At 32.7% G+C, this 72,089-nt stretch overlaps 1 protein-coding gene across 1 annotated transcript; it reads right to left on the minus strand.

Annotated features, from left to right (window-relative positions):
• Positions 1 to 7,186: 7,186 nt before the first annotated feature.
• Positions 7,187 to 34,805, minus strand: LOC139494091 (uncharacterized). Its single transcript, XM_071282265.1, has 6 exons — positions 34,730 to 34,805; positions 31,175 to 31,365; positions 10,108 to 10,165; positions 9,628 to 9,746; positions 9,271 to 9,358; positions 7,187 to 7,998 (listed from the first exon to the last, which is right to left on the minus strand). Exons 1-6 carry the CDS (start codon positions 34,803 to 34,805, stop codon positions 7,187 to 7,189), a joined length of 1,344 nt encoding a protein of 447 aa, XP_071138366.1.
• Between the last annotated feature and the right edge of the window lie 37,284 nt (positions 34,806 to 72,089).

A 72,089-nucleotide genomic window follows, 5' to 3' on the forward strand; every position in this document is an offset into this window, starting at 1 on the left:
AATTTGAACAAACCAAACCTTTATTATAGAATTATGATACTTTTTTAGTAAATTTTATCACTTTTTGGATAATTCATTCAGATGTTACCTTTAATTGACCATATTTATAGAATAATTGTAAATAATATTACAGCAAACTTGCTGTTGGTATATTGATAACTTTTCAACATTTTACTGTAAATTTGATTTTTTTGGATAATTGTAATTGATGTTACCTTATATCGGTCCATTGACCAAGACAACTTTCTAAAATGTATTCATAATTGTATTAGATGTTACCTTAACTCGGTCGTTTGACCGAGATCTTTTCTAATATGTATTGACAATTGCATGTGAAGTCAATTTGGACCAGCCAAACCTTCATTATAGAATTATAACACTTTTTTTAGTAAATTTTACGAAATTTTGGATAATTCATTCAGATCTTCTTTTTTTTGGGATAACTGTAATTGATGTTCCAAAAATCGGTCATTTGACCAAGACAACTGTCTAATATGTACTGATAATTGTATTTGATGTTACCTTAAATCGCTCATTTGACCAACACAACTTTCTAAAATGTATACTTTCTGATATGTATTGACAAATGCATTTGAAGTCAATTTGGACCAACCAAACCTTCATTTAACATTATAATACTTTTTTAAGTAAATGTTACAACTTTTTGGATAATTTATTCAGATGTTACCTTCAATTGACCATATTTGTAGAATAATTGGAAATTATACAACAGCAAACCAGTTGTTGGTATATTGATAACTTTTCGACATTTTACTGTAAATTTGATTTTTTTTTTTATAATATTGTAATTGATGTTACCTTAAATCGGTCATTTGACCAAGACAACTTTCTAATATGTATTGATAATTGTATTAGATGTGACCTTAAATCGATCATGAGACCGAAATACTTTCAAACATGTATTGACAAATGCATTTGAAGTCAATTTGATTAAACCAAACCTTCATTATAGAATTATAATACTTCTTTAGTAAATTTTACCACTTTAGGATAATTCATTCAGATGTTACCTTCAATTGACCATTTTATAGGATAATTGTAAATAATACAACAGCAAACTTGTTTTTGGTATATTGACAACTTTTCGACATTTTACTGGAAATTTGAATTTTCTTTTTGGATAACTGTAATTGATGTTACCTTTGTAGTCAATTTTACTGTAAATGTGATAATATTGTAATTGATGATACCTTAAATCGGTCTAACATTTGACCGACATACTTTCTAATATGTTTTGACAAATGCATTTGAAGTCAATTTGAACAAATCAAAACTTCATTTTAGAATTATAATACTTCTTTCAGAATATTTTACCACTTTTGGGATAATTCAGTCAAATGTTACTTCAAATTGACCATATTTATAGGATAATTGTAAACAATACCACAGCAAACCTGTTGTTGGTATATTGATAACTTTTCGACATTTTATTGTAAATTTGATTTTTTTTTATAATTGTAATTGATGTTACCTTATATCGGTCCATTGACCAAGACAACTTTCTAAAATGTATTCATAATTGTATTAGATGTTACCTTAACTCGGTCGTTTGACCGAAATACTTTCTAACATGTATTGACAAATGCCTTTGAAGTCAATTTGAACAAAGCAAACCTTTATTGTAGAATTATAACACTTTTTTAGTATATTTTACCAATTTTAGGATAATTCATTCTTTTTTCAGTATATTTTACCACTTTTGGGATAATTCATTCTTTTTTCAGTATATTTTACCACTTTTGGGATAATTCATTCTTTTCTCAGTATATTTTACCACTTTTGGGATAATTCATTCTTTTTTCAGTATATTTTACCACTTTTGGGATAATTCATTCTTTTTTCAGTATATTTTACCACTTTTGGGATAATTCATTCAGACGTTATCTTCAAGTGACCATATTTATAGGATAATTGTAAATAATTCAACAGCAAACATGTTGTTGGTATATGGATAACTTTTCGACATTTTACTGTAAATTTGATATTTTTTTTTGATAATTGTAATTGATGTTACCTTAAATCGGTCATTTGATCAAGAAAACTTTCATATATTTATTATAATTGTATTTAATGTTACCTTAAATCGGTCATTTGACCAAGACAACTTTCTATTATGTATTAATAATTGTATTTGATGTTACCTTAAATCGGTCATTTGACCAAGACAACTGTCTAATATGTACTGATAATTGTATTTGATGTTACCATTAATCGGTCATTTGACCAAGACAACTGTCTAATATGTACTGATAATTGTATTTGATGTTACCTTAAATCAGTCATTTGACTAAGACAACTTTCTATTATGTATTGATAATTGTAATTGATGTTACCTTAAATCGGTCATTTGATCAAGAAAACTTTCATATATTTATTATAATTGTATTTAATGTTACCTTAAATCGGTCATTTGACCAAGACAACTTTCTATTATGTATTAATAATTGATTTGATGTTACCTTAAATCGGTCATTTGACCAAGACAACTGTCTAATATGTACTGATAATTGTATTTGATGTTACCATTAATCGGTCATTTGACCAAGACAACTGTCTAAAATGTACTGATAATTGTATTTGATGTTACCTTAAATCAGTCATTTGACTAAGACAACTTTCTATTATGTATTGATAATTGTAATTGATGTTACCTTAAATCGATCATTTGACCGAAATACTTTCCAACAAGTATTTACAAATGCATGTGAAGTTTATTTGAACCAACCAAACCTTCATTATAGAGAATTATAATACTTTTTTAGTAAACTTTACCACTTTTTGGATAGACCATATTTATAGGATAACTGTAAATAGTACAACAGCAAACCTGTTGTAGGTATATTGAAAACTTTTCGACATTTTACTGTTAATTTGACCATTTTTTTGATAATTGTAATTGATGTTATCTTAAATCGGTCATTTGATCAAAACAACTTTCTAATATGTATTAATGATTGTATTTGATGTTACCTTTAATCGGTCATTTGACCAAAATTCTTTCTAAAGTGTATTGACAAATGTATTTGAAGTCAATTTGAACCAACCAAACCTTCATTATAGAATTATAACACTTTTTTAGTAAACTTTACCACTTTTTGGTTAATTCATTCAAATGTTACCTTCAAGTGACCATATTTATAGGATAATTGTAAATAATACAACAGCAAACCTGTTGTGGGTATATTGATAACTTTTCGACATTTAACCGTAAATTTGCTAATTTATTTGATAATTGTATTTCATGTTACCTTTAATTGGTCATTTGACCGAGATACTTTCTAAACTGTATTGACAAATCTATTTGAAGTCAATTTGAACCAACCAAACCTTCATTATAGAATTATAACACTTTTTTAGTAAACTTTACCACTTTTTGGTTAATTCATTCAAATGTTACCTTCAAGTGACCATATTTATAGGATAATTGTAAATAATACAACAGCAAACCTGTTGTGGGTATATTGATAACTTTTCGACATTTAACCGTAAATTTGCTAATTTATTTGATAATTGTATTTCATGTTACCTTTAATTGGTCATTTGACCGAGATACTTTCTAAACTGTATTGACAAATCTATTTGAAGTCAATTTGAACCAACCAAACCTTCATTATAGAATTATAACACTTTTTTAGTAAACTTTACCACTTTTTGGTTAATTCATTCAAATGTTACCTTCAAGTGACCATATTTATAGGATAATTGTAAATAATACAACAGCAAACCTGTTGTGGGTATATTGATAACTTTTCGACATTTAACCGTAAATTTGCTAATTTATTTGCTAATTGTAATTCATGTTACCTTTAATTGGTCATTTGACCGAGATACTTTCTAAAATGTATTGACAAATCTATTTGACGTCAATTTGAACCAACCAAACCTTCCTTATAGAATTATAACACTTTTTTAGTAAATTTTACCACATTTTGGATAATTCATTCAAATGTTACCTTCAATTGACCATATTTATAGGATAATTGTAAATAATTCAACAGCAAACCTGTTGTTGGTTTATTGATAACTTTTGGACATTTCACCTTAAATTTTTTTGATAATTGTAATTGTTGTTACCTTAAATCGGGACAGGTGAGCTAAAAAAGTGTTCTGCTTAAAGAGAATGCTAACAGAAAATAACTTTGATGTTCATCTGCATTTCATCTATCGTACTTGCGAAAACATTACGAGATGTTGTAACAATGGTGATAACATTAAATTCACTTCAAATGTCAACAGAACACTACATTCAAAAAGTCGAAGAAGATCAAACAAAGAAATACAACAACTATCAAAACGAATGTCCTGATAAGCAGATTCGCTGACGAGCATGATTATTTTATTTCAAAACCGTTTCCGACATATTTTGTCTTTTGCATTATATAAATTGTTTATTGCCTGCAGTAGAATTTGATCGTGAACAAAATATCTTGAATCCAATATTTCATACATTTCTACTGCTTTCATTTCAACCCGCAAACACATAACTTTTTATCATAAAATATTTTTGATGTGATCTGTATAGTAGCAATTCAGTCACTATGTAATATTTTTGTTATTTAATGTATATCACATACATTTCTCGCAGGGAACTACCATTTAACTCCTGATCCCTTTAATGAAATACAATAATCTGGTGAAACATATGACGACAAAATCACGATTTCAATTTCCTATACCATATAATGGTTACTAATGAAGATATACTTTTTTTTTTACCTTTTACAAATTTTTGAGCTTTAAATTTGCTATCATATTGTATTCTAATATTTTGTGTTGTGTACATAAAAGAAATATTTTATTTATGTTATATTTTATTTAAAAATGTGCAGTTGTTCACAAGTGATGATCCTCAGTCTGATGTATCAGATGATGAGGTGAACACCACAAGTCCATGGTTGACATGTCATCAGGTACCATTGAAGCTTTCTTTGACATTGATCCTTACTTGTTATGCCCAAAGGCCAGTTGTAATAATACCATGTTAACTTATTCCGATTGAGGTAAAATACAGTTTAAGGAACAACACATGGATTTATCCATAAACAAATCCATAGACCCCCCCCCCCCCGAAAATCAAATGGTTGCTGCCTTAGACAGGGCAGTGTAAAACTTTTCTTTTTAAAATTTTCTTCAGATTAATATCTTAGAATCTATGGGTTCCGAGTCGCGATGATTGCTACAATATAAATTGGAATCCCCACTTGAGTGGTACAATTTAAAAAAAGTGTTCTGCATAAAGAGAATGCTAACAGAAAATAACTTTGATGTTCATCTGCATTTCATCAATCGTACTTGCGAAAACATTACGAGATGTTGTAACAATGGTGATTAAATTAAATTCACTTCAAATATTAACAGAACAATACATTCAAAAAGTCGAAGAAGATCAAACAAAGAAATACAACAACTATCTATTTCTGTAATTTATTCTTACATACTTTTGATTTTTTAACCCTGTGTAGCAGGAACAATTCTGCCTAAGATTCGGGGATGCGGACCACAGCTAATTCTAGTTTGTAAACTGATGTGTGCGGAAAACGACTGATGCCAAAAGTGATGCGCTATAATATATCCAAGTAAATGAAAACCAAAAACTGAAAACAATATATAATTTATTCATCAAAGTACAACTTTTCTCATGTAGTGCCAAAGGTGAATAGAAATGGAGCATTCAATGACTTCAAATTAACCCGTACTAAGGAGGCATGTAGCAAATGCACTAACCTAAACGATGGTTGGAAAGCCTGGCTTTCCTTGGTTGGACTGAATGTCAGTCCTCAGAGGATTCAACATAAGAATCTAAAACTACTTATATAAAATATATAAATTTCTCACAGAAGGTAACCAAAGAATTTGCAACGATGCAAATATTAAACTTTACAATATAAATAAATATCTTTAACCAATGAATTAAAATAGCAAAAGCTATGTAATTTAACAAATATATCCTTAATAAGCTTCATGTAAATTAATTAACAATGAAATACATCAAATATGAAATTTAGAGTTTTACCAAAGGGAGCTAAAAATTAACTAATAACTTTGTCTGCTACATTCCTCCCCCCTAAGACAAACGAAAAATTTCATCAATTAAAGTCTGCAAACTGAAATGTCTATCAAATTCATGTATCTGCATCAATACGTACGCAAAATCCAAATGTCAGGATCAAACATTAAATCCAAAATACATCAGTTAAAGTTGAATCACGAGAATGTTCAAAGAGACCGCTACACCAATCTGATACCCTCCTCCTCCCTTTGAAAACAAATGTAAATGCAATAACATTTGAAAATTTGATTAAACAAAAGTCTATCAACGTTCATCAGATAAAATGTCTTTCAAACACATGTAATAATATCCCTTTTAAATAAATGTCACTGTATAACACAAACACACATCGGCATTAGGTTCAAAGGATAACGGACACGACTTGAGGTCTTCTTTGAAAGTAGGCGTCAGAAACAGTGGTACGGCACATATAGGGTAACGGCACAGCTAATGTTGAAATCCATGAAAAGTTGTACCAGTCAATGTCCACCATTGTTGATCTCACAGTGGCACATCTGACGTATACCACCGGGTTCTTTTACTGCATTCCAACGTTGTTGATAACGGTAACACAGGCGTTGTGCCACCGGAGATGGATCGGGTCCATCTGTATGCAAGGGTCTCAAAATAAAGTTGGACGATGCCCAGCTTTATAGCAAGGTTCTAAATAAAATGGGCGATGCCCAAACTTTACATGGTACCAAATAATGGATCAGATCCATCTGTATGAACTAGAAGTGTTCCTAACTTCAAGCTTTACGTTCACTCTATTGGTTTCTGCCATGACAAAAGTCAAGAAGTCGGACTCTCATAAACTCCCTAAATACTGAATATTTAGCTAGAGATTACAATCCAGACAAACGAGCAACAACTCATAAAACAAACCAATTCCTACTTAATACTAGCTAACAGTCTACACTTCAAACTACACAGAAGATCAGCCATAATTCAAGCCAGTAATGAAAATAAAAAAATAAAACCAGTTGGGATGTGCAACATCCCTCCCTTGGAAAAGGAAAAACCAAACAGCCAAAATTGAGGCGTATAACACCTCTGAGTATATTGAAATAAATATAAAGTAAACTATAAATATACAACACAATGTAAAAACAAACATTAAACCAAGGTAACACAATCTGAACTGCAAAAATTGTGATTTAAATCGTTCTTCGACATCCCGCCTTTTTCTGAGAGCTTTACTTGACTATCTGCAGACCTTTTATCTCTAGCATGAACTTTGATAGACATATTTGGACACTTAGACCTGACATGACCTGACTGGTGACATTTAAAACATCTTTTGGGTTTACGTTTCCTTCGTGATCTCAATCTCCTCCTCAATATATTAATTAAAATTTCAAAACTGCTATGAACTGTTTTACAACAATCTAAACTTTCTGTCTCATCAATAATCTCTGAATCACCAGAAAAATGAACAGCTTCATATTCAATGGCAAGTGATAAAGCCTCATCTAAACTATGAGGATGCTTAAAAGTGACAAATTTAGCCATCTCAATATTCAAACATGATGTAAATAAGTCAGTAAAATACGAATCCAAATCGGAAAAATTATCAGGATAAGCCTTATGAGCTAGTATCTTAAAACGCTGACCAAATTCAGAAATTGTTTCATTTTCCTTTAAACTGCAAACTCGCAGTTGAAATTTGAAATATGCCACCCTCTCCTTAGGATTGAACCTCTGAATGAGAACATTTTTCAAGCAGTCATAATCATACAACTGTGGCCTTTTTAAGAAACGTAAGATAGATTGAGCATCGCCTCTCAAATTCATTATTAACTGACATGCCATCTCAAATTCATTCCACTGATTCCAAAGAGAAACTGTCTCAAAATGAACAAAATAATCTGTAATATCAATGCTGATACCATCAAACAAACAAGGTTTTTCTTCAAACCTAATCATAACTGAATAAACATTTAAAAAAATGAACCAAACTATGGAAATAAAATACCCCAGAAATAACTATTCAAAACTGCTCTGAGTTAGGACTGACATATTAAGTAGCACCAATAACTGACTCAAATGTCTGCTCCATTTCTTATATATAATTTTGATCAGTTACAAACCAGAAAAAGTTGCTTTATAACTCCGCACCCCACCCGCACTACCAAATGTAGCAGGAACAATTCTGCCTAAGATTCGGGGATGCGGACCACAGCTAATTCTAGTTTGTAAACTGATGTGTGCGGAAAACGACTGATGCCGAAAGTGATGCGCTATAATATATCTAAGTAAATGAAAACCAAAAACTGAAAACAATATATAATTTATTCATCAAAGTACAACTTTTCTCATGTAGTGCCAAAGGTGAATAGAAATGGAGCATTCAATGACTTCAAATTAACCCGTACTAAGGAGGCATGTAGCAAATGCACTAACCTAAACGATGGTTGGAAAGCCTGGCTTTCCTTGGTTGGACTGAATGTCAGTCCTCAGAATATTCAACATAAGAATCTAAAACTACTTATATAAAATATATAAATTTCTCACAGAAGGTAACCAAAGAATTTGCAACGATGCAAATATTAAACTTTACAATATAAATAAATATCTTTAACCAATGAATTAAAATAGCAAAAGCTATGTAATTTAACAAATATATCCTTAATAAGCTTCATGTAAATTAATTAACAATGAAATACATCAAATATGAAATTTAGAGTTTTACCAAAGGGAGCTAAAAATTAACTAATAACTCTGTCTGCTACACCTGTATGCGTACATTGTCTATGTAAATTTTAAAATTGTTTGTATGCACATTGAACGACAAATTTATGTGACGTATATAATTTTTCTGACGTCAGACACTCAAATCAATCCATGTGTTCGTAGATAGTAGATGTTTTTGTGTCCTGTTAAATTGTTCCTTTTAAAATTGTTATACGATGATGACTGATGTACCCATATTTTGACTATTTTATTAATTGTGACTGTTTATTTAACGCATCATGTATATGTAGCGGAATTTGATGAGACTGTTATTAAAGTGAGAGGGTTAGCGCTATAGAACCAGGTTTAATCCACCATTTTCTACATTTGAAAATGCCTGTACCAAGTCAGGAATATGACAGTTCTTGTCCATTCGTTTTTGATGCGTTTTGTTTTTTGATTTTGCCATGTGAATATGGACTTTCCAAATTGAGTTTCCTCTGAGTTCAGTATTATTGTGATTTTACTTTTTGCACCGACCACTTGAGTGATCCCCCTCTTTTTACTACTCTTTGGTGTATCTTTGGCCACCTCAGGCTCCTGTGGTGGATTGCTCTTTAAAACATTGTTTTAGTTGAGTAATCATTTCAGAAGTGATGTTTTCCATTTCGTGAACAGTCTGAAGGCATTTGTAACAGTTATGAATACTGAATAGATGTGTATTTAGCAAATATGCTAGACTTTTTATGAATATATGGCACACTCACTAATGAAGGTTTGTCTTGTTTTCCTATCAACTGTTTTTTTCGTATAAGTGTTAATATGTACCTTACGTTTCATGTAACAAAATAAACACGAAGAACCTACTTGGTGTTTTCAACTACCGCCTCTTTCTGAATCTTTCCACCTGTCATTTTGTTGAAAAACGTTTGTCCTATCGTCTCTCCATCCAAACAGCTTTCAGTTAACTGAGCCAGTGAGTTGATCTGGTACTGAACATCTCCTAAAATGAATATATGTTAGATCATATGTTTTAAACACTAAATAGTAGCAAATAATACTGCCAATCAAAAATGGTGATACATGTTTATTCAACTACGCCAACGAGAAGTAGCCCAAAATTGAAAAAAAAACTTTCACACCATGTTTTGTACAATTGAAGGCAATCAGTATAGAATTTGAGAAAAGATTAGTGGTTGTGAATCTTAAGTCCAGACTACAAGGGTAGGCAAGTGTTATTATTGTTCTTAAAATAGCTTATATATTTTTTTTAAATTGATAACATGTATTTTAACAAACATTTTTGTAAAGTAATATAACCAGTTGCTTATAAAAGAGAACGATTTTATGGTGTTTTGTATTACCTTTTGTCAGCTGTGACAAGGCTGATGTTACAGGTGCAGCTTGTGGTTGTCCACAATGCTAGTATAAAAACATGTTATAATTTGTGTTATGGGCTTACGGACTAAATCTATTTCTGTGTTTTTCTGTGTTACTTATACAGGTCAGCAAAATTTAAAGAATATATTATGGCAAATAAAATTAAAATAGAAAAATAATGTTTTTTATTATAAGCCAGAAATCAGAGGAACTCCCCCATCCACGGCCATCAAACAATGTATAAGGAAGAAAAAGAGAGCGCTTCTCAAACGATCAAAGTGCACAGTCCTATTGTTGTAAGGGAAAAGAAAGGGATTACTGAAATAGCAGTTAACATATATTTGCTACTAATTAAACGAATAAATTAATTATTAATATCCACAAAGGAATAAAAAATAACAGACAATTCTGAAATCAGATGGCAGTTTCAATATTTTCAATGTCTGTACCTATTTCCTGAACTGAATCAAGTCTACTTCTCGGTGATCCATATAGTATGATGCTATGACATGCTAACACATCAATACCCATTCCGAATGCAGTGGTTGAACATACAATTCTAATATCATTAGACATTTTACACATAGACTTTATTATTTTTGTCCAACCAGAGACTTACATATTGGCACCTTACTTTTTATACAATTTTGAAACTTTATTTATGTTGTTGGCATACATCAATGTTTTTGAAAAATTCTGCCCTCAACGTTCAAACGAGTCTATTATCAGAATTTTAATTTTAATAACAAGTTTAATATTGCTCTTGTTTGGAGACGCATTCAATTATATACATCAATACTGGAATAAAAGAGGGACGAAAGATACCAAAGGGACAGTCAAACTCGTAAATCTAAAACAAACTGACAACGCCATGGCAAAAAATGAAAATGACAAACAGAAAAACAATAGTACACATGACACAACATAGAAAACTAAAGAATAAACAACACGAACCCCACCAAAAACTAGGGGTGATCTCATGTGCTCCGGAAGGGTAAGCAGATCCTGCTCCACATGCGGCACCCGTCGTGTTGCTTATGTGATTACAAATCCGGTAAAAAGTCGTAATTCGGTAGGTCAAATTCATGAAAGGGAAGGGGATTGTAGTTACGACGTAAGGAACATATCCGATATCATTTGAGAAACAGTTATTCCATAACGGTCAACCAACTCGTGATGGCGTCCGTAAAATTTACGAAGTGATGATTTCAACTTCACCATTTGGAACTCTTGGTTTAATAGCTTCCTTGTGAGCAGTAACCCTCTATCAAGAAAATCATGATAGGAAATGCAAGCACGGGAATATCGTATCAATTGCGAGATATTTACCCCAATAAGCTGGGAGGGGGCACAATACCTTTTTATACGACGACAAACATTTTTGGTCGTATATTGGTATCACGTTGGCGTCGTCGTCCGAAGACATTTGGTTTTCGCATTCTAACTTTAGACAAAGTAATTAGAAAAGAGGGACGAAAGATACCAAAGGGACAGTCAAACTCGTAAATTTAAAACAAACTGACAACGCCATGGCTAAAAATGGAAAAGACAAACAGAAAAACAATAGTACACATGACACAACATAGAAAACTAAAGAATAAACAACACGAACCCCACCAAAAACTAGGGGTGATTTCAGGTGCTCCGGAAGGGTAAGCAGATCCTGCTCCACATGCGGCACCCATCGTGTTGCTTATGTGATTACAAATCCACAATACCTTTTTATACGACGACAAACATTTTTGGTCGTATATTGGTACCACGTTGGCGGCGTCGTCCGAAGACAAATTAGAAATCTCTGCAATTTAAACACAATGTGTATGACCATAAAAGGAAGATTTAAGGTGTTTTGGTTCCAAAAGTTTAGGGATTAGGGGCCATAAGGGTTTTCGTACAAAAAACTTTAGTTTAAGTAAATAGATTTATGATCACAAAAGGAAGGTTGGGATTATTGAACATGACAAAAAAAAAACACCTCTCTCCCTACATAAAATTGAAACGATGATTGATAAAAATCCTGTCAAAATAGAAATAGTGATAATAATTCTTTGGTTGCATACCTATTTGCGGCATTATTCTTGATATGTCTTGTCTCGTGTAGAAAGTTTTTATCTTCAAATTGTTGTTATTAATTCTTGTTTTTTGTTTTCTTAATTGATTGAATCGTCTATTCCTGAGATTTGTTTCTTTCTTTGTTTCTATCTGCTTCAATCTAAGCTTTTCACATTTTAATATGTGGATACTGAAAATCAAAATGGAGGTCAAATTTGATATTGACGATTTTCAATTACACCATTCTTCAGGAATGGTTCTTGTGATATTGCCAGGACACAAATAAATGTTAATAAATCCGGTTTGCTGTCGTTGTGACAGCCTCTTGTTCAATTATGATATAATTGACGCATATGTCTAGGAATAATTTTTTTCTTCGTAATTCCATAGTTTATTTTTACAAGTTGTGTATATTTAACAAATGCATATTTTGTAATTTGACAGGACATAACATAAAGTCTGAAGTCATAAAACCATTATTATTAAAATGTGAAGCATTTTATACAACGACTTGTGTTTACTGGAACGACCTGAAGGCGGGGCATAAAAATAAACATTGAAGTGTATATACCAGAAGATATGGAAAAACCATATTATTTCCTACTTGACTCTACATAGTAAGCAAATAAAAAGATTTTGTATATGCTTGTGTCTATTCTCTAAAGCAAGATTTTTTGGGTGTTTTTTTTATGTTATTTCTAATTACCTTCACTTGCAGAAATGCACTCTAGTGTTGCATACTGAAGTATCCTTTATCTATAATGTTAATGATATTCATATCACAGCTATATTTACAAAAGTCAAACAACAAATGATTAAACGGAATAAAGGAAACACATTTCAATATATACTTTGTTTCGTTGATTGTGTACCAATCTTTTGTTCTGTATACGGCAATATCCAGTCAAAAGTTCATTTGAAGGGAGATTCAAATTCTTCCCAGTTAATCCGAAATCACAAAAATGAGTACAAAAATATGAGATAGAATATCAGTCGGTTTGAAACAACAAATTTTCCTTCTCAATTTTAAAATCCTGCAATCTGTCAAGTTGTCGGATTTATCTGTATTCCTCAGTTTCTAACTTAAACACCATATATTTCCTAAAGAGTAATAATCTTAACTATTGAATAAACCGATTACTAAAAGAAAGTTATACATTAAGTAAACACCTTGATTCACAAGGAGTTTATACTTGGTCCACTTTTATAACAGATTCAACACAAGAAATGAATATAAAAAAATGGAACAAGTTAACAAATTAAAGACTTTAAATGGCTGAGTAGCAAAGGATGGTGACCTTGATGGTTTCTCTGTAATAACCCCTTTTGTTGCAGCTATTGGTCTTAGAGCTATACATCCCTTATTACTACTATGTGTATCCGGAACTCCTCTTATCCAATTGTTGAAACCAATTTGTCATATAATCGGACCTCCACATAAGTTTCCTTTTAACAAACTGATTCGTCACCAGAATCGACACAACTGACGTCCTTGCTCTCCTTCGATGACATATAGTCATATGTGAAGTCCTAGATGATGAATATCATTTCTTTTTGTATTGTGACATTAACATATCTTTGCGTTCTAACCTTTTTGCTTATCTAAAATACTATGTACTATTATTTTAGCATTTTGATGCATTCAATAAACTTAAACACATTCTAACCCCCATCCCTGAACTTGTTTGTTATATGGGAGTCTTCATTAAACAGTAATTAGAACTGAGGGAGACAGACCCGTGTCAGGCAAGGTTATGGTGGTGTTTTTTTTTACATACATTTATAATTGAACTCTAATGTTCTATTATTCCATATATTGTATTGTATTATTTTGTATTTCATTGTATTACATTATATTTCATTGTATTGCATTGAATAGTATAACATTATTGTTTCGAATCATTGTATTGCTTGACCCTCGTGGGTGTAATTTTGCAATAAAGATATATTATTTGTCAAATTAGTGAACAGCTTTTCTTTGTCACCATCTGAAATTGTTGAACTAGTAATCAACATTGCGCGTCGCCTTACTCTTGTCTGAAATGTATAATTACATTTTTCAATTATGATATAATTGACGTTTATGCGTTATGGTAAATATAAATATATATAGAGAACCTGTGGTAATAACAGAAAAAAAATGTAATGTCGTAAGCTCCATCTTTTGTATACTTTGATATGTATCTTGCAAATTATATGTCAGTTCCATGTAGCGCAACACAACCAATATTGCAGCATTCACATTGACGCATATGTCTAGGAATAGTTATTTTTTCTTCGTAATTTCATAGTTCACTTTTACAAGTTGTGTATATTTAATAAATGCTTATTTTGTAATTTGACAGGACATAAAGTCTGAAGTCATAAAACCATTATTATTAAAATGTGAAGCATTTTCTATAACGACTTGTGTTTTCTAGAACGACCTGAAGGCGGGGCATACAAATAAACATTGAAGTGTATTTACCAGAAGATATGGTAAAACCGTATTTTTTTCCAACTTGACTCTTTGAAACAAAGGTCTATATTATAGGTCACCATCCTTTGCTACTCAGCCATTTTTTTCCTCTTCCAAAGAGAAGGAAAAAAAATACTGCAACTGTATTATGTTTATATCATAGATGTGGGAATGCAATATATATGTCAGGAGTGTGACGTTTTTTAAGGCATTTTCTGTCAATTCATTATTTCACAAGAGCAAGTTTTACAAGTTTCTTTGTGTTAGAAGTGTTAAACCCAAGTAATACTCGTATCATTTAATGTGTTATTTATCATGATTGTTTTGGCACAATTAGTTTTAATTAGTCATTTTTCCATTTTTTGTGCACAGTAATGCAAATTTATCAAAGGAAATAAGTGTGTACAACTATAACATCATATAGGAAAGTGCGGAAATCAATTTTGTACAAAATAGAACAATTTTGTTGATTTAAAATGGTATATTTAAAGATGTTTCAAGTATTAACCATTCAGATGTAATCTGTCACACACCTGACATGAATTTAACAATTTAAGAAAAATATGAAAATTAGCTTTATTTTTAGGACAGATAATTGACAGACAGCTAGTAAATTGAAAAAAAACTTTTGGTTAAACTTCCATTCCTCAAATCATCCACTAGATTTGCTGAAATAAGCAGGGCAAAATTCTCTAGAATAAATAAATCAGCCAAGGAGACTTGGAAAGAGAGAACTTGTAAATACATTTCCTCTGTCAGTTTTTTCAGACAATAATGCTTTTAATCCTTCTAGACCCATTCTCTCAATAGACAGTTTCAGATGAGAAAGCTTGAAGTTGGATTTTGATGCCTTCAAAGCAGTGGCTCGTGTAATTGCTTAGGTTGTTAGGTTGCTGCTCCTTAATTGGTAGATTTAAGGAAATTTTGCTGCTTTTGGTTATTATCTTGAATATTATTATAGACAGAGATAAACTGTAAACAGCAATAATGTACAGCAAAGTAAGACCTAAAAATAAGTCATCATGTCCATAATGGTAAATTTTAAACAATTTTCATAAATTTTGTAGATTTTCACTAACATTTTCCACAGAAACTACTGTTATAGATAGAGATAATTGTAAGCCGCAAGAATTGTAAACAAAGTAAGATAAGATCTACAAACACATTACCATCACCAAAACACAGTTTTGTCATGAATTCATCTGTGTACTTTGTTTAATATTCACATAGACCAATGTGAGCGACAGAGGCTCTTTAGAGTCTCTAGTTTACAAGTTTCATAAATCGTGTAAATTTTAACAAAATATTTTCCTCTGTAACTAATGGGCCAAGTTCATTATAGATAGAGTTAATTGTAAGTAGCAAGAATGTTCAGTTAAGTAAGATCTACAAACACATCACCTAAACACAATTTTGCCATTTCTCCAGAATGTGGTTTTTGATGATTTATTTTTGTAAATCTGTTTTTCCGGAGTCATTCGATCATTTTGTACTCATCCTCTACAGTAAGGAAGCCACTGGACAAAATCGGGCCAAATATGTGAATCGGATTGAGAACAGAATAATTTATATTATACGCATATGTATGTTGGTTTGATCGATTGGTGACAGATGATCACCTCATTCGCACTAAGAGGCGATAAAACAGTATATTTGTAGTTCCAATAATCTAAAAACTGCATACACATTTGATAGTCTATTAAACATTCAAAATATGAATTTAATACTTGTTAAGAAAGAATATATCTGCCTAATGTATGGACTGTTTGGATATCGATTATTGGTTGATTTTCTACCACAAATTCAGAATGATTGTTGTTCGTCTGTACGTTTGTCTTAGCCGATTTGGTAAACAAAGTTCTACATTTTCTAAAGATAACTTCATCATTTTCTATATTACGTCCTACTATTGATGATACATATTTCTTTAAAGGTGCAGACTTAATAGGACGTCTATCTTTAAGGTGACACTTCCCACACAAAGGACACTTGTATTCTTTAACCATCTACAATATAAATTATTTGACCATGTACTTCTTTCCTATTAGAAAATACCAGTCTACATCGTACATCGTACTTAATGTTTCTAATATGTTTTATTTAGTATCAATGAATTATATAAGTTTAACCGTCAAATCAAAAGACTTTCATAATCCTACACAGTGTTTGTTTGTTTGTTGTTAAATGTCGCTGCATTGAAGACTTGTTGGTGACCTTTTGCTATTGTCTTCTCTTCGGTCGGGTTGTTGTCACAGGTGGCCTGTTGTAAGGCAAAATGGCGGTCCCTATCCAATATACCCTCATTTTCCAGTGTCAGTCTGGATTTCTCCGACTATCATCCATTATGGTCTCTATTATGACAAGACCTACCTATTGTGAACATGTTCTCGTCCTGAATTAGCATGAAATATTTGCCACTGGACGTTCATCAACAAAGGATTAATTATGTAGATGATGAATACAAGTGTTGTTCTCTTATATTTAATGCGGTTTCCCTCAGGTTTAGTTTTGCCTTTTAACTATTTTGATCTGAGCGTCACTGATGAGTCTTATGTAGACGAAACGCGCGTCTGGCGTTTAAAATTATAATCCTGGTACTTTTGATAACTATTAGTGTGTATTCCCGAATTAGTTTTTTGTCCATTGATTCATGAGTTTTGAACAGCGGTATACTACTGTTGCCTTTATTGATTCTGTCTTCTGTGGATTCATTAATATTCGTTGGATACCGGATTTCGTGGGTACGAGGAAACAACGAATTTAAATGTTTAACGAATTTCAAATGTTCTAAAGGAATGCATGTGAACTTTGTCAGAAGCACGAATTTAAATATCCACGAATATGCAAGTTTTCCTCTATCCACGAAAATAAATGAATCCATAGTATTTGGTTTCTGTTTGTGATATATAAATACCTTAACATATTCGTTATGAATATATTATTATTTTTTCTCTTCTGTATCTTTCTAATTAATGAAGCAATGGTGGTGTAGGAGGTTGAGTACCTACAAAATGTTAAACCCTGCAATATTCGTAATGTGCCTGTTAAAAATGTGAGCATGTAGTTCGTTTGTTTTTTCTGTCATGTATGATTTTACTTAAATTAATTTGTTATAGATTAAGCCGAAACAAATTTCTATTGATTTGCGAACCTTTTTTTATGTCCGGCTTGATGACTATACATTATTATTTCTCATTGTTGGGGTAATGCGGTTGCCTTTGCTTGCTTACATCCACTTTTCATATCTCGTTATTATTATAAAAAAGCAAATATATTGTTGAACTCTGTGTCATTCCCGAGTGCATTGTGCAGCACTGCTACAGAAAACTTTATAGCCATAACCTCACAGTAGGATGTCAAAGAGAATAACACAAAAGGGCTTAACATATTTAGACACTTTTGTCAATATGATTCAGCCAGATGTTAAAAAAAGAAATGGATTTATCAATATCATTTGTAAACTTTAAATTCCGTTATTTAAAGACTAATTGTTTCACATTCAACTGTGGATATTAAGAACTTCACTCGTTCAGCATGCTCAAGTGGATCAAACTGACAGCAGAAAAAACAATTCTTCAGTATTCAAATAATTTACATCATACAAAGCTGTAAGAATTATGAATAGTGAGCTCTTTCCAAGTGGTTTAAAGTTCAGATCTTTACAGTTAGAAAAATACATTTGCAAAATTTTGGAATGACAAGATGTTCTCACAACGACTGGAAATATCATCTTTTCTCCAGCGTCAAATGACAATTTTCTGGTATCATATGAAATTTTCTGGATCGAAAAAAAAAGTCTCAAGCATGTTGCGTCTTCTTCTGTTCCATACGCTCTCTACATTTCCTCACTTTGTCTTCAAAAACCAAATCAGACCCCGATTATAATAGCAGTCTTGCTTGGTCTATTTTAAGCTTGCTGTTTGAAGTGAACCAAGCTCCGTGTTGAAGAGCATACTTGACCTATAATGGTTGGCTTTCTCTTCCAGCTTAACGTATCAATTTTGAATTCTTGATTTATTCAATTTTACCTTAGATCACCTAAGTACATCCTTAATACAAAAAAGTTAACTGTACAACTGGATAAGATTCTTGTGTCTTGTAAAGTAAGACAAAAATGATCATACAAGGACAGAAATAAGCACTGAGGCTCATTTCTATGGGGGGCCATTGACAAACAATTTTATTTTTCTTCCTGGAATTCTTTTGAATGTTCAAATATTATGATATCATTCTGGAAATGGTTTCCACCATTTTGATTTTAGTGTTCTAACAATAATTGCAATTCTTATAAATTTCTTTCCCTGTAAGTTGTAACATGCAAATTCTATCAAAACAAAATATCAACTTTTTTTAACAACAATAACTACTAATTCCTATGTTTTTCCACTGACTCGTGTCCCCAGGGAATGGACAGACATCTTCTAAGTTTACTATAAAACTGTAAATATGAATATATTCTGTTAAATTTATATATAAATATAAAATCTATATTTCTTGGGTTACTTGTCTAAGATTGTGAGGTTAATATCTAATTCATCATATAAAATAATAATGGTTACTTGTCTAATATTGTTTGGTTAATATCTAATTCATCATATAAAATAATAATCTACATTTCTGGGGTCACTTGTCTAAGATTGTTTGGTTAATATCTAATTCATCATATAAAATAATAATCTATATTTCTTGGGTCACTTGTCTAAGATTGTTTGGTTAATATCTACTTACAAAATCTAAAACATGCATGGGCTTTGTCCTTTGTTGCCTCTTCCCTTGCAGCTCCACACGACTTCCGCCACTTTTCCTTGATTTGGTTGGCAGTTTTCTGGACCCCACCCCTGGAATTCAATTGCTTGGCAATGTCTTCCCATACCTGTTTTTTTTCTGTGATTGGTCATTGTGCTTGTATGTTTAGAACTGATTATGTTTATGTCCTTTCCATCTATATTTCTTGGGTCACTTGTCTAATATTGTTTGGTTAATATCTACTTACAAAATCTAAAACGGAAGAGTAATTTCAAAATTTTGATGTGAAGGGCTAATGAAAGGCTTTTGTCATATTTCCACTATATATAATTGAAGGTATTTCTACCTTTGAAAATTAGTGGTGAAAGTGTTAAAGCAAATGTATTCAACAGATAAGAATTAGTATTAAACCAATGACTATCATTATATTTTGGAAACAAATAAATATGTACATTTATTGAAAATAGCCATCCGATCTTGTCATCATTTTGCTGGTCCTTCTCATAAACACAGCTACTATGATACCTATATGCAAATTTATAAGTAATATAATACACAAAAAGATACATATAAAAAATAGAAGTAGATGTATAACATCCATTTTTGTCTGCAGGTCAAAGTGAGCCCTGCAAACTGGCCATATGGTTGAGTAACCTCTTAGTGAATTAGTCACTTTTAAACCCCATAATATCAGGACTTTTATACTGTTCAAAACATAAAAATCTTGGGTAACTCTGTATGTACTATGTAGTGTACATGGTGTCACCAAAAGGGTGTTAGCCCAAGAAGATGCATCTAGTTTGCCCCCTCCCCCCTCAAAGATATTATTATCTATTATTCATGAGGAGGGTAGTTCAGTTAGTTTACCTTATTTTATATAAAAGCATGATAAATGCACTTAGGTATCCAATTACATAACAACATCCTGATGTAACATATTTAAAATAACTACAATTTCTGAGGAAGTACATTATTTGTATTAGCCTAACGAAGAAATTGTATTTTTTAGTTTGTTTTTCATCATCAGTATTGACCATTTTATTTACAACTAAACCAATGAGACACTGTTGAAATAAATATACATTGTACTAGTAATACTTACATATATTCATAAGCAAGTGTAAATGGTCACAAGAATTCCATGAAAATTACAGAAACTGATGATGTCATCAAGCACACAATTGTTTTTTACTTCAAACCCAAATTCCTCCATGAAACCTTGTCCTAAATACAACTTACAAGGTATGTCATTATTAAGAATATATGACATAGTAAATTTGAAGTCAAATTTAGATACTTGTGAGGAGAAATTTTACGATACATTTTGTACTTTATATGAAACACTAGAAACTTTTCCATGCCTCCATTTTATGATTTACAAGAGCACATTGCATATTTCACAAGGAAAGACAACTAACCTTATAATGAAAGGATATATTATACAGTCGGTCACCCAGTTAAAATCAAACAAAAGAAACGCGCGTCTGGCGTACTAAATTAGTCGTCCTTGCATGGGCTTTGTCCTTTGTTGCCTCTTCCCTTGCTGCTCCACACGACTTCCGCCACTTTTCCTTGATTTGGTTGGCAGTTCTCTGGACCCCACCCCTGGAATTCAATTGCTTGGCAATGTCTTCCCATACCTGTTTTTTTTCTGTGATTGGTCATTTGCTTGTATGTTTAGAATTTTTGAACAACAGGATTTAACCACTGGATAGTATTGCACTGGATAAATATTTATCCAGTAGACAAGCTTTTCCAGTGGGTAACTTTATCCGGCCTTTTGAACAACCGGGCCCTGATATGTACTTACAGTTGCATCAGATATAATCAATAACAAAGCACAGCTTAATATGTTTTATTATACATTTGACTGTAAAGTTGACAACTATGTTGATATTTTTAGAAATTGACCATATTTTACAGATATTTGTAAAGAATGCTTACCAAACCTGCCATCAGTGCATTGATAATTTTCCACATTTTAATGTGATTTTTACATTTTTTAGGATAATTTTATTTGATGTTACCTTAAATCGGTCATTTGATCTAGATCATTTTCTTATCTATACTTACAGTTGGATCAGATAACAATAACAAACTACAACTTTATTCAAATTTATATTTTTCAGTTTATTTAATTTTTTTTTTAATATATTTTCATATCTCTGATGATACTTTAGCTGAAATATCCGCATAATAAAGGAAGAAATATTAAAATGTGTTTCACCGATATTATTTAAAGCAATCCTCACTTCATGCTGTACCATTGTTGTTTATGAAGTCCATTGTCAGTTTTATATTCGGCACAATATAGTTGTCTGGTTATAGCCTGTCAACTTACCTCAGTTTTTCTCCATTTCCGTCAAGCAGTGTATTTTTACCTTCATAAAACAAGAATGTGTCCAAAGTACACGGATGCCCCACTCGCACTATCATTTTGCATGTTCAATGGACCGTGACATTTGGTAAAAAATCTAATTTGGCATTTCAATTAAAAAGATCATACCATAGGGGACATGTGTACTAAGTTTCTTCAACTTGACCGTGAAATTGGAGTCAAAAGCCTAATATGGCTTTACAATTAGAAAGATCGTATCATAAGCAACAAGTGTACTAAGTTTGAAGTTGATAGGACTGCAGCTTCATCAAAAACTACCTTGACCAAAAACTTTAACCTGAAGCGGGACGAACGGAGGCAGACCAAAAAACCTAGTGCCCCTCTACTATCGTAGGTGGGGCATAAAAAGCACTCGTACGAATATGTGTACGCACATTTGTATAGGTTTCTGTATGTGCATACATATTTGGTTGTGTTCCTTTGAGTATGTGCATACACAAGTGTGAACGTGTAAATAACTTGGTATGTGTATACACATATGTGCTTATGTTTTGTATGTATACACATTTGTGTGTATATGCATGAACAACTATTTTGTATGTGTTTACCTATTTGTTTGTATGTACACATTTGTGTATATGTAAAAACATTTGTATGTGTGTACGTATTGAAAGAATTTATTAAGAGCATATATATATGTATGTGTATGCGTTAACATGTGTACATATGTACATATATTTATACTTAAAATTCTTGAAGATGACCATATACATGTATATATTTGTGTACACATGAATGTATATGTGATCAAAGTTATGTATATGTATACACATGTATGTATTTATGTGTGCATATCATTGTGTATGAATATTTTGATATGAGCGTCACTGATGAGTCTTATATAGACGAAACGCGCGTCTGGCGTACTAAATTATAATCCTTGTACCTTTGATAACTGTTTACACCTAAATACTAAGCAAATGATTGGACGATTCGGAATTTTCAGTATCGAAAGAACAGATTTGATTGGTTATCGTCGGAAGCTGCACATATTGCAATTTAAAATTGAACAACCTTTTACGTACTGAGGATGTCGGAACAAAAACATAAGTTATACGCACTGATTCAATGGTCAGATTTTTTCATTGAATTGTCTGCTGTTTTTCTCCAAGTAAAGAAATTAACCTATACAGTGAAGGGGAATACGTAGAAGACAAATACCAAGGCATCAAGTACAGAGCGGTCATCTCAGAAATCAGTGGTAAGTGCTAGGTCTCCAGACATACATTTGAACATGATGAATTATATTCTGTTAAATTTTGAGTTCTTTTTGTTAATATTTACCTATTTTGCAGAATGGCTGACGAGTTCGTAATGGATATGGAGGAGAAGTAAATGGAAATAAGGAATTTCGAAAATACAAAATAAAGGCCTGTATGGGAACAACATAGAAAAGATTGAAGTGAATAATTAGAAATATAAGAGCGATTACGGCACACTCCCCTATCGTAAGGGAACAGCATGAGAAGGAAAAGCAATATTTGAGAGGGAGAAAAGAAAGGCCGAAGAGGAAAGAAAACTGCTTAAAAAGAAAATTGAGGAGGACCGGGGATTCATTTAACTGTACTTTTTTTTTTTTTTTTGTTATTTTTTATATTACGTTTAACAAATTAACCGTTTACAAGTTTGATATAATGACTTACAAGTTTACCGTTTACAAGTTTCCAGTGCCAGTTACACAATTTTGTGTTAGTCATTTTGCGTGTTGATTGTTGCAGCCAGATATTTATTTGTATGACATTTGCGTGTTTATTGTTGCATATTCATGAAAGACACTTTAAATTTGAAGACTTTATTGATGAAATTTGATTTTTATTTATATATACTCAATTTGCTTTGGTCAAGAATTTTAGTATATTGAAGGACTTTTTGTCTTATTTTAAAAATATGCTTTAAATTGTAAAAATATTCGAATTAGCTCTCGCCGCGATATAGCCTTTTTGGTGCTAATGCGGCGTAAAGCAACCAACAATCAATCAATCAATCAATCTGACCGGACGTGACTGCGAACTTGATACATCCCGCACAGCCAAACGGACGCCCCTTTTCGGCAAGCGTTTTACTGCAGGTCGGGAGAAGACCAAGTGACCATATTTCTATACCCCAATCACCCTTGGGGTTAGGTGCGCACTGAAAAAGTAAGTTTATTTCAAAACAGTGAATGAAAATATCCACTCAATAATAGTATTAATATAATAGGTATACTTTCAGTACACAATCAGTACTGAAACAATACTGACGATCAACATAAAGTATAATATTACAAGTGGTATGTCTTGCCGAACAATACTGATATACATGTATACGAGGGTAGAAATGTACCAAAAAAGTAAGTAAATTCTTGGAAGTGTCTTAACCTTAACGAATTCAAACAAAATTATAATCAATCAAAATAACAATCAGTCTAAATAGAAATTCTTGCGTTGTTATTTGTTGTTTTCAGCTTTTTCAGTGGTGTGATATTTTCATTGTTGTTTATAGCATCTTCATAATAATCAAAATGTACGCCAATTTCTTGGGAATTTTGTTAAAACATTAAACGACCTCAGCCCTGTGGTTTTTCATATTTGGTTTCACCTAGTCCCAATTCACAAATAATCTTCATTTCAGCCTGAACTTGGTCTTCGTTGTACAACGTGCTTTTAGTAATAGCATTACATGGTACTAATCCTCCAGGGTAAAACAGGTTTTTTTCTAACTATCTGAGATTGAGTTATTGGCCGTAAAAATCCGCATGTAGCCAGTTGTAAATGTTTTAAAAAGTATTGCGAGAGTTTTATTGATTGCTCGGCATTTTGCAAATTTATTTGAATGATTTCTTCTATTGTATTTAGATTGCTATCTTTCATTGTTGATACACCATCTGGTGTACTTGCTTTGCTCTTAACAGATAAAAACTATTTTTTTCTTCTTCTAAATATTCTTTAATTTTCTTTTTTTTTTAATACCAGAAATGTAACAAACATTTTTAATTATTCAACTGAATCATCATGTTTTAGTTTCAAATGTCTGGTAAAGTTCGACCTGAAGTAAACATGTCTTCTTACACATTCAGCACCTGTACAATTTCCCAGTGTGTGCACTTCTAAGATTGCGTGAGCTTTTCCACAATGGTCACATTTAAAAATGAACGCCTGATGTACAGCTTTTTTTTTATGTAAAACGGGGTCCTTTGTGTGGCAATAGCTCTTCATGAATTTGGTACATGCATATTGTCTTCCCTGACAAAAAAGAATGTAAGTGTGAGAACATGTTATAAAAACTCATTGTATACCATCTATAGATTGAAATAAACAATTTGCCCATAGGCGACAATGATAGCTCTGTTTGAGATGCAGACTTTAGAAAGTTGATTTTTTAACGAAACCTTGCCAGAATTACAGAACAGTTATTCGGACAGTATTTTTTGTCCCCTAAAAAGAGGATCGCGTTGAAGGTTAGATTTGGATGCCTTCAGTGCACAAGATTTCGAAACAGCTTTACAAAATTGGTACCGTTGATTTTATTACTACCACTGGGTCGATGCCTCTGCTGGTGGACTTTAAGTCCCCGAGGGTATCACCAGCCCAGTAGCCAGCATTCGGTACTGGCATGAAAATACGGATTTTTTGTGTTATTAAAATTAGCTGTTACAAAATATTAGAAATTATTATAAATTCAGAAATGTATCTCCCTCATGCAAAGCTCTGATTCCTTTCACGAATTTGGCTATACTTTTTGGACCTTTTGGATTATAGCTCTTCATCTTTTATATATGCTTTGGATTTCAAATATTTTGGCCACGAGCATCACTGAAGAGACATGTATTGTCGAAATGCGCATCTGGTGCAACAAAATTGGTACCGTTGATTTTATTACTATTTAAAGCATTAGACACCCATGGTCACTTGGTCTTCTCCCGACCGGCAGTAAAACGCTTGCCGAAGTGGGGCGTCCGTTTGGCTGTGCGGGATGTACCAAGTTCGCAATCACGTCCGGTCAGAAGGGGGACGTTAAATCCGATGTCTCGTGTAAAGAGAGTGCCACGCTCATTGCACGTTAAGAACCCTTGCAACAACTCTTTGAGGGGTCCGTAGGTGGCCTGTTGTAAGGCAAAATTTCTGTCCCTATCCAACATACCCTCCTTTTCCTGTGGCAGTCCCAATTTCTCCGACCATCATCCCAGATGGCCTTTATTGTATCAACCTACCTATTGTATTTATTGTGAACTTGTTCTCGTCCTGAATATGCATGAAATATTTGCCACTTGACGTTTAGCAACCAACAATCAATCAATCAATCATCTCCTCTAAAAGGTGCTGTTTGTGATGTAGATAACAGGCTGGAAATAAACACAAGAAATGACATTTATGGTAGAATTCTATATCGATCGAATTTAGAAACGGGACACCAGATTATTCTTTTAAAAATCTATAAGAAAATACATAATTCATATCATGAATTGAATCAATAAACCAAAGAAAATTCATAAAAGGAAATAACGACACAACAAGAAACTATAATAGATAACTAAAATTTAAAACAAATAAGTATATTTAGTGGTAATTACTATGTGCATATCACACAACCTATAATGTACAAATTATAAGTATTCCTTTAATGTTTATCCGTCTTGTCAGCTTTTTATGAAAATAATTATATTGCAACCATTCTATGGACTTCATTTTAACAAGAGTGGACATAACCCCTATTGATAATATCGAGTATTCTGCGCTTTTGCATACACATACAGTGTACCCTACGCTCTAGACCTTAGTCGTGTTAAAATTTAATAACAATATCAATTCAATAGCTTCCATCATGACAAAAAAGGGGCTTTTTGAAATTATCAATAGTATGAAATTTCTCTAAGACTATAAATCAGTAAGAAAACATTATACCAGAAAAATTTGAACATGAAATGAAGTTTTGTGGTAAAAGTAAAATTGAGAATGGAAATGGGGAATGTGTCAAAGAGACAACAACCCGACCAAATAAAAAACAACAGCAGAAGGTCACCAACAGGTCTTCATTGTAGCGAGAAATAGTATACCAAATATCAAACCATCTTTCATAATAATAATAATAATAAAATTCTTTATTTAACGAAGGTAACGTATTTAACAATTACATGTTAATCTTCCATGAGGCCTTCAAAAAGTATTAATACAAATAGAAAACGGACAAAAATACATACAAAATAAAATACATAATACAGTTAAATATAGCAGCTTAGATATTGAATAAGCACATATATGAATTCAGTAGAAGAAAAATTATGCATTAGTTTCGTGCATCTTTATTCTGCTCAGTTAGAAAATAGTTTGAACAGTTGGTCTTAAATGTATCTAAATTATCTATTTCTTTAATATTATTTGGTAAATTATTCCAGGTAATAAGACCAGAATATTTAAATGTTCTTTTAAAAAAATCAGAATTAGGTCTTGGTACATGAAGAAGACCTGATGTTGTCGATCTCAGACAATAATTATAAAGATCAGCACATGCAGTAAATTTAATAGATAGATAGTCAGGTGCTAGACCATTTATACACTTAAACATCAACACAGCTTGAAAATAGTGTATCCTTGTAAATATAGTCATCCATGCAAGTTTTTTAAACATTACTGTTGATGGAAAATCAAAAGAAACAGATAAAACTAATCTTGCAGCACGTTTTTGGAGCTTATGTATCCTCTCCAGATTAATGTGTGTGGTAAGACCCCATACTGTACAACAGTAGTCAATAATGGGTAATATATAGCTATTGTAAAAAAGATTAAGACCCTTTAATGGTAAATAACGTTTCAACCTTTTTAACAAATATATTCTGGTTGAAATAGTTTCGCATATTTTATCAATTTGAATTGACCATGATGGGTTTTTATCAATATGAATTCCGAGAAGTTTTTCAACTTCAACATTATCTAAAGCGATATTATCTTGTGATAAAATACATAAACATTCATTACAGTTTACCAGTTTTCAGTATGATCCAACAAGCATACATTTTGATTTCTTGCTATTTATCGTCATATCATTTTCTTTACACCATGTAATTACATTGTCTAAGTCTTTATTCAAACACATATTTAAATTTACAATAGATTTAGATGACAAATGTTAAGTTGTATCATCAGCATATAGATCAGAGTCTGTATATTCTAAGGTTAATGGTAAGTCATTTATATAAATGAGGAACAATAAAGGTCCAAGAATAGAACCTTGAGGAGCTCCAAAAGTCACAGTTTGATATTCTGATTCAGTGGTTCCTAACTTAACTTTTTGCATTCTCTGATAGAGGTACGATGAAAACCATTTTACAGAGTGCTCATCACATTTGTATAATTTGAGTTTTGATAAAAGTATATTGTGATTTACCGTATCAAAAGCCTTCTTAAAGTCTAAAAAGAGAATGGCGGTAAAATTTCCATTGTCTAATTCTTCTAACCATTTATCAATTATTTTAATGAGTGCTGTATGGCATGAATGTTTTTCTCTAAATCCAGACTGCTCTGTTGTATTAATATTTTGTGTGTGGTTAAGAATAGATATAGTTGTTTAAAGACAGTCTTTTCAAATAACTTGGACACAGTTGGTAAAATCGATATGGGTCGATAATTGTTTGGGTCTGTTTTATCCCCTCCTTTAAATATGGGAGCAACTTTAGCAGATTTTAATATGTTAGGAAATAATCCTGTACATAAACTAAGGTTTATTATGTGAGCAAAGGGGCTTGCTACAATCGACCTTGATAGTTTTAAAATTCTTGGTTCAACTCCAGCAGTTCCAGTTGATTTAGTTGTGTCTAGATTTTTGAGACCTTGTAGAACCTCGTCATTTGTGACAGTATATAATGAGAATTTAGTATCATCATTTATTTTTGAATTGACATAGTTATTAATTTTCTCAGATTTAAAACTTTGGTGAGGATTTGAAATAAGCTTCTCACCTACTGTGCTAAAATGATCATTTAAGCAGTTAGCAATATCATTTTTGGTAATAAGTACTTTCCCTTCGTGTTAAAATGTCAATTTCCTGTTTAGTTGTTGAATTCATATCCTTGACTATTATAACGGTTGTAGAACATGTCAACACTAAAAAAAATGAAAATTCGAATTTGGTCTAGAATTTGTCATTTGTATTTAATCAATATCGTCAAGCATGAAAGAAACTGATTTGCCATACTGAAAGATGGACAGAGTTCTAACCTATTATTAGTACTATTTTATCTTTGCTATTCAGAAAAAAAATGTTTTAACTGACACAATTTGGTCATTTTTAGTTGATCATGGGCCGACTAACATTCCAATACATAACTATATAGTGGTTAGTCCATGAACACATGGCGGAGTCTACGGTCAAGTGTTGGTACACCTTAATGTCTAACAAAACGACAGGTCACTAACACACTAATATCGTGAACTTGTGGCCAAATTTGACGTTTTTCTATGATGTATTCTTCATCAATTTAATTGCAAGTGGATCTGTCCCAAATATCTGCAAAAGGACATTCTATATTTATAAACTTAACAATAAAAAAAAAGTAATTTCAAGCAAGTCAATAACAGATAAGCATTAACACCTACTGTAAAAAAAAAATTAAAATTATACAAAACGGTAATAAAGTAACTCCTACAAATGGACTGTTTTTAACATTTTTCGTAGTGTGTTGTTTGTATGGACAAGGAAGCAAACTGTGTGCTTATTGATTGCCGCCATTTAGGTGTGTGCAGCTTATGCTAAGAAAGACTGTCAAATTGTCCAGTATGTAGAAAGATTTATCTTTTTTAACAAAATGTATAATTATATTTGCCGTTTTAGACAAAGGTATAAATTGTGTTTTAGAAAAGATTTTTTTTTAAATTTTGCACTTGAAAAGGTCCATATTGGTATTGTCAATTTGTACTTGATACCGCTAAATATGCTTCTAACCTTGCTAGAATGCTATCTTACCACTAAAAGTTGTTTAATCCTCAAACCCCTGTCAATGTGAAAGTTCTAACCATGGTACTACATTGTTTTGATGACCATGGTTGACTCATCAATAACCATGGTAACCCCAAGGGTGACTGGGGTATAGAAATATGGTCACTTGGTCTTCTCCCGAACGGCAGTAAAACGCTTGCAGAAGTAGGGCGTCCGTTTGGCTGTGCGGGATGTATCAAGTTCGCAGTCACGTCCGATCAGAAGGAGGACGTTAAATCCGATGCCTCGTGTAAAGAAAGTGCTCCGTTTGACTGTGCGGGATGTAACAAGTTCGCAGGCACGTCCGGTCAGAGGGAGGACGTTAAATCTGATGCCTCGTGTAAAGAGAGTGCCACGCTCTTTGCACGTTAAGAACCCTTGCAACAACTCTTTGAAGGGTCCGTAGGTGGCCTGATGCAAGGCAAAATTTCTGTCCCTATCTAATAAACCCTCTTTTTCCGGTGGCAGTTCAAATTTCCCCGACCATCATCCCAGATGGCCTTTATTGTAACAACCTACCTATTGTATTTATTGTGAACTTGTTCTCGTCCTGAATATGCATGATATATTTGCCACTGGACGTTAATCAACCATGAATCAATCAATCAATCAATAACCATGGTAAGAAACATGGTCAACCATGTTCACAACCATGGTTATCGATGGGCAAACCATGGTCGGCCAGTTAACAATTTTGTTAAGCTATGGTCCGAATCATCTCAATTAAACAATGGTTGGCTGACTTAACATTTTTGTCAAACGCATGGTTAACCATGTTTGGCCTATTTAACATTGTCAAACCATCATGTCAGTCATCTCAGTTTAATCATGGTAGGCCATTTAACAATTTTGTTAACCATGTTTTCTTTCCGATTGTCTTAGATGTATGCTTAATATCCATCAACAAATCGGCATAATAAAAATCGGGACAATGTTAATATGTCACCTTACTGGGGCATATTATGTATACTCTGAGCCCTCTAGTCTTTGATCATACTCAGAAGTGGAAAATATTGGTTTAACCAGGCCATCGTCACTCAAGAGGAACTGGCTAGTCTGTCACTATCTCAATTGGTTATAGCATTGATAAATCTGAAACATCATGATTCTAACAGTCAAAATACAGTTGTCTCAGAGACCTTAAAGAACAGATGAAAAAAAATTGTATAAACAAAATAATTTTTTTATTTCTGTAACTTTTTCTTTTTTAGCAAGTACTTTTTTTAAACAGCTTGCACTCTCTTTGTTATTTCAAATTGAGTTGCTTTTTGGTATATTTTTAGAAGTATTGACACCAAGGTGTCATTAAGTCTGGCATCAAATTTTTGTTTGGCCATACATTTGCTATTTGAAGCCTGGCCACTTACACTGTGGTTAGTATGTAATCAATTGTAAACAGTTGTAGTAATAAATAATGTACACAAGCAAAGAGGCTGTCAGAATGACACACTGAGTCCTCCAACTGATTGTAAGATTTCTCGGTAAATAAGTGATCAGTGGATGTTGTGTGTCGTGACAATGACTCTACTTCAGCTACGTGTTCAGCTGTATGTTCTGGAGATTCTTCAAGTATGATGATGCGTTCCCTGAAACTTTTGTACTCTTTATGTAACTCCTTGAATTCTTCTCTTGTAACATACTCTGAAATAAAATATGTTTCTATAAGCATTTTGTTTCCATTTATTATGATCACCAGCAAAAGGAAAGGACTTTGAAAAAATACATAGATCATAGAAACTAAACTGCAGGTATGAACTTTTTTCCGAGTACACATGGTTCGTTTTTCTCCTTACACGAGGCATCGGATTTAACGTCCCCAATCTGACCAGACATGGCTGCGAACTTGATACATCCCGCACAGCCAAACGGGCGCCCCACTTCGGCAAGCGTTTTACTGCCTGTCGGAAGAAGACCAAGTGACCATATTTCTATTCCCCAGTCACCCTCGGGGGAACAAGCATTTGAAAAGATAATTATTCTGAAGAAAATCATGGGAAAGCTTGTACGGTTTCTTTGTTCTCGCAAACATTTGGGAAGATAATCATTCTAAATCAATTACAAGTATTATTTACTGCAAAGATGACAAAACAAAAAGATTGAGATTTAGGCATCAGATACATTGCAACTTTTACCACTAATCTTGTATATAGGACCGTAACAAAATGATCACGCTCAGTTGAGATGAGAAAGAAATATATGGAAAGTAATGATTCAAAGGCAGAACTTTTACTTTTATTCAGTAGTTTTATGAAGTGTCACATTTAATGCATTATCTATATTGGGAGGACTTTCTATGTATATCATTGGATTCGAGGCAGTATTGGTCGTCTTGTCAGGATCAAAAGGAACATAATTTCAATCATGCTTTTGTTTTTGTTTGTTACAAACAGGGTTTTAAGTGTATTATCTTTGTCTTCATCAAATAATACATAACCGACCACTAACTTGTTCACCAGGGTTATCTTTACTCATACCGGAGTATTCCGTTCACTTTCACATCTGCGAGCGCAGGTAACCTATATAATATATATATATATGTTCTCCTATTTATGTGTATTTTAGTTCTGTTATATTATGTTGTCATTTTCATGTTATATTTAACATTGCCATTAAAGTGCGAGGATTGGCATGCCATAAAACCAGGTTCAAACCACCATATTTTTCTTTAAAAATATCCTGAACCCAGTCAGGAATATGGCCATTGTTATATTATTGTTCGTTTATGTGTGTGTTACATTTAAACGTTGTGTTGTTTATTGTATCCTTTATTTGAGTGTGAATTCCCTTTACTATACGACGTGTCACTGTACTTTTCTATTCCAAATTCATGTATTTGGTTTTGATGTTATATTTGTTATTCTCATCGGATTTTGTCTATTGTTTAGCCCGTTTCTGTGTGTGTTACATTTTAATGTTGAGTCGTTGTTTTTTTCTATTTAATGCGTTTCCCTCAGTTTTAGTTTGTTATCCCGATTTTGTTTTTGTTCATAGATTTGCGAGTTCTGAACAGCGGTATACTACTGCTGCCTTTATCTATAGTTAGTTTATCACGTCAATCAAGTTAACCCGAGAGTTTGAAGTGACTTGGCCTTAGTCTATAGTATTGTATGTTGTGTTGTATTTTAGTGGTTTCTATTTTGTGCTTATACAAAATCAATCAACACCAAATGATGTAAGAAATAGTCATTAGACCTGAAGAAAGGAAACCCATAGCTTTTTTTCATCACACCTATTATGATATTGTCCGGTTTACATTATGTTTGTTTTGTCTATGTATTTGCCATAGCCAAAATTGTTTTTTGTTGGTTGTGCAAATAAAGAATTCATTTGGTTTGGTGTCACGATATCACAGTAGCATGGGTTCGAATCCCGGCGAGGAAAGAACCAAAAATTTTCGAAAGCAAATTTACAGATCTAACATTGTTGGGTTGATGTTTAGACGAGTTGTATATAATATAATATATATAGTATAAAGCAGTTACCCATATTCAGCGTAAAAACTTAAAAAGGACTACAATTGCAGTTCACTTTATTTTGCCCAAAAAAGTCTGAAATAAGGACTGCCAAAGCAATTCGCTTTATTTCGCCCAAAAAAGACTGCAAAAGCAGTTCACTAAATTATGTCAAAAGAAAATGGCAATAAAGCTCAGCTATATAATTATATGCAAAAAAGGAGAAATGAAAATAACATTTTAATGTCAGATGAGGATGTCTGTTTAAAATTTTATTTACAAATTATGATTATTCATATATTAATAAACTTAACCTGTTTATACTGTTCATAATGCTTTTTTTGTTATTTTATATTTATATGGATCTTGTCTATATACCAGCTTTGATTATTTGGAATATCTTCAAATTTTTACTTATTCTTACTACATTTGTATAAACTTCAAGATTTACCTGTATTGTTTTTAAAACCGGTTTCTTTCTTAAGTGAATATTGATCAATATTTTCGAAGGGTTAATTATTTCTGAGTGGTGTCTTGCCATGGCTTTGTTTGGACTTGTTTGTTTGCTTTTTGGCCTTGCATGTTTGTCTCTAATATTTTATTAACGATGCAGTTGCATTCAGATATCGCAGATCAAATTTATTCGTTCAGTGTGTATTAATTTACGTTTTTTTATTGAGTTAAGTCTGCCAATTGATATTTTATCGTGTGTTTTTATGAAAAAGGGAGAAGGTTTGGATCCATTAAAACGTTTAATCCCGCTGCAAATGTTTGCACATGTCCTAAGTCAGGAATCTGATGTATAGTAGTTGTCGTTTGATTAAGTAATTTATTAAAGTACTTTCACAGTACGTGTTTCTCGTTTTTTTATATAGATTAGACCGTTGGTTTTCCCATTTAAATGGTTTAAACATTTCAGTGTCGACATGAATATCAATCATGTGGTCATTTTTATAAAGGAATAGGGGCATTAAGGTATTCGGCCCACAATTAGCCAATAAACAACAAGCAAAATAATTTACATTTTTAAAGGATTGTGAGTAGGGGGGTCTAAGAGTTCTTTATATGAATTAAAAATCCTCAAAATATTTCAGGTTAACAACAGAGCTGGGTTACAGTGACCCCCCTTGTTTTGTCCTCACATGCCAAATAAGGGGTTTAAGTAGTATGTAATTTTAAAAACCTATTTAATTAACTAATCGTTCTTTCAAAAGGGACTTTACATGTATTACCTTAAACAAAATAATTTTAAAAAAAATTTGCTTTTTTTATTTTTAGTTTTTTCTTTGTGGGTTAATCCATATGGAATCCTGTTCAATTCCAGGCACGATGTGCACTGGATATATAGATAGCCACCCAGTCCACATTTTATATCTCCTTTTATAGTCTGATGGCTTAATATAAGAGGGCCGTTATAACATTTCGAACAAATTTATGATGACCGACCAATCTTCTATCCGAATGCCAAGAGGTGCTTGTATTTATCGTTGTACTCCCCAACAGTTTGTCAATGCCGGGCAGCAAACTGTGGTCAATTCCAATGTTTTCTGTACCTTCAGGTTCACTTGTTTCTTGTAGTATCTTTGAAAACCTCCCCCGTGTGTCGCGACAGACGACCGAGTCAGCCATTTTGTGTTATTGTTTACATTGGATATGATTATTACGTTACTTCCAAAACACATGTTCGGAGTTATAATTAGATATTTCAACTGAATTATTCAATTTAAAATAGAAACTGAAAGACTATTTTTATTTGTCTAATTTTTTAACTGTGAAAAATAAAATTATTGAAATCGCCGGAAAATACCAAGGTGAAAAGATAAAATCGACCTCGGTAGACCGAGACTTATTTCAGTCACGTGGTCTATTATGGGTCGGATACCTTAAGGCCTAGTTTTTGGTCCAAAATAAAACGCTTGATTGCCATTTCAAATTGGCACATAATGTTAAGAAATGCATACGGTCAAGAAATATAAATGAATAACATAAAAAAATATTTCTGATGTCGTTACAATTACGTCATAATATGTGCTGTTTTCTCAAAAACAATGAAAAATACCAAATTTATCTTTAATTCCGTTTTGAAAACATCCTGCGCAGCCGAGAAACAACAAAATAATTTAACAGAAGCTTTATTATAACTATAGGCATATTGTGACCAAATATAAAATTGTGTCTTGGGTGCCCACATACTTTTAATCTAAAATATACTTAAAATTTGATGGAAAATCACGAAATTTAACAAAATATGCAAATTAGGTTATGATTTTTCGTCATGGTAACTTGTTCGATGTCAAAGGAGTAGGTCCGGTAAGGATCAGTTGATGTGAAAGATTTTAACTGATTTTGTCATAAAAACGATCCGATTCAAGCTCAAACATGAAAAATCTATCAAATATGCCAAAAAAAATTTACTTTTCAAATGTTTTTTGTCAAAAATGAAAGTGGCCGCATCCGTGTTCATCCTCAACTTTAATATATGTAATGTAGTATCATCAAATACAACTTACATTTTAACATTAGGGATGAACACGAATGCGACCATTTTCGTTTTACACGAAAACCGTTTAAAGTTAACTAAAATGCTAAAATTGTGAAGATTTCAGTAATTTAGCATGACTCGGTGATGCTAGTACCTGATATATGTGCATTGTATGGTAAAAACATCACATATTTATGTAGCAGAAGCATTTCACTGTGCAATAAATAACTAAAAGTTTACATTTAAACAATTTCGTAAAACTGCTATATTTTGGGGCCAAAAAGTAGTCCTACCGGACCTACTCCTTTGTTTTTAAACTTTTTTAAATTGCAGGTAGGAAGTTTTTCTTTGGTTGAGTCTGATATCATTCCAAGGTTGTAGACTCATTGTTGGCACTGTGCAGGAAATTGAGACACAGTCTTTGTGTGCCAGCAAATCTTTACCAGACTGCATTTGAAAGCGATAATCAAACAGTACACTTGGATAGGCCTGTTATACAACCTCTTCATAGGTACTCCTTGTGTCAGAATTCAATTGTGTTGTCAAATTATACCACCACCAACATATAAAAGTGTTTTTTACCAGACTTGTGTATTTGTTGGCTGGACAGGTCTGTTATCTGTCCAATTGTTTTTCCTGGAAAATATTTGGACACCGCCATAAGTATTCGTTCCTTCAAATGCCTGGCCCGACAGTCACAGTATCAAATGTAGACATTCTAAAGAATAACAAAATTAGATTGTTTAACAATTTCATATAGTAATTGGCCAGATAAGCCTGTTTTTTTTCTCTCTTTTTTTACAAGTTTTAAACTATTTTTACTTCCTTCTAATTCTTTAATATATGGTTAGCCACAGCTATTACATGCAACTTCTGATTTTGATCTTTTTAGCTTAAGTATTGTTGTAACCATATTAGATGACTGGGTTCACGGGTATCTCCACAACAGCCTCTTTGATGTGAAATATTTGGGTTAGTTTAGACATCTGAACAACTCGTTTTACAGTTTTTCTTTTTTTTCTCTCATCGAAATCAAACATTAACAATTGCTTTCATTCTGCTACAATGTTTTATAATTAAATGTTAATAAAATGGTTTGACATTACTTTTAGGAAGATTTTGTAGGAAATTATGCAATAAATAATACATTGGTTAAATTGCACATTAAACTATGGATGAGTGTACATACATCTGTGCAAATACTTATTAAATGAAAATTGTAATGATTAATGGTAGTCGGTGGTAATGTGTACATTTAAAACCCTGACACATTTTTCGCAATAATAAAAATATTGCAATAATCTTCATATTTACCATGTTTACAGTAATAAAAGTTTATAAATACCCAATGGAAGCTACAGTGTTGAACAATTTGAAAAACGCATTTACATTAATAATATGACAATTATGATTCAAAATAATGTTTTATATGTGCATATTTGGCACAACAATATCTTGGTTAAATCTTTTAGGAATTATGTATGGTTTTGTTTGATATTTCACTTGAAATTGTTGTGATCCTACCTATTTTACTAGTTCTATGAAACAGGACAGTGTAAGGTGAACATCTTGAATGGTTTGCCAAGAAAAATTATGCTTTTGTATTTCTGAAGGCAATATTATTTCATGTTCCAATTCTGTAGACCATTGAAAAAAACAATCATTTATTTGTACAAGTTCATGTATTCGGGGTCAGTTTCTTCTTTCACTGGCTCTTCGCTATTTAGAATTTCAAATATTCTTGAAGAGACTTTATATATTTTTGAGTGTCTTAAGTAACACCATTTTCGTTTTCTTCCATTTCTTTGGCAACAGCATTACTTAATATGTGTACAGCTAGGTTAACTCTCATTTTTGAAAAGTTGTTGAGGAAAATGGCATCTGCATTTAACTTTGTAAAACTCTTTTAAATTCCCTTTAAAAGACAGAAACAAAATGGTCCCAAATGATTTCTTTGCCTTCTAGTTTAATGGCATCTGCATTTAACTTTGTAAAACTCTTTTAAATTCCCTTTAAAAGACAGAAACAAAATGGTCCCAAATGATTTCTTTGCCTTCTAGTTTAATTGTTCTTTTATGGCATTCTGTATGACCACTTGATTTTTAAGAAGATGTGGATTAGACATGAAAAAATAGGTCCCCCCATTCACAGGATTTATGCACAAATGTTGAGCTTGTGGGTAACATGGAAATGATTCGGCACATGATTTTATGAAGTTTCTATTTTCAGAAGCACCATCACAGATTGACAATAACATGGTGAATCCAAAGCGATGCAACAAGTAAATCCCTTCCCAAAAGGCATTATATATTTGAGCTCCAGCCAAGTTTTTTACAGCTAAGTATACACAGGGGTAAGCAAAGTCTGAAAATAAGCTCTTGAAGAAAACTGTATGATATTGGTTGCTTTTTCATCCCCCTCTGCGAAACCAGGCAATTTATTTATTTCAGCAGAGTAGACTAAACCTTCTTTAATTTTCAATTCATCAAAAATCAGCATTCCAATTTTATTTTCTGGATGTTTTCCACTATGGTCAAAATTTTTAGACATAGCTTCAATATTTTCATAGCACCAACCAGATGTTTTTCTGTATAAATTTAAAAGCTTGTCACTTGGAAGGTTCATAAAACCCGATTTGGCCCATTGGTTATAACATTTATTAGAATTCTATAACAGCTGGATGCCATCTCATGCCATTTTTGGAAGTGCTAATGGCCTTTGCTTGATCTTGCAAAAAATGTTCAAGAAAGATGTCATTTTCTTTTCCAGTATGACTATGAACATGATTTTTCAGAAGGTCTTTTTTTGGAAAATTATTCACTGCAGTCTTTCTACTTGCAAGTTTATAGTTTTTGGGAAGGAGGAAGAGTTCTACGATCCTTTTGACAGACCTGATACTCGTCTACATATTGAATCAAATGTAAAAGATTTTCAAAAGTTCCCGTCTCACAAGATTCAACTAAGTAAGTTGGGTTATTGACCTTTTCGTTGATAACATTGATTCCCTTTTTCGGATTTATAAACGTTTTTGTTAATTCTTTGTTGTCATTTTGAAGAACATTGATTTCTTTAATTTTTCCAGACATTTAATCCATTTTTTTCTGGAAGCACCTATATCTTTCATTAAAAGCTATGAAATCTTTACTCAACTCATTGTGTTTATGAGGTGTTTTATAAGAATGAGTTATAACTTTGGTTTTAAACACAGATCTTTTTTTTTTTTTTTATAAAAAAGCATTTCTTAAATTATTGCAATAGAAACAAAGGAAAGTTCCAAGTGTTGAAAGTAAATGAGTGCATGCAAATGCCTTTACAAATTGGCATGTTACCTATTACATTTACAATATTTAAAAGTTGAAAGATCTATCCAATCTAAATTGATTATTTCTCTTTTAAAATAAGGCTTCCATGTTAAATTGTCTACTATTTCAATTTATTTTGTGGTAAATGTTAGGTCATTGTCATCAGTTTGCCATAGGTGTGCACGGTCATTCCCTATAACTTTAATTATCCAATTTTGACATTCATCATTTATAATTGAATATTTAAGTGATATGAGAGGATATTTTCAATTCAAGCTCAAGCTACATGAATTAAGATATTTTCACAGATAATTTTTGCATCTTCAACTAAATTTTCATCAACAATGTCTTTATTGAGAGCCGACAATAGTTTATCTTGTAAAATGAATTATTGATGTGTTTGTACTTTTCTAACCTTTTGGAAATTAAAGATTTACAATTTTTGAACAAATTAAAATAAATCAAAACATTTGAGTGATCCAGATGAACATTCATTCATAATTGATTCAAGTTGGAATACAATATTTATGGTAGGTAAATGAAAACTGATAAATGAGAATTTTCATTTAGTGTTGAAAAAAGGAACCTTGTTCATCATGAGTTTCAGTTGATTCAAGACTTTGAATGTCCACCTCTAATCTCTTAAGACATCCCACTATAACTTTTGCGTTATCAGTGCTATCCGGCATATGTGTAATAAATTCATTTTTACACCATTCTCCGACTGTAAGTTATTCTGTACCATTCAATGACATAATGTCTACAGATATTGACATTCTATACTAAAATGGTTTTCTAAAGGTGCACCTGAGGTTGCCACAGTTATGCTATTGTTTGTTGTTATGTGCGATTTTTGTTCCTGGGTTTGTCTTCTAGGAATTGACCTTTCCTCGTAAAAAGAAAAAAAAATCTTTGTCCATAGCTCATCCTTCTTCCTGACTTAATGCTTTGGTTGTCTACTATACCGTCTAGGGATGGACCCTTACTCTTAAAAAGAACAGTCTATGGGATTGACCCCTGATGAAGACATTGGACCAATTCAGCAGCGCAGAGGGGAATCATTCTCATCAGCTCGACAAAAACTAAAAGATGAACTTAAAAAAAGGCCTTCAAAAGTCGATTTGAATGTGAAGCTGTGATCCAGGCCATGTCAATATGTTATTTTAGGTCTTTGCCTGTTCAAAGTGATGACAACAAAACTGTGATAGCCGGATTCATGCTGCATGTTATATCCAATAAAATTTACGGTACCAATTTTCTTGCACCAGATGCGCATTTCGACAATACATGTCTCTTCAGTGATGCTCGTGGCCAAAATATTAGAAATCCAAAGCTTATATAAATGATGAAGAGCTATAATCCAAAAGGTTCAAAAAGTAAAGCCAAATCCGTGAAAGGAATCAGAGCTTTGCATGAGGGAGATACATTCCTTAGTTTATAATAATTTCTTAAATTTCGTAACAGCAAATTTAAATAACACAAAAAATCCGTATGTTCATGCCAGTACCGAAGCTGTGTTGAATTGCTTATTTTAATTTGTTTTGTTATGTTTAGTTTATTGTTAAGAGTTTTTTTAGTATAAAACAAAATTATGTTTGTTCTTAAATTCTATGGTTTATGTATTGTAATTCAATTTAAACCATTATTATTAAACAATGACAAATTCTCATAATTTTCCTAGATTCCTCAAGTTTTCCGTGAAATTTTGGTAAAATATTTGCGTAAATCGTTTTTAAACAATTATGTGCACTTTAAAATGTTAAAAACTTTACAAAAAGTAAAGTAAGTCTATTGTGACATAAAACTTGTAATTCCCTATACCGAAATGACTTGAGGAAACTGTACAGATAAGCAAGTTCACATGACACAGTCAAAAAATGTACATACGAGTAAAAACAACACTCGGTTCAATGAAAGTAAATAAATACAGGGATCGTCTCATAACTATAAATGACAGATTTAATTCCAACATTCCCCATAGTAAAGAGTAGATACAATTCTATAATAAAAATTACTGCATTATAACATTTTCTGCCAGTTGTTAGTTATTTGAATCTGAATAAAAATTATAAGAATAATCCTGAAAAGGAATGTACTGATTCTATCTTTGTCTCTGAATAAGTAGAGTGAAATTTAGAATTGAACAGCATACAAAATATACACATTTGAAGTTTTAAGAAAAATAGTTATTATAAGTACTATTGATAAATGGTACCCGTCACAATACTTTAGTTTTCTATGTTGTGTCATGTGTACTATTGTTTTTCTGTTTGTCTTTTTCATTTTAAACCATGGCGTTGTCAGTTTGTTTTAGATTTACGAGTTTGACTGTCCCTTTGGTATCTTTCGTCCCTCTTTTAGTATATTGAAAGACTTTTTGTCTTATTTTAAAAATATGCTTTAAATTGTAAAAATATTCCAATTAGCTCTCGCCGCGATATAGCCTTTTTGTGCTAATGCGGCGTAAAAAAAAACCAACAATCAATCAATCAATCCTGCACATAACATTATTAAAAGGTTTGCCTAAATTAGGTTTAATTTCATGCATAAAAATACTGAACTCAGGAAAATCAATACGGAAAGTCCATAATCACATGACAAATTCAAATAACAAAACGCATCAAAAACGAATAGACAAGAGCTGTCATATTCCTGACTTGGTACAGGCATTTTCAAATGTAGAAATAGGTGGATTAAACCTGGTTCTATAGCGCTAACCCTCTCTCTTTAATAACAGTCTCATCAAATTCCGTTATATTTACATGATGCGTTAAATAAACAGTCACAATAATAATAGTCAATATGGGTACATCAGTCATCCTCGCATAACACATAGACCAGTAGTCAACACTTCGGTGTTGACATGAATATCAATAATGTGGTCATTTTAATAAATTTCCTGTTACTAAACATTGAATTTTTCGAAAAACTAAGGATTTTCTTATCCCAGGCATAGATTACCTTCGCCGTATTTGGCACAACTTTTTGGAACTTTGGATCCTCAATGCTCTTCAACTTTTTACTTGTTTGGCTTTATAAATATTTTGATATGAGCGTCACTGATGAGTCTTATGTAGACGAAACGCGCGTCTGGCGTACTAAATTATAATCCTGGTATCTTTGATAACTATTTACACCACTGGGTCGATGCCACTGCTGGTGGACGTTTCGTCCCCGAGGGTATCACCAGCCCAGTAGTCAACACTTCGGTGTTGACATGAATATCAATAATGTGGTCATTTTAATAAATTTCCTGTTACTAAACATTGAATTTTTCGAAAAACTAAGGATTTTCTTATCCCAGGCATAGATTACCTTCGCCGTATTTGGCACAACTTTTTGGAACTTTGGATCCTCAATGCTTTTCAACTTTTTACTTGTTTGGCTTTATAAATATTTTGATATGAGCGTCACTGATGAGTCTTATGTAGACGAAACGCGCGTCTGGCGTACTAAATTATAATCCTGGTATCTTTGATAACTAATTAAAAGGGACAATTTAACAGAACACAAAAACATCTATCTACGAACTCATAGATTGACTTGAGTATCTGACGTCATAAAATTTGTATACGTCACATAAATTTGTCGTTCAATGTGCATACAGTTTTAAAATTTACATAGGCAATGTAAGCATACAGTTTTAAAATTTACATAGGCAATGTAAGCATACAGAGTTAAAAAATCAGAAGTATGTAAGAACAAATTACAGAAATAGACCGAGATTTAAACTAGTCCAAAAGTTATAGGTAAAATTTATGAGAATCCAAAAATAGTTAATTCCACTACGCGATTGAATGATTTTGACGTTTGTGGTTCAACGTATATAGTAATTATTAATAGAAATATATCATAATGACATATAATAGACGAAAATAATACTGACCGGATCTTTTAAAGTACAGAGTCACGTAATAAGAACAAAAGAATTACAAAGAGTCGCATATACAAAACAAACCACCAAAAAATGAAAGCCAATACACACACATTGACGAGATGTATAAGTACCGAGCCACGTCAAACGGATATTACATACAACCATTCAACAGTAAATGTAATATTAATAATAGAACAAAGACAAATGAAAGAACAGTAAAACATGTTGTCAAGATAATAAACAACATCAGTACGCAGAATCTATACATCAAGACCATCGTGTATTATTTGAGAAGTTGATACGGAATATTTATCAACAAGGTCTTGGTACCTTCCGATGAACTTTTTTTAGAAAAATGACGAAACGTTCTTTGACATACCCCTGGTTCATCAACTTTCTACTCAGACACTGATGACGTTTTACAAAGTCTGAGTAGGAGCTGCAAGCTCTTGAATATCGAATAAGTTGGGGCAGGTGAAGTTGGTATGTTGCTACTAAGGTGGGGGAAATTTATAATTTCAAAATTAAAATCGTCTCGTTTGTCATAGATTCTGGTACTGATATGACTGTGCAAGTCAAATTCGAGATATAAGTCTTACATTGAGGCGGAGGAAGCGGTGTCTGTTGTTTCTTTAATCTCTAGTTCTGGGGCATATATCAATGGAACCCAATCAGAAAAGTTCGGATTGTTTATGGAAAGAACATCATCAGGGTTGAAAAATCAAAAGTTTTGATGGAACTAATTTCAGAAAAAGACCGAGATTTAAAATTGTCTAGAAGTTCTTTGGAATTTTTAAGAATCCACATATGGTTAATACCACTAAGCGAGTAAACAGTTTCACAGTATTTCTGAAGACCATCTTTCACTTCGGACAGAATTTTGGTCAATCTAATGGACAATTCGTAAGTGGAACATGAAGATGAGCCAGCAATATACCGTTGTTTGTACGGAATTTTATGAAGTTTTGGTATCCAATACAAACAAGGTAAGTCCTCCGATTTGGTCTTCAATGTAATATTTATTGGAGCCATGAAGGATTTATGATTTGCTAAAATCTCATCCTTGTCAAATGATATGTCTTTTTTATATTAATTTATTATCATCTTTTTGCTCCATTCATTTTTCAATAACATATTCTCTAATATTAGATTTAAAAGCAAATGGTCAATGCAGCAGGAAACAAAACCAGATACACCTACAAGAAGCACTAAAAAAATCCGTACAAACGCCTCCACAGACATCGATTGATGTTTTTCCATCGAAATGATTTTAACTAAAAAAAAAATTAAATCACCAGTTGAATAGAGGATTTTTTATAAGCAACACCAAAGAGAGAAAAATGTTAATAAAATTAAAAAATTGCTTGTTTGCCACTGTTTTTCGGCTGAGAAAATGATTAAGTTGGCCTAACAATGAATTTGAAAGAAATTCAAATTAATTGAATATCTAGAATGGAAGATCCTCTTTCACTTGTTATGTTCAGGAAATCTTTATAGTCCCTAAATAAATATTTCTTCATTTTAGGTCAATTCCAGAAGAAACTGTTGACATTGAGGATAACCTTTATGCGGAAGAGGCCGAAAAGGAGGACGAGGAGGAAAAGATGAAAGAAGAGGGAGAAGTGCAAATTGCAAAAAAAGTTACCAGGAAAAGATGGACGGATGCTGAAGTAAAAGAACTAAAATGATATTTTAATGAATTTTAGCAGTCAGGCACAACACCAAGATCTGCCTTTATAGACGAAGTGAAGGAAAAAACCAAAAAGAATCATGGATGCATCCACTTGAGAGAAAATCATCCAATTATCAAAAAGATTTCTAAAATGAATCATGCTAACAGAACTATATGGTAAGGGATTGATTTTGGGGGTTCTATGGTTCAATGCAAATTCTAAGTTTGTGATAATCTCAAGTTTAACATGAACCACTAATGAATGCTAGGTCATTGGTATTATACTTTAACTTGATTTAACGATTCAAATAATGACTTCAATACCCTGCGTCAATTTGCAACAGACGAGACATATCTCTGTTTTAACAGTTTATTTTATATTTTTCTTCCAATTTTGATGTGTTTTTTTAATCTCAGTTCTATAAAACTATCCTTTTTAATGAAACCTCTGGACAGCTTACGTACTTGTATAGCAATTCAAAGTTCAAAGATATCTCGGATGACAAACTATACAAGCTAATCAACAATCGAGCAAAGAGATGTCCAACGTATCCTTAAAAGTTCAATCAAATTCATCATAGATACCAGATTTTAATATTTACGTAAGACGCGCGTTTCGTCTTTACAAGACTCATCAGTGACGCTCGATCAAATATGTTTTAAAAGGCCAAATAGAGTACGAAGTTGAAGAGCATTGAGGAACAAAAATTCCTAAATGTTTTGCAAAATACAGCTACGGTAATTTATTTCCTGAGGTAGAAAAGCCTATTCAAAGTTGAACACAGTTCATTCATAATTATGAATATATCAATGATTTTAAGTAAACACATAAGTGCGGACTACTGGGATGGTGCTACCCTGGGCAAAATAAATCTTCAACCAGATGGCATGCTCACGTAAGGCAGCAAACATTTGATTTTCTTGTGGGGGGATGGATCTTTTTTTTAAGAAAAAAAGTTGGTTTCCAGTTTTTGGAGAACAAAATAATTTGCTTTTGACCTTGAGAAAAATAAAATTTTGTTTCACCCTCAGCTGCCACTATATGTAATGCTAAAATTGAGAGAGAAAAAATGATTTCAACTTGTCGATAAAAAAAATAGATTGTTTTTCGCCGAAGAAAAAATCCATAGCTCTCCCCCCAGAAAATCAAATGGTTGCTGCCTAAGCAGTTGTCATCAGTTCGTCAGTGTGATCTTTTGATCGTGATTATAACTTCTATTTTATAATGAAAAAATACTATTGTATTTAGCAACACTTTTCGAGGCAGAATATGTAGTAAAATCCCAAGATAAAATTGAACTAAGATATATTCGACAAAAGAAAAGACCCCTACCAAAAGTTTATCGTCAACATCCATAATACTACCTCGTCAATTGAGAAATGGACCTACAGTTGATATATATTTATAATCAACCCTCCACAAATTCAATTTTAAAATATTCATAGTATAGGGAACCCGAAGGGTGACTGAGGAAACGAAATATGGTCAGTAAAACGTTTGCCGTTTGGCTGTGCGGGATGTATCAAGTTCGCAATCATGTCCGATTCGGGACGTTAGATCGGATGCCTCGTCTAAAGAGAATGCCACTTTTTAGCACGTTGAGAAACCCTTGCAACAACTCTTTCAGGGGTCAGTAGGCTGTTGCAAGGCAACATTTCTATTGCTATCCAATAAACCCTCATTTTCCAGTGGCAGTCCAAAGAACTAAAACTGTTCCGGTACATAAATAAGTGTTTAAATGGCCACAAATTTGTCATTTCTATAAAGGCAAGATGCGTGTTATGCTATGTGAAGTAGATTTTGTGTGGTGTTGACGTAACCTTTTTCTTACTCGATTTTCACATCTTAAAAAGGAAGACTATCGGAATGTTGAAAGTAAATTTCTTCCTTGTTCTCCTCAGGTGATTTCTAATTATATTACTCTATAATGTGAATATCGGACAAAGAGATTATTTGACTAACATTTAATGCTGTCTTAGATACACAACATTGAATTTTCACTTGAGCCTCACACAACATAGGGCTAGTTAATTGTTTGCAACTTTACATACTATTGATTGCTATATTACTGTGACATATATTTTGTTGTCTTTACATTACAGTGTCAGCCTCCAATGCCGTTGAAAGAAAAAGTGGCAAGTTTATCCATATGTTTTTATAAACAGATATGCAAATACACAGTACAGATATTCCGGCGCTGGAAAATGTTGAGTTTGACAGAATTGAATTTGTGTGCTTACAGGTAAGGAAGAGTTCATGGACAAATATCAACCGTTACATTGGTGTTTCTAAATTGTCAAAATACTAACAAAAAAATTACTTTTTTAATGAATAGGCTACATAAATTGATGCACATCAACTGTTGTGTTATTAAATGTCTAAATTTAAAACAGTGTAATGTGTCTGGAATTTCTGGTTTTATCATTTGTATTGAACATACACATTCTTGTATATTTCACGTCAAGTTGAATCTCAGGCATGTGTTTTAGTTTCCCTGACAGTATTTTAAGCTGAACTTACATAATAACATACTTAAATACAAACTGTTGGTACCATTACCCCGAAAATCAACCCCAACCTTCCTTTTTGGTATTGAACCTTGTAGTAAAATTTCATGGATACTATGTAATTATCCGGAAACCATATTTGTCGACATACATCGCTTACGACGACATCATGCCATAATACGACTCAATTTTTTTCTTCGAACTTATAAAAATCAGGACGCTGTTTTTTTACTTTTTAATTGTTTAACATTTTACAATGTGGGTTTTTATTTTAAAATAGCTTATTACAATATATGTGGTAATCATTTAGGCTAAAGGTTGAAAGCAAACCACTGAACTGTCATTGTTCATACAGATAGTTTTCATGGGCAATCTAAGCACATCTCTTTATTTTTACATGATAATCATTGTAAAAATCAGTCATGGTTATTTGTGAAAACCCTTCATGGAATTTAGTGAAACTTGAATATGAGCTAAACCATTTTTATGATTAAAAATTTCAAAATACTTTTATTTCCTGTATCTAATTGATTAAGGATTTTAGTTTTTTTAAGTTTACATTTACCGGTAGCTACTTTCTAGGGTTAAATATAAAACCAAGAGTGCACAGACATGAAAACTAAGCAAGATGATTTATATCACTCATTTACCTTGGACAGTTGAATTGTCAGTTTGGTTCTCAGAAGAGGGTTTTTTCTGAAAAAAAAGGTATACTATTAATTTATACAATATTGTTAAACAAGAGGTTTACTAGCAAATAATTTTTATGATGAATACCGTACATCTTTATTCAAGCATTGATACACACATAGCATGAAAGTTTGAAATTATTCATTGGTAAAATGGTTCATGGCTTGCAATTTAAAAATATAAATATCAATAATTTAAGAAATGATAAGTCAATTTGTTACACAACCATGACAACCCTGCTATTTAAGATGAGTTCTGAAAATATGTCAGTTGTTCTGTAGAACCTTGTTGACTTACGTTTCAACTGAAAGTTCAGTTAAAGAAATTTTCGTCTTTGACTTGTCCTTGCCATAGTTTGACATTCTTTGGATCGGCAAATAGCAAGTTTTCTGGCTGGTATCTTTTCTTCAACTGAGTCATACAGATTTCTGACTTTGGTCCAGAAAGTACCTTTGACAATGTTACCCCTTCTTTGTACAATTCTCTGAAAGAAATAAAAACACATATATACGTTATAATGTCAACTTAATATATACAGAACATTTTACTGTTATAATCGATCTATCTATCTCTCTTTATATATATATAGTAGCATGGGTTCAAATCCCGGCGATCCCCAAGGGTGACTGGGGTAAAGAAATATGGTCACTTGGTCTTCTCCCGACCGGCAGTAAAACGCTTGCCGAAGTGGGGCGTCCGTTTGGCTGTGCGGGATGTATCAAGTTCGCAGTCACGTCCGGTCAGAAGGGGGACGTTAAATCCGATGCCTCGTGTAAAGAGAGTGCCACGCTCTTTGCAAGTTAAGAACCCTTGCAACAACTCTTTGAGGGGTCCGTAGGTGGCCTGTTGCAAGGCTAAATTTCGGTCCCTATCCAATTTACCCTCATTTGCCAGTGGCAATCCAAATTTCCCCGACCATCATCCCAGATGGCCTCTATTTTATCAGCCTACCTATTGTATTTATTGTGAACTTGTTCTCGTCCTGAATATGCATGAAATATTTGCTACTGGACGTTAAGCAACCAACACTCAATCAATCAAATCCCGGCGAGGGAAGAACAAAACATTTGCGAAAGCAAATTTATAGATCTAACATTGTTGGGATGATGTTCAGACGAGTTTTATATACATAATGTTCACGACCATGTATCACCATTTCTACAAAAATTGAAGAAGACAGGTATTGTGTATTTCAGAACTTTATTGTAATGATCAAAACACTGAGTAATGTTCTTCAATTTTGAATTTAGAGTTATTTTCTTTTTTTTTTATGTTTTTTATATATACTGCACTGACAAGCTTTTTCATTGTCCGCTATTGTATAGGCGACTACCTTACAAGATCGACCATTATGGTATAAGAAGGACATCATAAACTGTCTGAGAAATTTTCTGGTCGAAAGACAGCATATTTAACTGCTGGAAGGAGAATCTACAGAAACCTCGCTAGTGTTGTCTGGACTCTCGCAAGGTAGTTTGCTTTTATAGCTGACTATGCGGTATGGGCTTTGCTCCTTGTTGAAGGCCGTACGATGACCTAGAGTTGTTAATGTCTGTGTAAATTTGGTCTCTTGTGTGTGGACAGTTGTCTCATTGCCAATCATACCACATCTTCTTTTTTTTTATATCAGCCCGCCGATTTCTCTCAATTCTATAAATAAGCTCCCAGAGTATTTGTCAGCATCAAACGTTAGACTTTTCGCAGAAGTTAGTTTTCAAGGTCCACAACTTTTTAAAACTGTTTTAGTTTCCTACCGACGAAGTCAAGTAGGACTTTATGTGTGATATTACTTACTGTGGCATAATCTGTGTTTATGAACTGATGTTGATGGTTTATCGTATGCCCTTTGATACGGAAATGCTGTCCTTTGCTCATAGTTTGGAAATACTTTTCCTGTACAGTAAGTTTATACAAATTACTGTTCAAGTATACGTAGGTGTTTCCGATTTGGCCATATGCGGTCGGTAGATGTTGCTCATTTTACCCTGATGTCCTGAAAAAAGAATTATAAAAAAGTGATTTCTGTATCGCCTTTAAGGTCCCTCAATTTTAGTTTCTTGAAGGGCACTTCTTTTCCCCTAGCTCTCATTCTTTTCTTTCCTACAGGTGATGCCTGCAAAATTACATACACTATATATCTTTGTATAAATATGCATGTAAATCTAATATGTTTGAACAAGAAAATTGTTGATATAGATCAAATTTTAGTTAATTGATTATATTTGAATGGTCACAATACAGAGAGGTTTTATTTCAACGGATTTCTGACTGTTAGACAAAAGTATTATTAACATGTCAGGTGGTTTAAACTGATGATGGTTTTTGTTAGTACTGTAGTCCTGATCAGTAGACGGGTGCCGCATGTGGAGCTGGATCTGCTTACCCTTCCGGAGCACCTGAGATCACCCCTAGTTTTTGGTGGGGTTCGTGTTGTTTATTCTTTAGTTTTCTATGTTGTGTCATGTGTACTATTGTTTTTCTGTTTGTCTTTTTCATTTTTAGCCATGGCGTTGTCAGTTTGTTTTCGATTTACGAGTTCGACTGTCCCTTTGGTATCTTTCGTCCCTCTTTTATCATTTATATATTGTCATTATATATATTTATATATACACTTGTATATTTTTCAGGACATTGTACATGGATATTTCTACAATATTTTAATAGATAGTATATATATATATATATATATATATATATTCGGGAAACTGCAGGGGTATGTACTAGTACGACGTTTATATCCCCAATTGGAACCTCAAAAACGTCAGTATAATACCGGTTACTATGTGACGTAGTCAAAATCTATGGGACTGTCAGAGGCTCACAGAGGGAAAATAATGACGTGCGTCAGTTAATAATTCTTTTTTAATACAAAATAACGCAATTTACACTTTTAATACTTAAATTTAATGCTGAAAGTGTAATTATAAATTATAACATACACGATAAAATTAAGTTTTCACAGCAAATTAGAAAATCCTTCACGTATGCCGAACATATCAGGTTGGTTTTTTTTCAACATATATGTGTTGATCCTGTTCTTGTACTTTCCTCCAGTCAACAATATTACCAATTCCACGGCCTCTTCAATTCAGATCTTTGAGTGCAGCATCTGATGTCAACGTAAGACTATCGATGCACGATTCCGGCATAGCTACATTACATATTGCTTAGATGGAATCACTGGTGATAGGTAACCGACTGAGTGCGTCTGCATCTGCGTTACTTTTTCCAGGTCTGTACTTGATATCAAAAGTAAAAGCTGCGAATCCTGCTAGCCAACGGTGTCCTGTGCGTCTGACTTTGCAGTTGTCAATACATAAGTGACTGGATTATTGTCTGTGTATACTGTGAAGTCTTGTCAATAAAGGTAGTCTCTACCCTTGTCACATACTACCCATTTCAATGCCAGAAATTCTCTTTTGTGTGGTGCATAATTGCGTTCAGCCTTGTCGAGTTGACTGGCATAACTGATGACTCTTTTCATTCCCTGCTGTTTCTGTTAAAGAACTGCTCCTAAGGCATCTCCAGAGGCATCAGTATAAAGAAATACGGTACTGAACCATCTGCATAACCAAGGATTGGTGCACTTACAAGGTGGTCTTTCAGAAACTGGAATGCCTGTTGGTGTTGATTATTCCATATCCACTCTCTAGATGACTTGGATTCAGGCTTCTTCTTGTTTGGTGCCGGAATCAAATCGGTTAAAGGTCTGCTGACTTTACTGAAACTCTGTATGAAGCGTCTGTCATTTTTATGATTTATTACGTTAACGCCTGGACTGATTCGGGTGTGTCTATTCTGAGTTGGTCTTAGCATTATGTATTCGGGTTTAGTTTACTGTAATTAGTTCATACTTCAGTTTCATTATGTATATCTCTTTCATATTTACTGAAAAAATGTTACCGAGGAAATGATGCAATTTTTAAATAAAGCTGTGGTGTTTCAATTATACCCTAACATTCCTATTTTAATTTTAATAATTTCTTCAGGTACATAAAGACGAGGATATTTACCAGCTCTAGAAGTACCAATGTCATTTGTATGACGTCTTTTTAAATTCTCAAAACATATAAATTATTCCGATACAACATAATATATATAGTGACTGCATAAAGCAGCAATCATTTGATTTTCATACCAGCATATATCCCGAGAAGAGGTTATTCATAAACATATCAGAACTTTAGCTCAGTCAATGTTTGGAGGAATAGCGAGTTACAATGCAATTCTTGTGCTGTATATATGTGGACAGGATCAATAATTTCAATTTCCAGCGAAGGTCATACAGTACACACAAAGGCAGACGTCTTGTAAAACCAATGATTGTTTGCACATGTTTTAACATTAAATATATGTAGTATGGTGAACGCGGATATAGCCTGCAATTATTTACAATGATTTTATACCAGTTGTGATATTCTAATAATGTGTATGCTAAAGATATAAAATGTATCATACTATATATTGATATGTTATTATTACATGAATTGACAACCGACTGTTGTTTATGTGACTCCACACAGATTGACTGATACTGCAACAGGGAAAACTTACACCATTGGACAAGATGGATGGGTGATTCCTACAGTCCTACAGCTGAATCAAGATTCCTTTGATCAAGAATTCAAGAGGAAGCAAACAAAATATCCTCTCTTATTCATTTGATTTTGTTTAAACAAATTATCTCTTGTAGAGGTCATTCATGCATTTCCAGAAATTAAATGTTGAATGGAGTGATGAATTGGGGTTCTTTGGTGACTTTCGGGCTGAAGTGGTGGAGTATTATGATGAAGTAACTAAAAAAGATAGTGTAAGACAATGGGACAGATTAAGGATGTTAAATAGCAGAAAAATTACTCAAAAGCAACCAGGTATATCTTAATTATGTTTATAATTCCTAACTTACTTTCATTTTAAAAATATAATGCTTACTTGTATAATTTTATATGGTGTATTAAAATAGCTATTAATCTTTGAATGTTTTGTTGATTGTTGTCTGCCTAACTAAACGGTAAGATTCTCATAACATACCTCTACAGGTAATGTGATTATTATTTGTATTCACATAAAAATAAGAAAGATTAGATAGGAGTGGGAGAATTGTTAATCAGATCATAAAATAAGATAAAATTTCCAATTACAACAAACAATTGGTGTGTAAGATCCACTATTGGCAGCTGGTGGTGATGGAATGATGCACTGAGGGCAGCTGGTGGCTCATGATGTGATAAACTAAAGCCAGCTATTCTCAGAAAACCAAAATTTGGGACTAATGAAGTAACAATGTTGTGTTGACTGACCGCGATTTTTGCTGATTCTCCGGTTCTAACAATGGTCTAGTGGTCAACTGCTCATTTTCTGATTCTGGTTCTGTTTCCACCAATAATTGAGGAATCGGAAAAGAAATTGTATCATATCCCCTGTTGGCAAAGTCATCCCTTTTCTACTCTGAACCTGTGTGTATTAGTATAGCTGAAATGTCTCCATCCAGTGCTGCCCCTCAACGTATCTGCTATTTGGTGCAGGAGCAGAACCTTGTAAGAAAGATATCGTTAAGTAACAAAAAACTCCAACAAATCTAAACTGATCATCTATTTTGTGCATTTTGCAGACAAAATCATACCATACCAAAAAGTACAGCCCCTAGTTTGACTACAATTTTGGAAAATGCAGCTTAGGACACATAAACTAAATGCCCCCATGGGCCTGAATCTTTCATCTGCAAAGCGTAGAAAAAACAATTTACTTCTGCAGTATTCTAGCCTATTCAGATCCAATCATACCTGATCTTAAATTCTTTTGTAAGGGTTGCTATAGTAAATGTATATGAACTTTATCAATGATCTTTGACTTCTGCAATATTCTAGCCTCTCTAAATTCATTTAAGATCTTTTGGTACATCTTTTACCAAATTAACAGTAAAATGTTGAAAAATTAACAATAAAGGTCAAATCTGAATGAATATCAAAAAGAAGAAAAATTTACTGAAAAAATAATACTGAGCAAATGGTGTAATTTTTAAATAAACCTGTGGTTGTTTCAATTTTACTTCTAATACATTTGTCAATACATATTAGAAAATTATCTTGATCAAATGACCGATTTAAAGTCACATCGTTTACAATTATCCAAAAAAAATGTCAAATTAATAGTAAAATCTTGAAAAACAAGAAGTAATTGTAACAGGATGCTGTTACGAAGTCTCCCAAACAAAGCTCCGATAACTCCCCATTCATATGGTCCCATGTTCATTTGATTTGATTTTTTGTCCCCTACAAGAATATATATGGCTTACGAGTAGGGATCTCCACCATTTACAAGTTTTCAAACAGGAGGGGGTGGTGGTGACCCCCAGGGACTTTACCTACATTTCATTTGATTTGTTTTATTGTCCCCTACAAGAAAATATATGGTTTAGGGGTGGGGATCTGGACCGTTTACAAGATAATAGTACATATTTAAATTGAACGGGGTGGGGGTGACCCCCAGGAACTTCCATCTAATTTGATGTGATTCGTTTTATTGTCCCATACAAGAATATATATGGTTTAGGGGTGGGGATCTGGACCGTTTTCAAAACAAGAGGGGTTGGGGTGACCCCCTAGGGACTTCCCTTTTATTTCATTTGATTTGTTTGATTGTCCCCTACAAGAATATATATGGTTTAGGGGTGGGGATCTGGACCGTTTACAAGTTTTCAAACAAGAGGGGGTGGGGTGACCCCCTAGGGACTTCCCATTTATTTCATTTGATTTGTTTTATTGTCCCCTACAACAATATATATGGTTTAGGGGTGGGGATCTGGACTGTTTACAAGATAATAGGACATTCTCAAATTGAACGGGGTGGGGGTGACCCCCAGGAACTTCCATCTAATTACATGTGATTTGTTTCATTGTCCCATACAAGAATATATATGGTTTAGGGGTGGGGATCTGGACCGTTTACAAGTTTTCAAACAAGAGGGGGTGGGGTGACCCCCTAGGGACTTCCCTTTTATTTCATTTGATTTGTTTTATTGTCCCCTACAAGAATATATATTGTTTAGGGGTGGGGATCTGGACCGTTTACAAGTTTTCCAACAAGAGGGGGTGGGGTGACCCCCTAGGGACTTCCCTTTTATTTCATTTGATTTGTTTTATTGTCCCCTACAAGAATATATATGGTTTAGGGGTGGGGATCTGGACCGTTTACAAGATAATAGCACATTCTCAAATTGAAGGGGGTGGGGATGACCCCCCAGGGCATCCCCCTTGACCCCCCAGGGCATCCCCCTATATTTCATGTGATTTATTTTATTGTCCCATAATCATTTCTGAAGACTGCATGTATCTATCACTTATAGTTTTCAAGTTATATTCATTTAAAAAAATTTGAAAATAAAATCCCATAGGGTTTTATAGTAAAACCCTCCCTGCTTTCTACCCCCCAAAACACCCCTTAATAGACCCCAATGCACAAATGACAGATTGATGGCTCACCTAGACATATTAGTCTACCATTTTATGAAATCCTAAGTCAATCTGACAAGCGGTTTTGGAGAAACGCTGCGGACAAGTTCATTTTTTAAAGCGGCGGAAGAAGAAGAAGAAGAATAATAAAAATAATAAGAACTGAGCAAAAACAATAAGTCTCCAAACTTTGTTTGGGAGACTTAATTACCGGTAAAGGTCAAATCTGTATGAATATCTATAAAGAAGAAAAATTTATTGAAAAAAATGTTACTGAGAAAACTTTGCAATTTTTAAATGAACCTGTGGTTGTTTCAATTTTACTTCTAATACATTTTTCAATACATAGTAGAAAATTCTCTTCATCAAATGACCGATTTAAGTACCATTGTATACAAATATCCAACTAAATGTCAAATTTACAGTAGAATGTTTTAAAAATTACCAATAAAGGTCAAATCTGAATGAATATCAAAAAGAAGAAAAATTTACTGAAAAAATAATACTGAGCAAATGGTGTAATTTTTCAATAAACCTGTGGTTGTTTCAATTTTACTTCTAATACTTTTGTCAATACATATTAGACAATGATCTTGATCAAATGATCAATTTAATGTAACATCGTATACAATTATCCAAAATAAATGTCAAATTTACAGTAAAATGTTGAAAAATTACCAATAAAGGTCAAATCTGAATGAATATCAAAAAGTAGAAAAATTTACTGAAAAAAATGTTACTGAGAAAATGGTGTAATCTTAAATTTTAGAGGTGGTTGTTTCAATTTTACTTGTAATACATTTGTCAATACATCAAAGAAAATTATCTTCAAATGACCGATTTAAGGTAATATAGTATACAATTATCCCAAAAAATGTCAAATTTACAGTAAAATGTTGAAAAATTATCAATAAAAGTCAAATCTGAATGAATATAAAGAAATAGAAAAATTTACTGAAAAAATAATACTGAGCAAATGTTGTAATTTTTAAATAAAGCTGTGAGTGTTTCATCTTTACTTCTAATACATTTGTCAATACATATTAGAAACTTGTCTTGATCAAATGACCGATTTAAAGTAACATCGTATACAATTATCCAAAAAAATGTCAATTTTACAGTAAAATGTTGAGAAATCACTAATAGAGGTCAAATCTGAATGAATATCAAAAAGTAGAAAAATGTACTGCAAAAAGATTACTGAGCAAATGTTGCAATTTTTAGATAAAGCTGTGGTTGTTCAATTTTACTTCTTCTCATTTGTCAATACATATTAGAAACTTGTCTTGATCAAATGACCGATTAAAAGTAACATCGAATACAATCATCGAAAAAAATGTCAAATTAACAGTAAAATGTTGAAAAATTACCAATAAAGGTCAAATCTGAATGAATATCAAAAAGTAGAAAAAATTTACTGAAAAAATGTTACTGAGAAAATGGTATAATTTTAAAATATAGAGGTGGTTGTTTCAATTCTACTTCTAATACATTGGTCAATACATATTAGAAAATTATCTTGATCAAATGACCGATTTAATGTAACATCGAATACAATTATCCAAAAAAAAGTCAAATTAACAGTAGAATGTTTTAAAAATTACCAATAAAGGTCATATCTGTATGAATATCAAAAAGAAAAATTTACTGAAAAAATGTTACTTAGCAAATGGTGTAATTTTTAAATAAACCTGTGGTTGTTTCAATTTTACTTCTAATACATTTGTCAATACATAGTAGAAAATTATCTTGATCAAATGACCGATTTAAAGTCACATCGTATACAATTATCCAAAAAAATGTCAAATTAATAGTAAAATCTTGAAAAATGACCAGTAAAGGTCAAATCTGAATGAATATCAAAAAGTAGAAAAATTTACTGAAAAAATGATACTGAGAAAATGGTGTAATTTTTAAATAAACCTGTAGTTGTTTCAATTTTACTTCTAATACATTTGTCAATACATATTAGAAAATTATCTTGATCAACTGACCGATTTAAAGTAACATCGTATACAATTATCCAAAAGATGTGAATTTTACAGTAAAATGTTGAAAAATTACCAATAAAGGTCAAATCTGAATGAATATCAAAAAGTAGAAAAAATTACTGAAAAAAATGTTACTGAGAAAATGGTGTAATCTTAAATTTTAGAGGTGGTTGTTTCAATTTTACTTGTAATACATTTGTCAATACATCAAAGAAAATTATCTTCAAATGACCGATTTACGGTAATATAGTATACAATTATCCCAAAAAATGTCAAATTTACAGTAAAATGTTGAAAAATTATCAATCAAAGTCAAATCTGAATGAATATAAAAAAATAGAAAAATTTACTGAAAAATGTTACTGAGAAAATGGTGTAATTTTCAAATAACTAGGTGGTTGTACCAATTTTAGTTGTAATACATTTGTCAAAACTTAAAAGAACATTGTCGTCAAATGACCGATTTAAGGTAACATGGTGTACAATTATCCCAAAAAATGTCAAATTTACAATAAAATGTTGAAAAATTATCATTAAAGATCAAATCGGAATGAATATCTATAAAGCAGAAAAATTTACTGAAAAAATGTTACTGAGAAAACTTTGCAATTTTTTAAATGAACCTGTGGTTGTTTCAATTTCACTTCTAATACATTTTTCAATACATAGTAGAAAATTCTCTTCATCAAATGACCGATTTAAGTACCATTGTATACAAATATCCAACTATGTCTAACCCTTTTGTCGTTTTTGTCAACAATAAAATATGTTTAAACTTTTGGCTCATTTGTTTAGAAGTTAAGCTTACAAAACAGGTGGATAGACGTGCAAAATGTGCGTATTATAATTATTATACATCTACCTTTGTATTGATTGATTGATTGTTGGTTGCTTTACGCCGCATTAGCACAAAAAGGCTATATCGCGGCGAGAGCTAATTCGAATATTTTTACAATTTAAAGCATATTTTTAAAATAAGACAAAAAGTCCTTCAATATACTAAAATTCTTGACTAAAGCAAATTAAGTATATACAAATAAAAATCAACAGTAAAATAACGTGATAAAAATTGAAATAGATTTAAATATAATAACATTTTTATATTTTTATATTTTATAATAAATTCCAATTTCTTTTAAAAAAGCAACAATATTTGTAAATGGAACATCATTAAATAAATCATACATATTATTGACATTGAAATGCTTCTTACGAATATCAGCAAAGTCAATACAATTAATTAAACTAGTACCGCTGCTAACAGAAACCTTTCAGATGTTTATGTGACGTATAAAAATTTTCTGACGTCAGACACTCAAATCAATCAATGTGTTCGTAGATAGTAAATGTTTTTGTTTTCTGTTAAATTGTTCCTTTTAAAATTGTTATACGATGATGACTGATGTATCCATATTTTGACTATATTATAAATTGTGACTTTTAATTTAACGTATCATGTAAATATAACGGAATTTGAAAAGACTGTTATTAAAGTTGATTTTCCTCTCAGTTCAGTATTTTTGTGATTTTACTTTTTAGCACGCCAGACGCGCGTTTCGTCTACATAAGACTCTTCATTGACGCTCAAATCAAAAATATTTATAAACCCAAATAAGTACAAAGTTGAAGAGCAATGACGATCCAAAATTCAAAAAAGTTGTGCCAAATACGGCTAAAGTAATCTATGCCTGGGAAAAGAACATCCTTAGTTTTTGAAAAGGTTTTGTACTATTATTGTTATTTTCAACACCTTTGTTGTTGTTATCAATTCAATATTTGAAGTTGTAAACTAGTGAAAAAGGTGTGTCATAATGCAGCATATTCTGAAATATTGGTGCATTAGTTTGTTGAAGTAGGCCGTTATCATGGAGTAAACAGGTTAGGTAGAAAGTGTACTCTTTGTACTTTGAATATCACTGAAGATGAATTCCATTTTGTTTTACAATGTGAATGTTATAGAGACTTAAGGAGACAGTTTATTAAACCTTATTATTATAGACGTCCATCGTCGTTTAAATTAGTGCAACTTCTCAGCACTGAAAATGTAAAAGATTTGCGTAATTTGTGTAAATTCTTGATTAATGCACTTAATCATAGGACCAAACTGTTATTGGTCAATACTTTATATTTATTTGCTTCTCTGATGTATTATGTCATGTTGTGTTATAGAAATGTATTCGTATTTATTGCACTGATAAGCATAATGTGCTTAACCCTTTCACGTTCCGCCAAATTGGACGTAAACTTATGGAAAGACACTATCAAAGTTCAATCGCATATAGCATTCGCACTGAAGCTTACACAAAGGTCGTGTTGGGTCCATTTGAGAGATAATTGATTAAATATTTCAAAGAAATAATTATAACAGAAATTTTGTCTTTTGAAGTCACGTGTTAACTGTCCAAAAGTCACGTGACTTGCGGAAAAAAAGTAAAAAAATACAAAAATCTGGCGAAAATGGTCGTTTGGAGACTTTTATAACGGCTAATAGGATTGATTGATTGATTGTTTGTTGGTTGCTTAACGTCCAGTGGCAAATATTTCATGCATATTCAGGACGAGAACAAATTAACAATAAATACAATAGGTAGGTTGTTATAATAGAGGATAATGGTCGGGGAAATTTGGATTGCCACTGGAAAATGAGGGTATATTGGATAGAGACAGAAATTTTGCCTTGCAACAGGCCACCTACGGACCCCTCGAAGAGTTGTTGCAAGGGTTCTTAAAGTGCAAAGAGCGTGGCACTCTCTTTACACGAGGCATCGGAAACAGCGTCCCCCTTCAGACCAAAGAAATAATTATATCAGAAATTTTGTCTTTTGAAGTCACGTGTTAACTGTCCAAAAGTCACGTGACTTGCGGAAAAAAAGTAAAAAAATACAAAAATCTTGCGAAAATGGTCGTTTGGAGACTTTTATAACGGCTAATAGGATATAGTTTTGGTGTCAAAGCAATGTCCTATGTCTGATAGAAACAGGAAAGTTACCATAAATTGAATTTTGTATGTATTCATGACCCTCTTTTTTGAAATTGAAAGTAAAGTTAAGTTAAGTCACATTTAATATAGGAAATTATTTTTTTCACCTCCGGCTTTGAGGTTCGAACATGCAATCTTCCTGCTGTGGGCTAGTGCAGCTTCCCACTGAACCACGGGAGTTCTAGTTTAAAATATTGAAAGTTTAGTAGTTAACTGTTCCATAAACGAAGTGTAGGGAAAACAAATAATCAGTCAGTTTTCGTTTAGAAATTAAGTCTCGATATAACATATAATTGTTGTAAATCCCATCATTTTGAGCAAATATAGGATGATATCATACTTTAGTCTGCCATTTTTTTCTTAACTTTTACCGGTTTCTTTATTTCAACAAAAGTGTTTTCGGCATAACCATAACCAGGCACTTCAGAAACAATGTTCTGTTACATCTATTTCAACTTTGAAAAAAAATTTATGACTTTTTGTCTTTATTTGTCTTTTTTCAATTAATTTGGAAAGTACTGACCACAAATTGAGAGTGCATTTCAAGTAAATGAATGCGTTTGGTACACTAGCAATCACTCATTTGACTTGCGTACAAGTTTTAATCATACTATGAATAGTTTCCTTCAAAAATACACGGCGAAGTTAATAAAAAAAAGTTATATTGCCCCCAAAATCAACAGTATATGTTCCAATACTCTACGGAAATAGTGTGTTCAAAATAAAATAAAAAAACACGGTTTTCACAGGAGAAAACGTTGTCCGTTAGGGGCGATTTGATACCAAACCGTACTTGGAAGAGGTTTTAGGCACCACGAATCACCCAGCTGTGATATAGGGGATTGATTTGAGCCATCAACCACTTCTGTACGTCAACAAATGTCAAAGATTCAATACTTTACGCAAGCTAGTTGCCCAGAAATATAGCCCATCGGTACCAGATGGGAACAGGAAGGGATAAAGTAATAAAGAATTGAATAAAACTTTCACAATTGATAAATTATAAAGCCATGGTTACTTCAATTTTACTTGTAATACAATTGTCTATACATATCAAAAAATTGGCTTGATTTAATGACCAATTTAAGGTAATATCATATACAATTATCCAAAAATTTGTCAAATTTATAGTAAAATGTTAAAAAAATTATCAATAAAGGAAACATCTGTTAAATATCCAAAAAGAGGCAAAATTTACTGAAAATTGGTGCTATTTTTAAATGAAGCTGTGGTTGTTTCAACTTTGATTTAATACAAGTGTCAATACATGTTAGAAAATTATCTTGATCAAATGACCGATTCAGGGAAACATCAAATGCAATTTAAAAAAAAAATGATAAATTTACTGTCAAATCTGGAAAATGATCAATACCCCAATGGTTGTTTTAGTGATCATTTTATATAAATATTTAAAAGGTTGATCGATTTATGGTGTCATCTCATACAATGATCCAAACAGTAGCTAAATTAAATGAAAAATATTTTTTTTTAAATTTCAAAGGCATGGTTAGTTTAATTTTCTTTCAAATACAATTGTCAATACAAATTGGAATATTGGCTTGATCAAATGACCGATTTAAGGTAACATCATGTACAATTATCAAAAAAAAAATTGTCAAATTTTTATAAAAATAATGAAAAAATATCAATAAAGGAAACATATAAATGTATATCCAAAATGTCGTAAAATTAAAGGGAAAATATTTTAAAAAAAATGATAAAGCCATAGTTAGTTCAATTTTACTTCTCATACAATTGTCTGTACATATTAGAAAATTGGCTTGATGTAATGACCTATTTAAGGCAACATCATAAACATTTATCGGAAAAATTGTCAAATTTATAATAAAAATGTTGAAAAATTATCAATAAAGAAGACATCTGAATGAATATCCAAAAAAAAAATGATGCTGTGGTTGTTTAAACTTTAATTTAATACAAGTGCCAATACATGTTAGAAACTTATCTTGATCAAATGACCGATTTAGTAAAAAAAACATCATATACAATTATTCCAAATTGTCAAATTTAGAGTAAAACGTTGAAAAATTATCAGTAAAGGAGACATATAATTGAATATCCAAAAAGTCGCTTAATTAACGGATAAATATTTTTTTTAAATGAATAAAGATATGGTTGATTCAATTTTACTGCTAATACAATTGTCAATACATATTAGAAAATTTGCTTGATCAAATGACCGATTTAAGGTAACATCATATACAAATATTAAAAAAATGTCAAATTAACAGTAAAATGTTGAAAAATTATCATTATAGAAAACAACTAAATGAATATCCAAAAAGAGGCAAAATTTACAGAAAAATGTTACAATTTTTAAATAGAGCTGTGGTTGGTTCACATTTACTTCTTATACAACTGTCAATACATATTAGAAAATTACCTTGATCAAATGACCGATTCAAGGGAACATCAAATACAATTATAAAAAGATGGTGGAAAATTATCAATACACCAATGGCAGTTTGAGTGATCATTCTATACAAATATGTAAAAGGTTGATCGATTTATGGTGTCATCTTATACAATAATCCAAAAAGTGGCTAATTAACGGAAAAATATTTAAAAAAAAAATAATTTATTGGTTGAAATATATATTTCATTTGAATAAAAGAATCTAGTGAAAAGAAATGCATTTTAATCTATAGAGAAATAAAATAATATAATTGAGTGATGTAAATAGATTATCAAATTAAAGTTTTCATAAATAATCGATTATTAATTCGAGGTAATTAAATGTTAAATTGAAACAAGTTATCAAAGCGAATTTTAAACAATCCATACCATTGTTTGATGCCCTCAAAAGAGCTCATAATTATTTTAACTTCAAAGTATGTTGTTCTTGTATTATTGTTTTAAGTCTACATGCATGCAAACAGTGTTTACTTTACCGAGTTGTTTATATTTATGATATACATATGACTAAAATTTTTATCAATTGTTATAACTAAAAATGGCAACTAGAGCTGCAACCCGTGAGTTCAGTCATTTCCTTGTAAGATATGATGATGACACATTATATACATGCACAAGAGTCAAAGTCAACATTGAAGGCCGTGTCCGTATCGGCGAGCGCTATCCTTTCACCTATGGCAGTAGCGTAGAGACCCCTGAAACAGCAGAGGTTTCAGACACAGGAGACATAACATCGCCTTTATTGCCTTCATCACCTAAATCACTTCCACCGTCGCCATTTAAAACACACAAAAGAAAAATATTTGGTCGTAATGACAATAAACCAAAGAAAGCTAGGGCGTAATGCTAAGCATCGGTGATGGTATAGACGACCCTTTCCAATACAGATCGCCATCAGTCACTCCAGAGCTGCCACTCCATCTATCTGCTCCGACACCACCACCACTACCACCATCACGAATAGACCGTCTAGCAATGCTACCAACAGTAACCTAAATATGGACTCAGACAACTCCAACTCACAAAGATCCTCCTGCATGTTCTATTCACCACTCACTACAAGCCATTGAAAAGCAGCTATCAGACGTCAACACAAGATTGTCTGAAGTAGAACGTATAATGACTTCTTATGGCAACATGATCAACGAGAAAAGAAGCAGACACAGTACGTAACGCCACTACCGCTAGCCCCCGTTCCGCCACCAATGCCGTCAACTCCAACTACACCTATACATCATCTGGCATTGCCTAATTTACCACTAACTCCAACCACACCACAACTTCCAGACTCCCCACTACCGCAGCCACTGACACCAAACATCGTAGAGTGCTTCCTGTGCATTTGTTGACTTGAAGATTCCGTGAATCTTTCCGAGGACGACCTCAGTAGACTCTCGTGCTGTGGCAACAACCCAGGTGCCTTCGATGTATTGCTTCTCAAGCATTTCTATCCAGAGCTTTTCTCAGCTGACCAGCTACCTGTGTATTATTCGAACAGGGGCGGTGGCAAACTTAGTAAAAGACCACTTGATGACAGTAGAAAAGCAATCATAAAAATATACGTAGTTGCCATGTATCAAACAGTAAACACAGAGTCTGCATACCATGCAATGATTGTCGAAAAAAAATAACCAGTACCTCCGTAGACCAGTCCAGCCAGTAAAGAAAGTTTAAAAACATTGATAAAATAATGAGACTTAAACAGATGTTAAATTGTGTTTGTGTATCTCATTTGTTCATGTTTTATATATATATATATATATGTATCACCATCATTGATGGCGATCCGATGGATATATCTGTTGTAGAGTTGTCAGTGACTCAGACGTACTTATGAATATAATTATTTTTTTGTGACTGTATCTTACATTAATTTGTAGGATCCTTTACTGTAAATAATTTAGCTGATCTGTAACAATACCATCTTCATGCCTAATATATCATGTACTGTAGTACACCGCTAGATTAAAACTGACGAGGAAAGGTAACACACGGCTACTGAAAGCTTTATTTTTGTAGAGCCCAGGTGGTCGTGTGGTCTAAAATCTTTGTTTTACTTTACTGAAACTTATTACATATCTTTAACCAAATTAATAGACAGTATCTACTTTTATAATATGAACATGTGGTGTCGGTCTTTTTCGACCTTGAGAAGGTCTATGATACTGCGGACAAATGGTTTTAAATTTTCCACGTCAAAAACGGTCGGGATGCATTTTTGTAACAAAAGGAAATTGCATTTGATCCAGAACTCACTTTGATGTTCATATAAACCCAATACGAAGGCTATTTTAATACTCAGCTATCCAAAAATGAATTTTATTGCACACTAGCTCTTATATTTGAAAAATCCTCAGGGGCCAAATTGCGAAACTACACATCTAACTGTGGAGTGCTACCTTTACTGGGACTCCAGGATCGGGTGTTTTTGAGCTCGGGATTTCGGGATTGACCCTTTCGGATCCGGGAATTCTTTTTTTCGGATTACGGGACGTCGGGATTTACTTTATTTAAATTCGGGATTTCGAGATTTCGTGTTTTTAAGCCCGGGATTTCTGGATCAGGACCCCTCCTATCCCCTCTCAGTTATTCTCTTTAAATACAGAATTATTATATCATTATTATTATGTAAATATTCTACTTTTGGGATCTGGCCACGTCTACAGTTCCGCTTCGAAGGGCGAAATGAATCATATATCAATACAATTTTAAAATCTTGAGGGAACGAGATAACTATCTTGAGGGAACAACATAGTATCTTGAGGGAACGACATGGCATCTTGAGGGAACAACATAACATCTTGAGGGAACGAGATAACTATCTTGAGGGAACGAGATAACTATCTTGAGGGAACGAGATAACTATCTTGAGGGAACAACATAACATCTTGAGGGAACGACATAGTATCTTGAGGGAACGAGATAACTATCTTGAGGGAACGAGATAACTATCTTGAGGGAACGACATAGTATCTTGAGGGAACGAGATAATTATCTTGAGGGAACGAGATAACTATCTTGAGGGAACGACATAGTATTTTGAGGAAACGAGATAACATCTTGAGGGAACGACATAATATCTTGAGGGAACAACATAACATCTTGAGGGAACGACATAGTATCTTGAAGGAACGAGATAATTATCTTGAGGGAACGAGATTACTATCTTGAGGGAACGAGATAACTATCTTGTGGGAACGACATAGCACCTTGAGGGAACGACATAGTATCTTGAGGGAACATTATAATTTTTTTTTCTTTCATGGCCGCATTCTGCCACCGTAGTATGTTCATATATCTCCGTTATAGTATAACATGAAAATAATGCATCCAAGCAAGTTTGATATAGTTTTTTTTCCGAATGCGTTTTGTCTCCATAAGCATAAGGTAAATGGGGTTAAATCATCAATAATTATTTCCCTTTGATTTCAGGCTTATTCCTCATAGTTAACATGTATGCGCTATTGTTCTGGAATCACTCCTGTATACATTTGTTTAAAGCAATCACATTCTCTCAGGTTTACTCTATGACATCTTTAAATATAAATCACTCCGTATAAATTACGTGGTACAAAAACTTATGTAAAAAAATCGATTAAACTTGGATATACAGTTAAAAAAATTCTAATGTATAAGACAATTACATTAATTCAATTATGTTGACAAAAATGAATGCTGTTTTTAATTTTTGATAATATTACATATCATAAGTTTGCTTTTTTTTCACATTTGTAACGATTGAAGAAAATGACTTCATATTTGTTATAAAATTTAATCAATGAAAATTAGTATTTTGTTCCAGTACAATTAATTTATAAAATAAAGTGTAATATGCAACAAATTTGAATACTCTCAAAATGCTTATTATTTTTTTCTTATTAATTTACAGATCAAGATTATTAATAACATCAATTGCAATATAGGATCAAACAACATTATTGTAAATAAAGGTAATAACTATTATAAATTTCCAACATGTCTTATTTATTATGTCTGAATGATGCTAGTACCAGATACATGTCCGTTCAAATGTTAAAAAAGCCAATATTTAGTTAACAACGGTATTCTATTTTCCAATTAAAAGCTAAACGTTTACATTATAATACAATTGAAAATGGATATGGGGAATGTCTCAAAGAAATAAAAACCAGACCTAAGAGCAAATAACAGTAGGAGGCAAACAATGGGTGTTTAATACAGTCCGAATAAAAATAACGGTACCAATTTTCTTGCACCAGATGCGTATTTCGACAATACATGTCTCTTCAGTGATGCTCGTGGCCAAAATATTTGAAATCCAAAGCTTATATAAAAGATGGAGAGCTATAATCCAAAAGATTCAAAAAAGTATAGCAAAATCCGTGAAAGGAATCAGAGTTTTGCATGAGGGAGATACATTCCTTAATTTATAATAATTTCTATCATTTTGTAACAGCAAATTTTAATAACACAAAAAAAACGTATTTTCATGCCAGTACCCAAGTACTGTCTACTGGGCATAGTGTCATTATTCAAATTCTTGGTCTGGTGAACATATTTTGCTTCATTTTGTATCATAAATATTATTCTCATACATGTTTTTTTTTTCAATTTCAGAAAGTGAAAACAAAAGTTCTAAAGACGCTTGACTTTACATTTACTAGTAAAACTATATGTTTATATAATATTTTTGAATTCAACTAGTTTTTATTTCACATAGCCTTCCAAAGTTTATAATTTATTGATATTTAAAATTTTAAAAAGGTATATGTTCATACCATTTGTTCTTGTACATGTTATAATCATTAGCCAATTAACACTGAGGTTGTGAGTTCGAATCCCGCTCGTGCGGGTGCACTCGATTCCAATCTTAATTTACTGGGATTGTCAGTTTTCCTACTGAAGGTCGGTGATTTTCTCTGAATTTTTTCGACATGACCCTCCCTTGTTGTTTTTGAAGATATTATGACCTTATTTAGACAATAAGTACATCTCATCATAATGTAATACCATATGAGGCTGCTAAGGATTTCAGCATCCCCTTTGAGAGTTATATCCCCTTGAAACTATTTCTTGTATTTGCATTTTTCTTAAAAAGTATTAGAGGTAGAATTGAATTGAAAACGGCAACATTTACAAGAACAGATAACAATGTTAATAAATATAAACAATTATTTTGTTATCAACCCTTATAAGGAGTTAAATAACTCTCTTGAAAGATTATACACAATTTTTAGAATTTTTTTATTTCGAGAACCGAAAGTCGTAGAGACTTGGGACCTCCACCAATAATCTTTAATGCATGTGACCTTCAATATGCACCCAAGGTCAAAGGTCACAGAGTGCAAAATAAAATTACGCTGCAATTTCAAGCTTACATATTAGGAAAACGATAAGATGTTGCTGCATACATACAGCGTATAAAATGTTCCTCTCGACGAGCTCTACATTTTATATAATAAGCCCAAAAATGTCCGACCGTCTGTTCAAAAGTTACAACGGGATGATTCTTAAAAGTATAGTATTTTGTGTATATCTTTTTAATGGTAACAGATATCAACCTACTATAAACTGCAAAGATGATCAGTAATTCAAGACCTTCAATTTGAGGTCAATGTCAGGTCATGATGAAATTTCACCTTGACCTTCACATTATATATACTATGACCTTGACCTTGTGATATTTGAAAGGTCAAGTGGTATTGAGTTGAATGGTGATAGTCCCATGTCTCTACGACTTCCGGTTCTCAAAATTGGTATTGCATCATATATTTGATGATTAATTGTGACATGGCCTCCCCTTGTTTCTATTGGAGTTATCAAGACCAAATATGGACCGTCGGTAGACCTCATCATGAAGTATTACCAGATGAGGCTGTGTAGGATTTCATCATCCCCTTTAGAAGTTATCTCCCTTTTATTGGTTTTTTTCGACATGGCCCCCCCTCGTTGTTTTTGAAGATATCATGACCTTATTTGGACAATAGTTAGATCTCATCATGATGTGTTACCATATGAGGCTGCTAAGGATTTCATCATTCCCTATGAGAGTTATGTCCCCTTGAAGCAATTTCTTTCTTTTACATTTTTCTCAAAAAGTATTCAAGATAGAATCGATTTGAAAACGGCAACATGTACAGGACCAGATGGCAATGTTAATTAACATATACAATCATTTTGTTGTTAACCCTTATAAGGAGTTATTTCCCTTGAAAAAATAAATTGTATCTCGAGAACCGGAAGTCGTAAAGACTTGGGACCTACACCAATACTCTTAAGTTCATGTGACCTTTAATTTGCACCCAAGGTCAAAGGTCACCGAGTGCAAAAAAAAATTAAGCTGCAATTTCAAGCTTTCATATTAAGAAAACGATAAGAGTTTGCTGCATACTTACAGCGTATAAAATGTTCCTCTCGACGAGCTCTACATTTTATACACTGACCTCAAAAGAGTCCGACTGTCTGTTCAAAAGTTACGACGGGATGATTCTTAAAAGTATAGTATTGTGTGTATATCTTTTTAAAGGTAACAGATATCAACCTACTATAAACTGCAAAGATGATCAGTAGTTCAAGTGTTTCAATTTGAGGTCAATGTCAGGTTATGATGAAAATTCACCCTGACCTTCACATTTTACTATGACCTTGACCTTGTAATATTTGAGATATCAACCAAGATATTTACAACAAGATAAGCGTCCGGAACAACGTGTGATGACCAACGTGTGAATCGAAACAACAAATGTAGGAATTGTGGAGGTGAATTTCCACACCGAGGGAAATGTCCTGCTCAAGGAAAATCCTGCAACTTTTGTAAGAAGCCTAATCACTTTGAGAAGATGTGTAGGTCAAACAGAAATAATCATACTAAACAATCTGTCAATACGCTAGAGAATTCAGATTTTGAAAACAATTTCGAATATTAAACAAAGATAGATAGTAGTTCTGATGATGAATATGTTTTCGGACTACAGGCAGAATCGCTAAAAGGAACCGTGAATTCTATCAAACGTGAACAACCAAGAATTTGTGTCAAAATCAATGAATCGGACATCAACGTTCTTATCGACACTGGATCAAGTATCAATGTAATTGATGAGGATACCTACAACAGGATGAAGAGAAAACCAAAATTGATAGCTACAAAGACCAAAGTTTTCGCATATGGATCTCATCAAAACTTAGAATTCGTTAGAAAGTTTGACACTGTAATTGAAACGAGAAAAAAGCTAACACGTGCAACTGTTTATGTTTCTAAAGGGACAAGCGGTAATTTACTGTGTTATGATACGTCATTAGAACTACAGATAATCCCGCAAATATCGAGGCTCTCAACAGGGAACAAACACGAACAATTGTGTGAACAATATACAGATATATTTCATGGACTGGGCAAACTTAAAGAAACGCAAGTGAAAATTCATGTTGACAAAACCGTTAAACCTATAGTCCAGCCACATAGAAGGATACCGTTTCATATAAGGAAACAAGTAGAAACCGAACTTGAAAGGTTAGAGCGGTTAGACATTATAGAAAGGGTACATGGACCAACTCCCTGGGTATCGCCTATAGTTGTAGCACCCAAACCTAAAAGTCCAGGTGAAATAAGAATATGCGTAGATATGAGACTACCAAATCAGGCAATACAACGAGAGAGACACATAACTCCAACTATAGATGATCTAATAGTTGACCTTAATGGAGCAAAGGTATTTTCCAAAATGGACCTTTTAAACGGGTACCATCAGTTAGAACTTACACAAGAGTCACGAAATATTACTACTTTCACAACACATGGGCCTTCGAAATGTACACCCTTAATGTCTTTGAGTTAATAATCAATATCCTGAATTTTTGGACACTGTTTTGTTTAAATAATCAACACACGAACAAACTAACATTTATCATGACTGTGAACGACAAAAAATTTTCTGTTACCTGTGTGACGTATCAAAATATTATTGTCACTTATTGTATTGTGACTTGCATACTCTGTCGAGGTGGCGGTTGATTCCCTGTAGGGGGTGCACGTTCAATGATATATATGCTGTGGAATAGCATCGGGGGTGATCTTACACTGACACTCCGCGTCTTTGTGGAATAACTATTAAGGAAAGTAAATTAGACTCGAGATCAAGTTAATAAAAGCCCTTCTTTCTTTTGATATTGGAGTGGATGTCGATATCACGTCTCCCCTCCCCAAGGGTGACTGGGGATAGAAATAGTATTTATTGTGAACTTGTTCTCGTGCTGAACATTTTTTAAATGTTTGTTTACATTTTACATAGCTGTCCTCCAATCCTTGCGCTTGGTCTTTCATCACCAGTTGATATTGTGCGTTGTGTATGAGACATTTCAATTTAAATGCGAAAAATGGCATTTTTTTTACCAAAGGGAAAAACAAATCTAGCTTTTTCAAAAATGTAAATATTTTGATTGATTGATTGATTGTTGGTTGCTTAACGTCCAGTGGCAAATATTTCATGCATATTCAGGACGAGATCAAGTTCACAATAAATACAATAGGTAGGTTGTTGTAATAGAGGCCATCTAGGATGATGGTCGGGGAAATTTGGACTGCCACTGGAAAATGAGGGTATATTGGATAGGGACAGACATTTTGCCTTGCAACAGGCCATCTACGGACCCCTCAAAGAGTTGTTGCAAGGGTTCTTAACGTGCAAAGAGCGTGGCACTCTCTTTACACGAGGCATCGGATTTAACGTCCCCTTCTGACGGACGCGACTGGGAACTTGATACATCCCGCACAGCCAAACGGATGCCCCACTTCAGCAAGCGTTTTACTGCCGGTCGGGAGAAGACCAAGTGACCATATTTCTATACCCCAGTCACCCTTGGGGTGTGTAAATATTTTGAAAGTCATCTGTAGTCAAAACAAATAGATTTGTTCAGTTGATTTTTGTATCACTTCATAATGTAACAACTAACAGTGTAATAAATAAGATGTGTAATTAAAACATTTTTTTTTTTTTTATTTTGCTGAAATTTTTGTACTTTTGAGCCTCCTTAAGACAAACTCGTAGTTGTCATGTATCTTATTACAAACATTTCTTTTTAGAGATGTAAAAAAGAAAACTAATAAACTCGGCTTGACAGGCACACAGACAACATGTATTCAAAGTATAAACGATGGAAACAAAAGCTGCATGAAAGGGACTCTTGCGTTCTTCTTAGAATAGTGGCTAACAACCGGTCTCTGTATAAGATAAGAAATGATGTGCATGTGGAACAATGCTGTAAATAAAACCTCAATCTCAACAAGTCATGCAAATTTTTAAAATTTATCCTTTCAATGTAAGCAGTGTAGGGCATGTCATGAATAATCTATAGTTCGATATTGTGTTGATTATTATACAAAATTATAGTGGGTACGTAGGTGGCTCGTAGCAAGTCAAAATTTCTGCCCCTGTCTAATTTTCAATTCTCATTTTTCAGTGGCTAGTCAAATTTGAACGACCATCAAAGTCACAATAGTTATCAAAGGTACCAGGATTATAATTTTGTACGCCAGACGCGCGTTTTGT

This window comes from Mytilus edulis, chromosome 11 (assembly GCF_963676685.1).
Source record: "Mytilus edulis chromosome 11, xbMytEdul2.2, whole genome shotgun sequence".
Lineage (NCBI taxonomy): Eukaryota > Metazoa > Mollusca > Bivalvia > Mytilida > Mytilidae > Mytilus > Mytilus edulis.

What these genes read in the sequence shown, in the direction of transcription:
- LOC139494091 (XM_071282265.1), bottom strand. Translation starts at nt 34,805, where the DNA reads ATGGCTGACTCGGTCGTCTGTCGCGACACACGGGGGAGGTTTTCAAAG. An exon ending in AGAAACAAGTGAACCTGAAG is followed by an intron (nt 31,366 to 34,729) that starts GTACAGAAAACA and finishes ATTTTATTTCAG; the next exon opens with AGTATGTTACAAGAGAAGAA. An exon ending in TCAAGTGGTCGGTGCAAAAA is followed by an intron (nt 7,999 to 9,270) that starts GTAAAATCACAA and finishes ATGTTTATTCAG; the next exon opens with TTATGATTAGGTTTGAAGAA.